General features: G+C 39.3%; 1 protein-coding gene across 1 annotated transcript; it reads right to left on the bottom strand.

Annotated features, from left to right (window-relative positions):
• Positions 1-3255: 3255 nt before the first annotated feature.
• On the bottom strand, positions 3256-31150 carry LOC131503526 (eukaryotic translation initiation factor 2 subunit 3). Its single transcript, XM_058714970.1, has 12 exons — positions 31019-31150; positions 30219-30282; positions 28744-28871; positions 28532-28653; positions 24096-24190; positions 21368-21526; positions 20065-20199; positions 19454-19548; positions 18988-19132; positions 12656-12825; positions 10561-10733; positions 3256-3672 (listed from the first exon to the last, which is right to left on the bottom strand). The coding sequence occupies exons 1-12, from the start codon at positions 31088-31090 to the stop codon at positions 3609-3611; spliced, it is 1422 nt and encodes a 473-aa protein (XP_058570953.1). The 5' UTR covers positions 31091-31150; the 3' UTR covers positions 3256-3608.
• Positions 31151-63997: the final 32847 nt, after the last annotated feature.

Raw genomic sequence — 63997 nt, 5'->3', positions numbered from 1 at the left:
TCTTTCCTCTTCTCATCAATATTTCAAAGTACATGATGTAATTGTTTTCCATTCTACAAAGCATGTTTTTCTAGGCAGCATGTATGTCTGAGTTGCTCTCTTTTAAACCCTTACAAGACATTCAAATAATGCATTTGCATGAACAGAGATATAGCAGCTCTTTTAGGCGTGATCTCTTTGTGTAAAAGGCACACATAACATATGAACAAGCATTTTTTTAAATTCCCACTTCTGAGAGTGAGGCATGAGTCATTGAGAGTATCTTTTCCTTTACTATTTTCATTCCTAAGAAATAAAAACTATGGCATTTCATGTTTGCATCATTTAAACTGTACAACAGAGAGATCCCCTTAGTGAAATTTTATCATCTTACAACTTAGAATCCAAATAATTATCACAATTGCTACTACTACCAGTCATAACATCCTTCATTTGTTACTTTTTAAAATTTATTTTAAAATTTTTTCTTTTACTTCTTGGGCGCCTGGGTGGCTCAGTTGGTTAAGCCTCGGACTTTGGCTCAGATCATGATCTCACAGCTTACGAGTTCGAGACCAACCTCAGGCTCTGTGCTGACAGCTCAGCTTTGGATTCTGGGTCTCTCTTTCTCTGTCCCTCCCCCACTTGTGCTCTATCTCTCTCTTCCCCAAAATAAACATTTAAAAAATGTTTTTTTCTTTTATTTAACTTTTCCTTTCTTTTGGGCCCTTCCGCTCACATACATTGCCTGTACTGAGACCTAAAAGTTGGTTGGTACTAATCAGAAACAGGCCACAAATATGTAAGAAAACATCACACAAAATACATCATTCACAACTTTTCAGTGAGGAGGTATTAAGAAACAAATGATAGGAAAAACTAGCATTTTTTACCATCTGTTTACCCTTTGAAACCACTACCTCCCTCTAAGCCATCCTTTGGTTTTCAAAATTTAGACTGTTCCATGGCTATAGACAATCATAAGATGATCATTACTCCTGATACTTCAGTTGTATGAGTCTTTCACAAAGAAATATTTTATACAAAATTAAACTCACAAGAATTTAATTGAACAATTAAAGCTGTTGGCAGGGTTTAGAGGTGCCAATACTTTTGCAGCCAAAATCTGTGTGTAATTTCTTATATACAAGTTTACTGCTGACTAGAAGCCATAATGATAATAGCAAAATAACACAGTTAGCATGTTACGTGTATTATATACTATATTATTATAATAAAGTTACAGGCAGGAAAGAATTAAGGAAAATACATTTATAGTACTTGCTACGGTATGAGGACACATGCAATTCAAACCTTGATGTCCAAGGGTCAAACTGTAACGAATTTTCAGGAAAGATTATTAAAAAAAGCTCTAATATGTTATCCAATGAGCGTATTATGAGACAGTTCCTAAATCAAATACAGAGTTTCTGATCTATCGCCTGTCTCTAACTCATTTGTTGGTAAAGAACCAAAGACATGTTATAGGCTATATGTCTTAGTTTGCCTGAAGAAACCAGTTAAATGTGCTTTGTTCATTGTATCCTTTGAGAATGCAAATTTCTGATCTTTGTTCACTGTATCCTATGGGAACACAAGTGAAAATATTTCTGACTTTTTAAAAACTCAAATGCGGGGTGCCTGGGTGGCTCAGTCAGTTGGGCGGCCGACTTTGGCTCAGGTCATGATCTTGCGGTCTGTGAGTTCGAGCCCCGTGTCGGGCTCTGTGCGGACAGCTCGGAGCCTGGAGCCTGTTTCAGATTCTGTGTCTCCCTCTCTCTGACCCTCCCCCGTTCATGCTCTGTCTCTCTCTGTCTCAAAAATAAATAAACGTTTAAAAAAAAACCAAAAAACAAAACTCAAATGCTATAATATTGGCTAAAATTACAGCTGAAACCAAAGGCCCAAAATTAAAAGATATACTAGGTAGTTACTAACAAAAATTATGCTGGTATAGATATGTTAATTGTAGATAAGTTTGTCTACCTGAAAACAGACATTTCATGGTAAAACACAGTTGGTCCAACTTACCTGTACTTAATCCAAACATCCATAAAGCAAAAATTCATACCAGCATAAGGGAAAATAAATTAGTCCTCTATCATAAACGGAGATTCTAACACTATAACTAGTACTTAATAAATTCTTCTCTTAGGACACCTGGGTGGCTAAGTCAGTTAAGTGTCTGACTCTTGATCTTAGCTTAGGTCATGATCTCTGGTTCACAGGTTCAAGTCCGGTCTCAGGCTCTGTGGTGATGGTATGGAACCTGACTGGCATGCCCATTACGGGGCTTGAACTCACCACCCTGAAATTAGGAGTTGAATGATCTGCCAATTCAGCCAGCCAGGCGCACTAGTACAGTTTAGTGTAAGATTATAAGGGTTCTTAGTATGAAATCTGAGGAAGAACTCAGTGGCTCTGTGAAGCTACTGGAATCATGTGTAGAACTGAATGCATGTTTCTGCAATAAACCAATGTTTTTCTTCTTAAAGTAAATACATTCATAAACACACCTCCAACAGCCTAAATGTTAATGCTTTTTAATTTTTATTTTGTATAACCAATAGTACAAAAAATTTGAGCCTCTATATATTACGAGTTATCAGTTTTTAAGCACTGTTACTATATATTGGCTAAAGAGTGAATTCATAACTATTCAATATACAGGAGCTAATAAAAACTTGGCAAAGTGCATATAACATCAGCATCTTCTGTAACCTCTGATTTATTTCAATATGGATTAACATCATATGCCAATTTTGGCAACATTAAACTTTAAGTATTTTAAGGAATAAGAAAAAAATACTTGCTATCTGATAGGCAAGAAAAAACTATTATAATCTATGTTTTAATTGTATCAAGTGAAAGGTTAAGAAAAAAAGCAAAAATAATGGCAAATGGACCTTTTTCTTTATCCAGGGTTATTTGGTAAAATTATATTTGCAAATAGGGAAACACTGTTTTGAGTTTTGGGAATGTTTTGAGTTTTGGGAATAGTCCAAGAGAAGTTAAATACCACTGATTTGATCTTCCTGTGTTCCAATCTAGGAACAGAATAAGAGGAAGAAAAGGTTTATCTGTAAATGAGCACTCATACTCTAAAAGACAATTTAATTTAAGCCTAATAATTTTCATTCCAAATTTTAAAGATAAGGGTGCATAAAATGTAGGGCAAAAAGGGAACTTATTTTCATGGAGACTTTGAATCTTCAGGTTTTGACAGCTACAAAATCCCTTCAGGTCTGGAAATACGCAAAAACATACCATAGAAAATAAGAAGAAAAAACTTTATTTTAAACAGGTTCAGTGATAAGTATTCTTTAGCAAAGTTTGGTTTTAGTAGCTGTTTCATTTCAAACATGAATTGATGTATAAATCTGACACTGTTTAGCAACACTCAGTTTCTGCTAAAATGTATTAAATCCAGCAGTATAACAATTTTGACATCTATTGTAGACTCTATTATTTAGAAGTTAAACCTTCATCACAAGATGAGAATAAACTTACAGCTTCTAATAAAGTAATGAATTTTGGAATATATTCACCAACATCACTTTGAAATTATATCCCCAGGCTGTTAAGAGAAATTACAACTCTATCCATGTGTATTATTTAACCAGTATTGTTCAGTCATCTTCAACTGTTGGCTTAATGGTTACTCCTCTTCTTATTTGACCCCAACCAATTAAACTGCAAAATGAAAAGAAAATAAATCATGAATTTTATTTATTTTAATGTTTACCTACTTGAGACAGAGAGAGAGAGAGAGAGACAGAGAGAGAGAGAGAGAGAGAAAGCTTGAGCAAAGGAGGGGTAGAGAGAGGAAGACAGAATCCAAAGCAGGCTCCAGGTTCTGAGCTGTCAGCAAAGAGCCCCATGCAGTGCTTGAAACCACAAACCATGAGATTGTGACTTGAACTGAAGCCAGACATTCAACCAACTGAGCCACTCAGGTGCTCCAAGAAATCACAAATTTTAAATTCATCTCATCAGCATCATCACAAAAATAACTGATTTTCATTATCCTCTAAATTCAAACCTGTGTCCATAATGTGTTCCTCTACAAAGAAAATGCTATATTATCTCCTTAAATTCCTAGAGACTTATACATGGGTTTGGCTAGCATGAATGACCAAAGAAAAGGGAACAAGAAGTTGCTACTATACATATGCCTACCTTTCTCTAAAAAATTATTCCTGCCCATTAAGAATCCACAAGTAAGAGCACTTCACATCCCTGAAGGGAATGGTGCCACTAGATAAAATGTATCAACCTAATTAAAAAAGAACTGTCAGTCCCTTTCTACTTGAGAAAATGTCATTTTCCCAAAACGTCAAAACATTAGTGTCTTAAAGGTAAATAAGTGAAAGGAAATAGGTAAAGGGAAATAAAATAAGTAAAGAACTAGAACATATAGTCCATAAATAGATTACTTCCCCCCTCCCGCCCACCCCACACAAGGTAATCTCTAAAAGCAGTGTGAGCTTCAACCCATAATCCTGAGATCAAGAGTTCCATGCCCGACCAACTGAGCCAGCCAGATGCCACAAGACATCAGTAACCAAAGTCTGGTCTAGTCAATAACTAGCTTGAATTGGTATCTCAACGATAGCTTTTAGAACAAAACCCACCCAAAATATAAATAAAAACTACAATTCTAAAGAACGTACGTGAAGGAGAAAACTTGTCAATATGGAGGACTTGAGGTGGCTTTTATTTTTTTTTTAATTTTTTTTTCAACGTTTTTTATTTTTATTTTTGGGACAGAGAGAGACAGAGCATGAACGGGGGAGGGTCAGAGAGAGAGGGAGACACAGAATCGGAAACAGGCTCCAGGCTCCGAGCCATCAGCCCAGAGCCTGACGCGGGGCTCGAACTCACGGACCGCGAGATCGTGACCCGGCTGAAGTCGGACGCTTAACCGACTGCGCCACCCAGGCGCCCCTTGAGGTGGCTTTTATATTCCCACAGAAACACCAAGGAAATAATCTACTGTGGATCTACAGCAACTAAGCAAATACCAACCAAGAAGAGGAAACTCAAAATGAAGAAAATCTGATGCCAATGTTCTTATCCACTGTGGCAGACATGAGAAGAAGCCAATCAAATGTTCTGGGCTCGAAGGAGAAGAGCAGACCTTATTTTCAAAATTCTACTTGTCTGTTGGCTGCTCAAGGCATTAGTCTTTATCCTGTCTCAGAGTGCTAAGACAATTGTGGCACAGCTGCATGTCAGGATAGGGATTCCTTAAAGCTGTGGTTTGGGACCACAATGAGTGAAAACCTCAAAGGACTACAGAATGCCTGGAAGAAAGACACTAAGAGGATATAGTAAATTAAGCTCAAAAAATTAAAAGATGAGATTCAGAAAACTTACGACATTACAAGTGGCTGTGCATATTGGAGAATTGAGTGAAAGAACATACACAGCTCTAGGAAAGATGACTCAAAAGAACATTAAACCTTGATAATGGGTTGATTAGAGAAGGTCTTTTCCTACATGAAGTCAATTGGGGAGAGGTAGCTTTTTGTTCAAATGTCCAATTAAAAAAACAAACAAACAACTAATAAAGATCACAAGGCACATAAAGAACAGGGAAATGAGAAACAGGATTTTGCTCCCATCTGCTTTTTTCCTCAGGAGGTTTTAAACTGTCCTTGTATTTTTCAGCTCCAGTTTAGTTTTTAAAAGAGTCTCTTTGTAACTCCCATTTTGTTTATATTATCATTTTCCCTGTTTTCCTTCAGGTTGTTGTGCTCTCATTTAGTACTCTGTACTTATTTATTTAAGACAGTTTTTTTAAAGTGTTTCTCAAGTCCATAGCTTGTGCTTCTTTGGGATGGTTTCTAGAGATTTCGCTCTTTCGAATGGATCATTTTTATGTTTCCCTATATCTTTAAAAAAGAACATACAACCATCACCAGCAGTATATCCCTTTTGCCAAGTTCCAACAGAACATTCTCCAGTTCAGACCATATGTTAGGTTACCAGAACTTACTACATTTAAAAGTCTGAAAAATAAGTTTCAATTTATTATCTGAAATTCCATTTCTAAATGCAATGGAATTAAACTAGTAATTAGTAGTAGAAGGAAAATAGGAAAATCTACAAATATACGGAAATTAAACAATGAACATTTTAACAACCAATGGAGCAAGGAAGATAACACAAGAGAAATCAGGAAATACCTTGAAAGAAATGAAAAACAAAATATACTATAATTCTGTAGAGTTGCTATGATAAATGGTATGTGTGGGGTGCTTCATAAACTGAAAACAGAATCATGCTATGATCCAGCAACCCACTTTGGGGCATATACCCAAAAAAGAGTTAAAGAGTAGGGACACAAATATAGATATTTGTGCCCCATGTTCATAACATCAAGCACAACAGCCAAAAAGTGGAAGCAATACAAGTGTTCATTCATGGATAAGTGGATAAACAAAATGTTATATAACTTAAACACGAAGAAAATTTTGATATATAGTACACCAATGCATGAACTCTGGAAATGACTCTATGAAAAATTACCCAGGGTTTTCAGCACTGGATGAGGGACTAGAGACATTGTTTCATGGATACACAGATTCAGTTTTGCAAATGAAGAGTTCTCAGTGTGGGTGATAGTGATGGCTGCATAACATTGTGAATGTACTAAATACCAAAAGCAGTACATTTAAAATTTAGTTAAGATAGGGGAACCTGACTGGCTCAGTCAGTGGAGCACGTCATTTCTCAATTTTGGAGTTGTGGGCTCAAGCCCATATTAGGTGGAGTGGTTACTTAAAAATAAAAACTTAAAAAAAATTTAGTTAAGATGGTTAGTAGTATGTGTATTTTAGTAGTTAAAAGGAATGTTAAGGGGACAATTCAGATGTTTACTTATTTCTTTTAAGAAATAAATTTCATTTGGATAGAGTTCTCTTATAATAATGTAGTGGACAGACTAAAAAGATTCTTGTTTTTATAAAAACTTGCTGGAATTCAGGAAATGTATCATTCTACTAAATGAGATGCTCCATATGAAGGTCTCTAACAATTTGTATTATTTATACTTATTTAAATACCATGGAAATAATACTCCTAATAGAGGAAATGCTAAAATTAAATGAGCATAAATCATCACAAACAGGATTAATTACTTACAAGGTAATAAAACTTTTTTTTTTTTTTAATTTTTTTTTTTTTCCAACATTTTTAAATTTATTTTTGGGACAGAGAGAGACAGAGCATGAACGGGGAGGGGCAGAGAGAGAGGGAGACACAGAATCGGAAACAGGCTCCAGGCTCCGAGCCATCAGCCCAGAGCCTGACGCGGGGCTCGAACTCACGGACCGCGAGATCGTGACCTGGCTGAAGTCGGACGCTTAACCGACTGCGCCACCCAGGCGCCCCAAGACTTCTTAATATTAGTAGTAAGCTAGAAATATTTTATAGATGATAAATGGTAAAATCAGCATGGGGTATAGGGCATCAAAGATGAATCTATGACAAAGACAGTGAGAAAAGAACAGAAAACCAAAGGCAACTCATAATTATGAGGGCATTGAGAAAAAGTAGAAGTATGGTTATGAGGGTTTACATGGAAGAAGCAAAGAAAAAAAATCATACAGATTGAAACAAGCTTGTACAAAAGACTTTAGTATTAAGAAATGTGAGGAATGACCAGAAATTTTTGAGAATAGTATGATGAAATGTTTGGAGATTATATTTGGCCAAGCATTAAAATCCCAGAAAACAGGGGCACCTGGTGGCTCAGTTGGTTAAGCATCAACTTCAGCTTAGGTCATTATCTCAAGGTTCGTGGGTTCGAGCCCCGCCTCAGGCTCTGTGCTGACAGCTCAGAGCCTGGAGCCTTCTTTGGATTCTGTGTCTCCCTCTCTCTCTATCCCCCTCCCTGCTCATATTCTTCCCCCCGCCCCTGCCCCCGCCTCTCTCTCTCTCTCTCAAAAAAAAATAAAACATTTAAAAAAACTAAAAAAAAATAAAGTCACAGAAAAAAGAAAGCACAAGCCAGGAAGCTTTCAACAGCTTCAGTGTAAAATGGGCTACATCCAGGATGGAAGGGATAGATTCAGTAAATAATCTGAGGAGAAGCAAAAAGGACAACCAGGTGTCACAAATGTATAGACTTAGAAGACTGGGAACAATGAGCACATGTAAATCTTTGTTTCTGAACACAAAGACATAAATGGTTGAGTCTAGGCAAAGGTAGAGAAAAAGCTGAGGTCACACAATTTATATCAGAGTAAGAACGTGCTCTGGGGTCATTTCAAAAGAACCTAAGAATAAACTGAAGAGACTTCTATTGGCTATTGTGGGTGATGAGCATCAACATAAAAACAAACAGTAATGGATCATAATTCACTGAGTAAATATTTCTGAGTCACCTTTGAGTCACACAAATAGACAGACATATATAAATAAATAAGAAATAGGGAATTCGGAGTGATAAATGTAAAGAAGTGAGAGAGTTAAAGAAAACATGATTTGGCTATTTCTAGAGTCAAGGTCAATCTTGGTTGGCTCAGTCAGTAGAGTATGTGATTTCTTGATTTTGGGATTATAAATTCAAGGCCCATCTTAGGCACGGAGATTACTTAATTAAAAAAATAATAATAAGGAATAACCAACAGAAAGTGTTTGAGGAGGAATATGCCATTTGCAGAGTCCAATGTTCTCCCTATAGATAGTTTATGAGTTGCAAGTGTAAAAAGAGGTTTGTTATAGACAACTTATTAGGATGAACAAAATTAGCCTCATGAAGTAGATGTATTCAGATTTTGTATGCTCTCAGCCTGTGATTCCTAATAAGGACATACCACTGTCTGGCCTTGAACACATAACTTCAATTTTAACATGAGAAATTAAATTAATTATGTTAAATTCTTATTTAACATAAGAAATTTAACATGAGAATTAATTAAACAAACATTGTATTGTTTAAATGTCAATTCATTTTAAGATAAAGAAAGGCTAAGAAAGCTCCCTATAAAAAAGATTTGTAGAAACAAAAGGGAAGTGAAATGTGTGATCCTAGGGTTGAAGCGATCCTAGGGTTGAAGATAAAATTACTATCTGAAATGCAGATTTTAGTATTTTTGTCAATGTTAAAATTCTAGAAGTGGTTGAATACACTAACATTACTCTTATACATACTGAAATAGTAAGAGGTACAGACTATGCAAAATAATCAGAGGTTTAAAAGACAAAACACAAAACTAAGTTGTGTGTGTGTGTAAGAATACAGTACACAGATAAAAAGTCAAAAGATTCTGAATTGTTTGATTTTGTACACGTGTCTGAGATAAAGGAAAGTCAGCCAGTTGCAGTATATGAAGTAAAAAACTGAACTACAGGTTTACAAATTAGGATTGGAAATACAGATTTCAGTTATATAAATACATAGCTGACAATTAAAGCCGCGAAAACCACTGAATTCAAGGAAAAGGAAGAAACAAGTGTTGATGAGGATGTGGAGAAAAAGAAATCCTCTTGCACTGTTGGTGGGAATGCAAACTGGTACAGCCACTCTGGAAAACAAGTGTGGAGGTTCCTCAAAAACTAAGAACAGAACTACCCTATGATCCAGCAACTGCACTACTAGAAATTTACCAAAAGAATGCAAAAGTACTAATTCAAAGCGATATATGCACCCCTATGTTTATAGCAACATTATTTACAATAGCCAAATTATGGAATCAAAGAAAATGTCCACTGACTTATTAATGGTTAAAGAAGAAATGGTATAGAAGTGCATGAGATGCTCAGTTGGTTGAGCATCTGACTCTTAATTTCAGCTCAGTTCATGGTCACTGGGTCATGGGATGCAGCCCCGCACCAGGCTCCATGTTGAGTGTGGAGCCTGTTTAGGATTCTTTTTTGTATCTTTCTCCCTCTCCGCTCCTACTCTCTCTCTTTAAACAAAACAAACAAACAAACAAACAAACAAAAGTGGTATATATATATATACATAATGAAATATTATTCAGCCATCAAAAGTAATGAAATCTTGCCATCTGCAAGGATATGAAAGGAGCTAGTGAGTATAATGCTAAGTGAAATAAGTCAGTCAGAGAAAGATAAATACCGTATGATTTCACTCATACGTGGTATTTAAGAAACAAAACAAAGGAGAGGCAAATCAAGAAACAGACTCTTAACTCTAGAGACCAAACAGATGCAGATGGGAGGTGGATGGGGAGAAGAGTGAATGGGTAGGGATGGAGATTAAGTAGGGCACTTATGAGGACCAGATATGTATGGAAGTGTTGAATCACTATTCTGTACACTTGAAACGATTACACTGCATATTAACTATATTGCAATTAAAATTTTTCTAAAAGTTTTAAAAAAGGAGAAGTGTCCATAATTGTGTATGTACAGTGTCAAAAATGAATAAACCACAAGAAAATAGGCTGTTTTTAAGTTTACTTTTCTTTTGTAATCTCTACACTCAATGTGGGACTTGAACCCACAAACCTGAGATTAAGAGTCACATGCTTTTCTGAGACTGAGTCAGCTAGGGGCTCTTCCTATATTTCTTGATTAAAACAATGGCAAAGCTGACAAACTTACCGCCAATGTTTCTCAACTCTTCGGCTAAGGGCAATTTTTTCCCCTACTTCTGTGCACACAGGATTAGTGAGAACTATTTTACCCAAATCAGCCTTGACTGCACTAACTCTTCCTCCTGTTGACAGGGACCCTATGTTCACCATAAGCACTTCATTCTTAGAGAGCTTTTGCACCTAGGGAAATAAGAAAAAAAACAAACCATTATATTAGTAAAATGTTTTCTCAAAGTGAAAATTTAGCACATACTGTTGGAAAAAAATAAACTATAAAAAAAATTCTGTACAAATTACATTTAATGAGATTTGAAGTCTATATATCCTACAAGTATCAAAACAAAAGATTTATTTAGCACTAAATGAACATACATATGGTCTACGATTAAAATAAGCTACTAAATATAACATAGATGAAACTCTTAAAATTCTGAAGAGACTTGTGTTAGAGATGGTATACACAATTTCTTGAAAGAGGCAGCAAGACAAGAATAATATAATAGCTGGGCTTGGGAGGTCTAACTCCATTAAAATGCAAACTAAACTACGTATTGTAACTATCTGGCTCCTGTAAAATTGGGTAACACCTACTACATAACTTGTAGGTGTTATACTTCTAGTAATTAATAATTACTAGCCTCTGTACTGCTTACTGCTCTTGTCCATACTTACAGCCTAATGCTCAAGTTCAGATAATTGTTTTTAAGGTCTTCATTATTTCATTAAAGTCAAACAATAAAAACAAGTATCATTATTAGAGAAACTCTCCCCAAAATAACAAACAAATTTTATAAACACATGACCCATGCTGGAAACCATCTTTATTTTTTTAATGATCATAATTGTTCTAATATGAAAAGCACTTTATGACTATGTTTATACAGAATTTTGACTACTATAATGGAAATACTGTATCCAACTTAACATTGCATATACATAAGGTAAAATTTTAAGCATCTGGTCAACCACTAGTAAGATCTAAAGTAAAACTGGAATTTAAAATGTAATTTAAAATGTAACAGTCATAATGGGGTACAGAAAATATTTCTGCTACTATAAAAAAATCCAGTAAAAGTTAATATAGAACTCTATATTGCTCTTTTGCTACTGATGATTATCACCAAAGTGCTCTATCTACAAAAAGATTATACATTTATACTTTATCACTGTCACCCAAATCTCATCAAAAAAATTTTTTTAAAGTCACATGTATACCAGGAAGTCAGTCTTTAAAATTTGTGACACAAACACACTTTAAAAAAAAAAACCTGTAACTTGACTTATGACTGGTTGCTATATAGAAAATTTCGAATTAGTCAACTTTTTGTAATTCTATCTTATACTTTTTAAAAATATATTTTGTTTTTTAATTTACTTTTATTTACTTATTTTAAGAGAAAGAGCATGGGCAAGGAGCAAGGGGCAGGGAGAGAGGGAGAGCGAATCCCAGGAGGCTCTGCGCTGAATCTGACACGGCACTCAATGTCCTGAGCTGAAATCAAGCATCAGACATTTAATAAACTAAGCCACCCAGACACCACTAATTCCATTTTAATATAAAAAAGGGAAATTGGGGTGCCTGAGTGGCTCAGCCAGTTACATGTACACCTTTTGGTTTTGGCTCAGGTCATAACCTCACAGTTTGTGGTTTCAAGCCCCACAAAGGGTTGTGTGGCTGGTGTGGAGCCTGCTTGGGAGTCTCTTTCTTCCCCTCTTTCTGCCCCACCCTTGCTGGTTCTATCTCTCTTGCTCTTAAAACAAACAAAACTTAAAAAAGTGGGGCACTTGGGTGGCTCAGTCGGTTGAGTGTCCAACTTAGGCTCAGGTCATGATCTCATGGTTCACAGACTGGGGCCCTGCATGATGGTCTGTGTTGACAGCTTGGAGCCCAGAGCCTGCTTTGGATTCTGTGCCTTCCTCCCTCTCTGCCCCTTCCCCTGCTCCCACTCTGGCTCTGTCTCTCTCCCAAAAATAAATAAATATTAAAGAAAAGTTGTGTAAGAAAAAAAAATTCTTCCAAAAAAATAAAAATAAAAAAGAGGAAAATGGAAATGGTTGAAACATCCCATTCTTTGTGTTTCTGAAATACAAAAAGGATATACCTTTGCTGCTTTTTTGTCTCCTTCTGTGCGTACACCTAGAAGTCGTCTTAGTAGGAAATAGGAGATTTCCAATTCTGTGAAGATCTCCGGTAAAGCTCCAACTGCACCAAGCACCTGTCCTACCATTCTGTCAGCCCGGCACAAAGTGGGGTCAATTTTTGTTCCAACTCCTAATGTGAAATAAGATATGTATATCACACATTCCAACTTTCTATTTCTTAAAATGTTTAGAAACTTAAAGTTAGTCAAAGCAATACATGTATTCTATACAATTTAACTAAATTATAGTATATTCATACCATATTATAGCTACATAATCAAAATCTGGTAGTACAATTCCCCTTCAAGCAAATCCCTGATTTGTCTAAAAACACAAGAACATTGGCCTTGATGAAAATTTAAGAATAAAAAGATTGATTTAAATTCTAAAGGAATAACTGCTTAACAGAAAACAAATTTCATTTAATAAGATAGTCGATCTTAAAATTGATAAATTACAAAGTTCATAATGACTGATTTGCACAAATAAAACGGGCAATTGTTAATGTTGGTTGGCAGGTATACAGGATTGTCATTACACCATTCTTGTATGTTTGTATATAATAAGTACAATAAAAAGTTACACAAAAACATTCCCAGAATTTCCTTGTTCATCAAAAAAAAAAAAAAAATATCCAGTCATATACAGTGAGCTTTTATTATTATACACATATAATAAAGTATAACAAGTAAAAAGTGTCAGTAAAATGATGTGGTAAAGGCCTTCCAGGCTCTTTTCCATACACACGATGAAGAATTGACAAAAAAGTCAGAATCACTTTTAAAGTTGTGGAATATAACCAAAGGCCTGACACATTTTGTGGAGCCATTTCCTGAAGAAATAACGTTGAATTTCAGGAGCACCTGGGTGGCCCAGTCAATTAAGCGTTTGATCTTGGCTAAGGTCATGATCTCAGGGTCCGTGTGTTTTAGCCTTGCAACATGCTCTGCGTGGACAGCTCAGAGCCTGGAGCCTGCTTCAGATTCTGTGTCTCCCTCTTTCTCTGTCCCTCCCGTGCTAGTAGTTTGATCTCTCTGTCTCTCAGATAAATAAAACATATTTAAAACAAAAAATAATATTAAAAAAAAGAAAAGAACATTTGAATATCAGTAAGAACAGTAAAAACTAAATGACATTTTAACTTGTCCTAGGCCAACCATAACTCATCATCTCTGTGACAGTTGTTAAACAACCTCATTTGTCCTGGAAAGTAGCAAGGATAGTAGCTAGCTTTCTTTCTCCCTTCAATTCATGCAATTCCTTTTATTTCTTTTCTTTTTTTTTTTTTTTTTATAAGAACAGAATTTAGACACCAATCACACGCAATTCTTTTTTTTTTTTTTTAATTTTTTTTTTCAACGTTTTTTATTTTTATTTTTGGGACAGAGAGAGACAGAGCATGAACGGGGGAGGGGCAGAGAGAGAGGGAGACACAGAATCGGAAACAGGCTCCAGGCTCCGAGCCATCAGCCCAGAGCCTGACGCGGGGCTCGAACTCACGGACCGCGAGATCGTGACCTGGCTGAAGTCGGACGCTTAACCGACTGCGCCACCCAAGCGCCCCCATGCAATTCCTTTTAAAAACTTAAATAGTAAAGTAATAATTTTCAACATCACACAACTTTCTCCCAAATTCGCTGAAACATTTCCTAGCTTCTAGTTTCTAGACACGTTGTAAAAGAGTTGAGATCAAATTAAATCTTAATTTACTAACCGATTTAAGACCTCATTTCTAAGTTTAGACACGGAGTTATAGACAGTTTTGTTTCATAGGTCTTGAATCTAGTTAGTTTTTCCTTCTCTCTACAATATTTACCAAGTTAAAGTACGTTAAAGTGTGAACAGCATTTCCAATAAAACACGAAGATTTACATTGTATTTATAAAATTTAAGTTTCTGCTACAATAAAAGCTATATTTTTGTTAAACAAACTAGAAAGGTAAGCCTGACTCCCTGAGGACTATCATTTGGTTAGTTTGATGTTTTCCTGGAAGATTCCACTTTTCAAGATTATCTGGATGCCTAATATAAAAATTTTTTTTTCCTTATGTAACTGAAGGGATAACAGTTGGTGGCAAACAACACATTAACCAAAAAGTTGTTTGGTTGGTTATTTTTTTTAAAGAACAGGTTAGGGTTCCTGGGTGGCTCAATCAGTTAAGTGTCTGACTCCCGGTTTGGGGGCTCAGGTCATGATCTCATTCCACATAGTCTCCTTGAGACATTGGAACCTGCTTAGGATTCTCTCTCTCTGCCCCTCCCCACTCAAATGCACATGCTGGCTCTCAAAATAAATAAATTCAGGGGAAAAAAAAAAAAAAAAGAAGGAAAAGCTTTTGTGTCCATGGGAGATTTGAAAAGTTTGACATATTCCTACAAATCCAGTGAATAATATGTGTGTGTAGGGCTGTGCATCCCTACAGAATGGGAGAAGATATTTTGCAAATAATACATTCACCAAGAGATTAGTACCTAAAATATACAAATAACTTATATAACGCAACACCCCCAAAAACATATACTCCAATTAAAAAAAAAATGAACAGAAGATATGAAGAGGAAAGATCTGATAATGCTTTAAACTCTCTCATCTAGTTGGTCTTATAATGAAAATGAAGGATGAGACAGAGTTGTTAATTGCCTAGCTCAGAGTTCAAAGCATGCATCAACAGAACTTTTAGCAAAGATTGAGACTTATTGGTTCTAGGTATTAAGGAAATTTCTTTCTGTACAATTACTAGCTGAGTAAGCCAACCAAGCCACACTTCCAAGGGCGCACATGCAAAGATAGCAGACATTATAGACTTACCTCAGAAAGTCAGTAAATTAACAAATGACTTTGTTTTCAATAACAACAACAGCAGCAGAAGAAACCCTTAGGAGAGGAGAGAATCTACTCTCTAGAGGTGACACATTATATCATTTAAAATGTTGCTCAATAGAAAGTGATGAGACATACTGAGCACCTGGTGGCATAGTAGGTTGACTGTCCAACTTCAGCTCAAGTCATGATATTCCCATTACCATTTGTAAGTCAATTCCCAAATTTCTCTTCGGCACGGACAGCACAGAGCCTGCTTGGGATTCTCTCTCCCACTCTCTCTGCCCCTACCCCTGCGTTCTTTCTCTCTCAAAAATAAATAAAAAACTATTTAAAAAAGTAAAAAAAAAAAAAAAAAAAAAAAGCCATGAGACAGACTGGCAAGGCAAGAAGTATGGCCCCTACATAGGAACAAAAGCAATTTTATTTTATTTATTTATTTTTTTTAATTTTTTTTTTTTCAACGTTTTTTATTTATTTTTGGGACAGAGAGAGACAGAGCATGAATGGGGGAGGGGCAGAGAGAGAGGGAGACACAGAATCGGAAACAGGCTCCAGGCTCCGAGCCATCAGCCCAGAGCCTGACGCGGGGCTCGAACTCACGGACCGTGAGATCGTGACCTGGCTGAAGTCGGACGCCCAACCGACTGCGCCACCCAGGCGCCCCATCAATTTTAAAACAACTGTTCATGAAGACCTAGAGATCTTAGGCTTACTAAACAAAGACTAAGTCCGCATATTTTAAATATATGTAAAGACTAAAGAAAATTATGTCTAAACAATTGAAAGAAAAGTATGAAAAAGATGTCTCAAATAGATGACATACACAATATGAAGAAACCAAGTGACATTCTGGAGTTGGAAAGCATTAATAGTTGAAAGGAGCCATCACCAAAGTGGCTCAACAGCATTATGAAACAGGAAAAAGAATGGGCAAACTTGAAGATAGGTCAATTGAGATTATTCATTCTGAGCAAAAATAAAAAATAAAAATGAACAGTCTCAGCATGACCAAAATCAAGCATGCCAACAAATGCACAAAGTCCCAGAGGAAGAGAAGAGAAACAAAAAGAATACTGAAGGAAAAAAAAAGTTGAAATAATAAAGGAAATGATAAATAAAACTAAGAAGCAACCTACAGAATGGGAGAATATATTTTACAAATAATATATTCAGTAAGAGATTAGTATCTAAAATATATAAAGAACTGATATAGACCATATACAGCTCATCATCCCCATAAACAAATATCCCAGTTAAACACGGGCAGAAAACACGAGCAGATATTTTTTCAAAGACTTACAGATGGCCAACAGACACATGAAAAAATGCTTAACATCACCCATTATCCGGGAAATGCAAATGAAAACCACAATGAGTTATCACTTGTCAGAATGGCTAAAACAAAACAAAACAAAACAAAACAAAACAAAACAAAACAAAACAACAGGTATTGGTGAGAATGTGGAAAATAAGGAATCCTCTTACACTGTTGGTGGGACTACAAACTAGTTCAGCCACTCTGGAAAACAGTAGGAAGTTTCCTCACAAAGTTAACAACTACTATATGATCTGTTAATTCCACAACTGGGTATTTAGCCAAAGAATATGAATTTTGAACACTGGTTCAAAAAGGTATATGCGCTGCTATGTCTACTGCACCATTATTTATAATAACCAAAATATGAAGCAGCCTATGTCCATCTATAAAATGCAAAAAGATGCGCCATACATATATGTACAGTATACCATAAAAAAGAATGAAAATTTGCCATTTTCAACAGCATGGATGGATCTAGAGTCTTCGTTAAGTGAAGTAAGTAAGTAGGACAAACAGCCTTTGATTTCACTCATATGGGGAACTTAAGAAATAAAACAAATGGGCAAAGAAAAAAAAAAAGAGCAAAAAACAGATTCTTAACTACAGAGAAGAAACTGATGATTACCAGAGAGGAGGTACGTAGAGGATGGGTTAAATAGGTGATGGAGTCAAGAGTACACTTTTCATGGTGAGGACTCAGTAATGTATAGAATTATTATTCTTATTATATTTTAAAAGATTTTATTGTTGTCTAATCTCTACACCCAACATGGAGCTTGAACTCACAACCCTGAGATCAAGAGTCTCATGCTCCACCAAATGAGCTAGCCAGGTGCCTCTGTATAAAATTACTGATCACTGTACTATATATCTGAACTGTAACACTGTATGTTAACTATACTGGAATTAAAAATAAACTTATACTGACCAATAATCACAAACTATTGCAAGGCAATAAGATGCAACTGAAAATGCACAAGGAAGCCTCAATAATATTTAGATTATTTCTCATCAGAAACTTGTACTATGATTAAGTTAGATGACATTTTCTTTCTTTCTTTTTTTTTTTTAATTTTTTTAACGTTTATTTATTTTTGAGACAGAGAGAAACAGAGCCTGAATGGGGGAGGGTCAGAGAGAGGGAGACACAGAATCTGAAACAGGCTCCAGGCTCTGAGCTGTCAGCAAAGAGCCAGACGCGGGAATCGAACTCACGGACCGCGAGATCATGACCTGAGGTGAAGTCGGCTGCTTAACCGACTGTCATCTAGGCTCCCCTAGATGACATTTTCAAAGTGATCTATGAAATATATAGCTAAAACACATAAAACCAAAACATAAATTTTCCTTTAATACAAAAGAAAACTATCAACAGAATCTCTCCTAAAATTTTGATTTTTCCTGGATATGTGTAATCAGTGTGTAAGGAACTAGAATACCCATGTATTAATTTAGCAGTTCCTTCAAAATAGTAACTTTCATTGTCAACCTCAGCACAAACATGATCTCATGATACAGGTGATACTTGTGGGTAACTTTCCACCTGTAAAATTTACATAAAAAGCAAACAAATAATAGAAGAGTTAATAAAAGTGTGAATAAAATGCATTTACTTTAGTGAAGTTTTTAAATGCTAAATCATTAAACTTTGCTAGTATTTAGCTTACCCCACAACAACCACCATGTATTATTCTTTCTATATAAAAATACACTTTTAATTCTTTCTCCCTCCCTGCCTCCCTCCCTCCCTTCATCTCTCTCACCCTCTCTCTTTTTTAAGAGAGCAGGAGTGTGCACACACAGCAGAGGGTCAGATGGAGAGGGAGAGAAAGAATCCCATGCAGTCTCCACAGTAAGTGCAGAGGGTGACACAGGGTTTGATCTCAGGACAATGATCATGATTTGCACCAACTGGACACTTAACAACTGAGGAGCCCAGGGAACCCACTACATAAAAATATTTTGTAAGAAACACATAAAATATATTATAATCTAAAATCAAGAACTTAGCCACCGACATATTTGTCTATCTCACTTTTCCATATTGAATTAAAATACTGAATTAGAGATAAATAGTCTTAACCCATTATACACAAAAAGTAACATGACTAACCAGTAATAAAAGCTAGGGATAAAAGGAAAATTTTTACCAATAAGACCCCCTGGAGCAGCATACTGAAGATCATTGTGTTCTGCAAAAAGTGATACAATTTTGGAAAAGATTGGTTTGCACATGAGTTTTCCTTCACTATCTTTGGAAACAATGCCAGGTCTGACTTCTATCTCTTGGCCCACCTAAAACATAGAAGAGAGAATTTAAAATAGACCCTTAAATTGGTAGACTGCTAAAATGAAAAGGCATCTACTTGCAACAATAATTTCAAACATTTCTTTAAAAAGGATTAAAAATTTAACAATGTAAAAAAGTTATAAGGTTAATAACCACTCTATTATTAGGCAACTACATATAAGAAATCTATTTTTATTACACCAGACGTATGTAAAATACAAAGCAGTAAATAAAACAGTACATTGTTATAAAATTAAGTTTCAGATTTTGTTCAACTATATATATATTTTTCCATTTAAGAAGCAAGGGGTTGCAATTCAGTTTACCTTTAATACACCCTTTAAAATACTGCCACCAGCCACACCACCTTTAAGGTCATCAACCTCACAGCCAGGTTTGTTGACATCAAAAGACCTAATAACTGTAAAGAGGATAGGGAAGAAAGGAAAGAAACCATAAAGCTTATCCTGTTATTTTAATTAGAAGAAATACTTACTCAAGTTAGCTTTTATACATGAGCAGCCCCTTGACATCTCTATCTTACAGGTGACTTTGTAGGGAAATATTGTCATTCCAATCCCTAACGCAGTTTCTGATATTGCAAAATGAAATCTACTAGGTCAGTAATTGACATGTTTTTATGCTGTATCTATGAAGTACAATGTAACTATTTGATGAGAACATAATAGTATATGTGTATAATTATGTGAAAGGATGACTTTTCTGGGACAAAAAATGCCTGCCCTCACCCTTAATAATTAGCCACCTAAATATTTGTCTATCGCACTTTTCCATACTTAATTCACACTGAAGTCCTAACCCCTAGAACACTCATAATGTTCTAGTACCTCATAATGTGAGTGTATTTGAAACACAGTGGATCAACAATGTGAAAAGATACAGTCAAAAGTTAAAGGCTAAAAAGTTAACTCCTTACCAATAAGTCGAGGTTCTGAAGTAAAGTCTCTTAGAGGTACTGGAATTTTCTTTACAATATACTCACAGACAACTTCAATATTATATTTCAGTTGAGCAGAAATTGGAATAATAGGAGCTCCTTCTGCTACTGTACCTATATGAGAAACCACAAAGATCAAAATTGACAAAGTTCTATAGAAACTGTTACTCACATTTGCATTTGAGAAAGCAATTAAGATCACTAAAATAGGTATCCCAGCATCTCTACACAAAAGGTCAACAACATAAGAGAAGTAATCATTCTGTTTAGAAAGATCCATAATATTTTGTTTGTTTTCACCTCTGAAAGCAAATACTATGCTCCATAAGGGAATTACCTACATAATCTGGCAAATATAGCCAGTCCTCTGACAAGGAAAAAAACAACAAGGAACCAAAGTATATTGTCCAAATATGTATGTCCAAAGTATATTCTTGTCTTGTCCCAAATAAGAAAAATAGTTTTTGTGAAAGGATCACTAAAAAGATGAAAGCCCTGGCAGCGCCTGGGGGGCTCAGTCGGTTAAGCATCTGACTTCGGCTCAGGTCATGATCTCACGGTTTGTCAGTTCGAGCCCCACATGGGGTTCAGTGTTGACAGCTCAGAGCCTGGAGCCTGCTTTGGATTCTGTGTCTCCTTCTCTCTCTGCCTCTCTGCCACTTGTACTCTGTCTCTCTCTCAAAAGTAAAGAAATGTGAAAAAAAATTAAAAAAAAAAGATTAAAGTACCATCAGTTCCAATTCTGGAAATAGATACTCAATGAGAGGAAGCAGAGTTAGAATAAAGAGAACAGAACAGGAAAAAAAAAAAAAAAAAGATGCTTTCATTCATGTTACCATCACTGGGAAGAGTTTTTTTTAAAACATATGATTGGTGCTGGTGTTGATAGCAGAACATGTGCTAAGATTTTATTAATAGAGGATTCGCCTGGCACCTTAGGCAAAGATGAAACAAATTCATGATGTGTTTCATGTTTTTATTATCATGATAAAAAGTTATGACATTGACAAAAACAAGTGTTTACCTCTCAAAACAAAATGCCCCTAAATCAATTGGTAACATTTATAGAATAGAACTTGTTTTCTGGCTCATATACAAATTTCATCAAATTCAACATTTTACTACTTCTGTCAGATGGCTAAAAGCAATAAAAGTGTAAAGTTGTAGGCAGAGAAATAAGGGTTATAACTCTTCAATTCACTGTTTTTAGAATTATACTAAGACTTCTGGGTTGAATACCTCTGAAAATGACTCATACACTTATTAAATATTACGGTCTTACCTTGTACAAATGCAAGTATCTGTTCATACTGTTCTTTAGCCTGACTCTCCTTTACCAAATCAATTTTATTTTGCAGAATCAAAATATGTTTCAGTTTCATTATTTCTATGGCTGCCAGATGTTCAGAGGTCTGAGGTTGAGGACAAGATTCATTACCAGCTAAATTGATGATGAAGAATTAAAAAACAAATACACAAGATGAGTAGTAAGAATTCGTTAGCATCCAATAAAAGAGACTTTTGTATTGCCTACTAAAAGCAAATTCCTTATACCACTGCCAAGTATCTCTGTAAGTCCATTTAAACTTCATGACCAATTTCCCTGGATTCTCCCAGCTCCAGCTATTTAAACTCTTATCCTAAGGACAAAAATGCTTGGAGTGAACAAATCTGGCTTCTGGGGCACATGGCTCAGGTTGGTTAAGCCTCCAACTTCGGCTCAGGTCATGATCTCACAGTACATGAGTTGGAGCCCCATGTGAGGATCTGAGCTTCCAGCAGAGGGCCTACTTTGGACTCTGTGTCTTCCTCTTTGTCCCTCCCTTGCTTGCACTCTGTCTCAAAAATAAACAAATGTCAAAAAAACAAAAAACAAAAAACGAATCTGGCTTCTTCCAGAGTCTATTATTCAGACATAACATATATCCCTCTGATTCCGTTATTCAGACATAACATATACCTCTCTGATTCTATCTAGTCTTGAGATATTCTGGCCCAAGTCTGCAGAATAGTCAAGAGGGAAAGTTGCTTAGTGTAGTCAATGAAATATAATTATCCAAGAGGACAGAAGAAGACAACCACAATTTCATTAGTCTCCATGCTCTGATATTTGCACCCTATGAAATTCTTCCCTTTAAATACCACATGGCTCTAATGAATCCTTCCAATAACAGAGAAAATATCGCAACAGTGATGGGAGGCCGGTTCTTAAGTTAGATCACAAAGACTCTGGCTTCCTGCTTGGAAGCTTTTTGCTTCTTTCAAAACAGGTGAAATTTCAGGGGGACAACTGGACAATTTATGGAGAGGCCCACAGGAGGAGAAAATGAGGTGTAAGTGAACTTAAAATCGGACTCTCCAGCCCCTGACAAGTCTTAATGTAACAGTAGTTCCTACAGAGATTACTGTAAATTTGAGATCTTTACCCAGAGAGTCACAGAAACATTGAATAAATGTATGTTTTCCTAAGCTATCAGGTTTTCAGGTACTTTGCTATACAGCAATGGATACCAATTATGACTATTTGTTAACAAAAGGAACACAGGATCTGCAAAAACAACCAACTATGAATTACAAAGAAGTACCTAATTTTTAACACAGCCTAATAATTTCTTTCCCCAAGTTGTAATATTAAATGTCTTGTACCATACTTCTTCAAAAGTGTACCCCTATGTAAAAAAGCATTTGTCCCAGCCCAAATTGGTCTCGCTTTGTGTTGGGCTTCTTGAAGATAAGAGCTATCATTCCTGATTAGAATGTCTTATTCAGGGTAAGGGTGAACTACACTAAATCTCAGAATAGGGTGCCAAACCTCATAATCTTAGATGGTAGACATGCCAGAGAGACCAACCGTTTAATTTAGAGTTGGGCATTGAGGACAGGAGGTCTTAGCAGATCTGGAGACTAAAATCAACCATGAGGGCAATTTGTTATTTATGGCTATATTACGGAAACTCCCAACACTGAAAGTCAGCAGAGCTCATATATGGTGGAATATTTCATGATTAATGTTACACAGTGATATTGAGAGTAACCTCTGCCTCCAGAGAAAGGACAACTGAAGTTTAATAGTTGAAAAATCTCTTGGACTCTGCCCTATTTGTTTCCACCTTTGGTTCATCTTAATTTTCATTCTTTCCCTGTAATAAATCATAATAACCATTCAGTGTAACAGTTTTCAGTAAGATCTGAGTCTAATAAATTAACAATTTAAGGATGGTTTATGGAACTTTCTAAATTTGCAGCTGCTGTCACACGGCAGTCCTGGGTGGAGATAGTGCCCTTTAACTGTACATTTGGACCAAAACTCCACATAGCCTTTAATCACAAAATTTGACAGTTCACATAAGGAAGAAAGCAAATCCTTAGCTTTGAAAACCTACATGCAGGCCTTGGGATGCCTAGGTGGCTCAGTTGGTTAACCATTCAGTCTTGATTTCAGCCAGGTCATGATCTCGTGGTTGTGAAATCGAGCCCCACATCAGGGTTGTGCTGAGCATGGAGGTTGATTGGAATTCTATGTTCCTTTTTCTCTATCCCTCCCCCATTTATGCATGCTTTCACAAAATAAACATTAAAAAAAACCCAACACCTCTATGCAGGCCGTCATGTCATTTCATTTGAATGAGAATTATACCCAAAAAACCATTATAAGCCAACAGAATGTCAATATAATGTTAATATGCTGTGGATAACCCAAAGATATTAAAAAACACCCTTTGCCACTCTGTATACTTTTATGTGAAAAATTCTAAATAAAATAGTAGTAAGAACAATGCTCTGTTGACATAGTAATGATTTCTGGGTGGAAAGGAAACATACTACCATAAGAATTCTCACAAGATATCAGCATCAGGTTCATTTTCTTTAGTATTTTATCATAGGTGGCACACATGGATGTTAATTTGGATAACCTGCTACCTCCCATGTATGGCTCTACTTACTCTTTAAATATTCCATTTTGTATTGGCCCCACATGAACTGCTCAAACCAATTCTGATATTACTTACCTATCAGCAGAAGAGCTGCATCCATTACTGCTGCACCATTCAGCATAGTAGCCATCAAAATATCATGGCCAGGACAGTCAACAAAGGAAACATGTCTAACAATCAAGAAATAATCAGCTTTAAAATCAATTAATTCTTAAACATGAAAATCATGGATTGACTTCCTAAGGATATATCACTTTAAAAGTAATCTAGCTGCCAACCAGTTTCATAACATGATGCTCCAGACTTTTAAAATTAGATGGGGCGCCTGGGTGGCGCAGTCAGTTAAGCGTCCGACTTCAGCCAGGTCACGATCTCGCGGTCCGTGAGTTCGAGCCCCGCGTCAGGCTCTGGGCTGATGGCTCGGAGCCTGGAGCCTGTTTCCGATTCTGTGTCTCCCTCTCTCTCTGCCCCTCCCCCGTTCATGCTCTGTCTCTCTCTGTCCCAAAAATAAATAAAAAACGTTGAAAAAAAAAAAAATTAAAAATAAAATAAAATAAAATTAGAGTACCAGCTGAAATTAAAATGACTAAATATCATTACAAAACAGATAAAATTAGCTGTACACAAATAAGGCTCAAATAATCTGAGGTAAACTCCCAAATCCAAACACCGCAGTGAGAAAGATATAGACTTTATACAATGTATATTGGAAATATGAATGATTTGAAAGCCAAATGAATATAAAAATATATTTTTATGAAATATAAATGAGAAATAAAAAGTGCATTTATTTGTCTACCATTTATGCTCTTCATGTCTTTTACTCATTTTCTAGCTGACTCTTTGTTTTGTTATTTATCTTAGAGTGTGAAAGTGAGCAGTGGGAAGGGGCGGGGAAAGATGGACACCTAAGCAGTCTCCACGCTTAGCATGGAACTCCACAGAGGGCTTGATCCCATGACTCTGGCTGAAATCAAGAATTGGATGCTCAGGGGCACCTGGGTGGCTCAGTTGGTTAAGCATCTCTCAGTTTCAGCTGTAATGGTCCCATAGATTATGGGTTCAAGCCCAGCATCAGGCTCTGTGCTGACAAAGGAGAGCCTACTTGGGATTTTTGCCTCTCTGCCCTTCAACCCAGCTTGTATTCTCACTCAAAATAAATACACTGTAAAAAAAAGCAAAATCACATGATTGTATCAACAGATGCAGAAAAACATTTAACAGAATCCAACATTGTTTCAATAAAAACACTCTTACCAAACTAGAAATAAAGGATATCTTTGTCAACTTAATAAAGATTCCCTACAAAACCCCAGAGTTAACATCATAAATAATGGTGAGAAACTCAATGCTTTTTCACTAAGATTGGGAAAAGGCAAATATGTTCCTCTCACCACTGCTTTTGAACATAATAATGGAAGTCCTAGCTAATGCAGTAAGGCAAAAGAAAGGTACACAAATTTTGAATGAAAAAATAAAATCATTTTTATTTGCATAGTATATGACCACCTATGTATAAAATCCAAAAGTACCCAAAACCCCTGTAATTAGTAAGCAATTACAGAAGGCTATAAATTTGAGGTTAATAAATAAAAGTCAAACACCTTCCTGTATGACACCAATAAACTAGAATTTTAAATTAAAAACACAAACCTCTTACATTAGCACCCCTAAAAATAAAATACTTAGATAAAAATCTAACAAAATATATAAAATTTCCAGGAAGCAAATTACAAAATTCTGATGAACAAAATCAAAGAACTAAATAAATGGACAGACAGTCCAAGTTCATATATGGTAACACCCAAAAGATGAGATGTAAGCTCTTTCTAAAGCAATTACAAGATTCAGTGCAATACTAACAAAAACCCCAGTAAGTTACTTTGTGTACATTAACAAAGTAATTCTAAGGTTTGGCAAGAGACTGAAAGTAGCCCACAAAATATTAAAGGAGAATAACAAAATTAGATTGCATATACTACACCCCTTCAACACTTAAAGTATAAAGAGCTACAAACTATAGTGATTAAGACAGTGTAATACAGGTAAATAGAGAAATATGTAAATATAAGAGACACCACAGAAATAGATTCATAGTTAACTGACCTTTGACGAAGGAACCATGGCAATACGATCAAGCAAAGATAATTGTTCAATAATTAGTTGGTATCAAACAATTGGGACATTCACATGCAAAAAATGAATCTAGATGGAGATCTTATACCCGGCACAGAAATTTACTCAAAAAATATAATGCTAAGCAAAGACAGTGAGTCAGAGAGAAATTTCACTCATATTGGAATTTAAGAAACAAAACAAACAACCAAAGAGAAAAAAAATAAAAGAGAAAGAAATAAACCAAGAGAGACTCAACTATCGAGAACAAACTTCTGGTTATCAGAGGGAAGGTAGATGGCAAATAGGTTAAAAAAAATTAACTCAAAAAGGACAGCAAACCTACATTTAAAATGCAAAACTATATTAATTCTAAAAGACAATTATAAAAGGCTAGGGGCGCCTGGGTGGCTCAGTCGGTTAAGTGTCCGACTTTGGCTCAGGTCATGATCTCACAGTTCGTGGACGTGAGCTCCGAGTTGGGTTTTGTTCTGGCAACTTAGAGCCTGGAGCCTGCTTTGGATTCTGTGTCTCCCTCTCTCTGCCCTCCCCAACTCATGCTCCATCTCTCTTAAAAATGAATACATGTTTAAAAAAATGTTTTTTAAGAGGCTGCATATTGTATGATTCCAATTTTACACTGTTCTCAAAAAAAAGCGCAAAACTATGGAGACAACAGAAAGATCAGTAATTGCTGGGGGTTAAGGTAGAGTGTGGGTTAATAGGTGGGATACTAAGGATTATTTTTAGTTCAGTGAAACTACTCTTTGACAGCATAATAGTAGAAACATGTTTTATAAACCTTTGGAAATCCACAGAATGCACAACACTGAGAATGAACGCTAAGGTAAACTATGGATGCTAGATGATAATGCTGTATGATAATGATGTGTTAATACTAGGTGCACTGATTGTAACAAATGTTACATCCTACATTCAGTTAGGGGATGTTAGAAATAGAGGAGTCTATGTATGTGCAAGACTGAAGGAATATGACAAATCTCTACACCTTCTGTTCAATATTGTTGTGAGCCTAAACCAGGTTTAAAAAATAAAGATTACTAAAAATGAGAGAAAAACAAAACAAAACAAAACAATGAACTACTTTACTGACATGCTCAACAAATTGGATGGACCTCAAAGACATTATACTGAGTGAAAATGAGTAAATTTCAAAAGACAATTTAGAATACATTCAATTTACACACATTTCAAGAGAAGAAACTCAGTAGTAACAGATGTGTGGTCGTAGCAGATCAGTGGTTGCCAGGGATTAGGGATTCTAGGGAGAATGATTATGGGAACTTAAACATGCAGTGAAAGTGATCTTTGTGGTGATGACAGTTCTATATCTGGAAAGTAGTGCTAGTTATAGGAATGGATACACGATAAAAGAAGGTAGAGCTATACACCTACTTTCTACTAACATCCAGTTCCTTGTTTTGGTGTTTGGCCTGATGTAATACTCTAACTGTGGGGAAAAATAGGTGAAGGGAATAAAGGTCCTTTATGACACCTTTCCAACTTCCTATGAGGCCATAATTATTTCAAGATGAAGAAAGAAAAAAATATATACAGCAAAGCTGTTAGAATATTCTAGTTTTTAGATCTAAAATTTAACAAAAAAATAGATTTTTGATAGTTTTCAGGAGGTAAAATCGTAATCATCTGAAGCAAATTAGATTGATTTGGGAAAAATAACACAACTGTTATCAGAATGGGAATTATCATCCAAAAAAAAAAAAATTTGCTTAAAGCTCTCTAGCATATTGAAAAACAATGTGGAATTACAAATCTAATGCACAGGGGCAGAATTTAAAAACAAACAAACAAACAAACAACCAAAAAGTATACCATGCACTCTAAACTGTTATTGTTTTAAAAAATTGTATGTTCATGTCCTCATGATCTAACTCCTGTTACCCATACACATCACTTGGTGGAGGCAATATCCTCTTATGAGCAAAAAAGTCATGCAACAACATTCCAAAATTGGATGGAAACATTTCAAAGTGTCAAAAACAAATAATTGGTCTTCTTCTGAGAAACACAAAAAAAAACAAAGTTGAAAACAAAAGCCCAAAAAAAGAAACTACCAAATATAACAATTTAATTGTTTATGTGGTAATTCTTCAGAAAATGTGCACATACATATTTTAGCTTAAGTTTAATCAGCCTTCAATCTCTTATTATTATATAACATACACTTAAAAAAACTTATTAATCAACTATTATGCACTATAGACATCCTACCTAGAAAATATTCTTCAAAGTTTCTTACCTACATTTTGACAAAAATTCATATGCAACAAGCTTTGGTTGAAATCACTGTTTAGTATCTCTATATTTCAATTAGCACAAGACAAAAAAGCATGTTTACCACAAAAAACAATCACCTGACTAATCTGAAGTTTCCTTTGGTCCCAGGAATGTCTGTAGGAAACTCATCAGGTGTACTACTTCCACAGGATCTATAGCATTCTGGCCGAGGACAACTTGCATCATCAAGTTTATAAATCTAAAAATTTCAATGAAAAGATCAAATTTGGCATCTATATATTTGACAATTAATGTAAAATGGCTTCTACTTACACAACCTACTATGTACCTTGGCATTAGCATATCCAAGCTTAATTGTAATATTTCTTTCCAATTCATTTTTGAATCTGACTGTATGAACTCCAGAAATAGCTTTTACAACCGTAGATTTTCCATGAGCAACATGACCAATTGTACCTACAAAAAACAAAAAAATTAATTTGTATGCATCAAATTACACCAAATATTTTAGTGTAGTTAGAAAAACCAAACCAAGTTATTGTAAATGTCAATATAAGCAATAATGAATTCATTTTTTCCTTTCACATATCCCTTCTACACAAAAGCTTTTCTGAAACACCAAATAAGTTTCCAACTACCTGCCGTATCATCATTCAAGTTATTATTGACCTAGAAAAAAAATAACTGCTTGAAATAAAGTTACTGAAAAATATACAAAATTTTGTATACTTAGAAACTTACCAGTATTTTGAGTAAAGTAAACATGTATGAAAATTTTCACACAAAAAAAGTAATTCATGAAAATTAGAAAACAATTCTTGTTTAATTACAATAATTAAATATACTTTAAAAGTTGTATAACTTTTTGTAACATCACAGCTGAATCTTATACTAGGTTTTACTGTTTGTAGGGACCTTAAAATATCCAAAGTTTACTAGATTAACCAACTTCTAAATTATGAAGGTGCTGATTAGGAAAAATAGTTAATAATAGCTTATATATCGAGGCTTTTACATTCCCCGTTTTTTAAAATTTTTTTAATGTTTATTTATTTATTTTGAGAGACAGAGCATGAGCAGGGGAGGAGCAGAGAGAGAGACACAGAATCCGAAACAGGCTCCAGGCTCCGAGCTGTCAGCACAGAGCCCGATGCGGGGCTTGAACTCACAAACGTGAAATCATGACCTGAGCTGAAGCCAGACGCTCAGCCAACTGAACCACCCAGGCGCCCCATTTTTAAAAATTTTTTTTAAGGTTTACTCATTTTTCAGAGACAGAACATGAGTGGGGGAGGGGGAGAGAGGGAGAGAGAGAAAAGAAGGGAGGGAGGGGGAGAGAGGGGGAGGGAGAGAGAGAGAGAGAGAGAATGAATCTGAAACAGGCTGCTGGCTCTGAGCTGTCAGCACAGCAAGATCATGACCTGAGCTGAAGCTGGACGCTTAACCAACTGAGCCACCCAGGCACCCCTTACATTCCCCGTTCTTAAAATAATCCCATTTAATAACATTTTCATGGTTTCCTTACCCTTTGGTGTATGAATACTGTATGCATATACTTATCCTTAAAGCACACTCTTTTTTTTTAATATATGTCTTTACGTAACACCTCCTTACAGGAATAGAGAGCATTCACTGCATTAAGGAAACCAAGCAGGTGCTTTCCTCATGGCTCAAGTCATTCCCTACATATCTAAACTCTCTTGTAATTCAGTTAACCCTACAAGAAGAGATTACAAACCATTTCAGAGGGCTGCCACCTCAGGACTTCAAAACTGTAATATTCTATGCGATCAATTTGCTTACCTATGTTAATTGTGGCTTGCCTGCTGATAACTTCCTGTGAGAGTGGGGTCAATTTGGTAACATCCTGCAATTAAACGGTGTATTTTAAACTCATGTAAGACAAACCAGGATCTTGATTTCGTTTTTTAATCTACAACACGCCACCATAAATTCAACTCCCTACTGCTTACCAAACTTTTACTGTAAAAACTGTATTCACAAGGGGAGGGTGGGTGATGGGTATTCAGGAGGGCACCTTTTGGGATGAGCACTGGGCGTTGTATGGAAACCAATTTGACAATAAATTTCATATATTGAAAAAAATAAAAAATAAAAAAAAAATTAAAAAAAAAAACAACTGTATTCACAAACAGAATGATAGGGCTAATAAATCCTAAAAGAAGTTTATGGTTAAAAGAGACGACTATCACCACTCTCTGCAGGAGACCTGAAAGGCCAGGCCCGAAATTTGGGGAGTCAGCAGGAATGAGTGTATAAACACCTTCCCAGACCTTTAAAGATGCAAACCTTAGAATGTTTAATTTACGCTTCTCTAACACCTTCATAGATAAAAATCTTAATAACATTTAACACTAGGACTTCTCAGCCGAATCCTTAGGGTCCTAGGTCCACACAATTTCAAACGAGCACGCTGGTCTCGCAGACTTGAGAAGTGCAGAGGGCAGCGCAAGCGCAGCATATCGCGCCCAGCTCCATGGCCTTTATCCTTCGTCCCGAAAACACGACACTAAACGAGTGCTGGGAGGTTCACTCATCCCCGTACTGAGTTCTCTCCGCAACCTCCCAGAGCGAAACCCTACCAAGGTAGCGAGATCCTGGCGAGAAAGATGCGGCTGCCCCAGAGTCACTCCAACCTCGTCTCCAGCCATCATGCTCCGAGGAAGGAAGTGGAGCCTCTGGCTGCTTACCGAACGGAGGTCCCCTAGTGAGGGGCGGGGAAAGCGGAGGCTGGAAGGCCGACTAGGGCCCTCGCCTGGGATGGGAGGATGGACAGGGCACCAGAGGCTTCCGTTGCTTGGACTTCTCTTCGCTTGGGTTTACACAGTACCTGCGGCAGTCTGACTAAACAAGAGGAGACGGAGTTTCAGCATGTCTTCGTCGCAGACTTGATGGATATTTGTGCAGGCAACGGTGAGGTCAACCCCACTAAGTCCTCTCTCTCCCCCCAGATAAGTGATGCAATTGACTGCCGCGCTTTTAAGGCAGAAGCCGTTTCCGTTTCGTCTGTGGGAGGCCGGAAACGTGGGATTCTTATTTGCGGTATGATACTGAAAAGGGAAGGTTTTCTTCTTGTTTAGGTAATTAAATAAGGCAAAATGGGTTTATGGTCTCAGGGAGTTTTGGTGAAGAGTTCAGGGGGCCTAGAGATGGCAAGAGCAAAAGTCCCTAGTTTGTTTTCCGAGTTCTGGTAAGTGTTCATTGTGTTAAATGACTACGTTCAATGCAGTTAGCATAGTAGCATAGAGAAACCAAAGGCTTCTAAAAAGCATATCCAAGAGAATCACTTTTTTTAGTGGAAATATTACCAGTAAGTCGGTGTTTAAAAAAAATGTGTGTGTTTTTTTTTTTTTAATTTGGGTCTCTTTAATTTCATTTTTAAGATATCAAAACAACTGGAAAGTTGCTATCACGGGATGGCCAATTGTGGTTGATGTTTGTATTCCAGCATTTTTGCACCTTAAGGACAAAAAAAAAAAAAAAGGAAAAGGAAAAGAAAATGTCTGAAGGAAGCCAGAACTGAGTTATTTAAGGCTCTTCATTGTTGTATATTGGCAGAGCTCTCAACATGGTTAGGTAATAACTGTATATTTAAGAATTTAATTTTAGAACTGGCAGAGGACCAAAGTGGTGCCTGCTTCTTGCTGAGTTACAGACAAGTGACTATACCCAGAGAAGTTGCCTCAACAGTTATCTTTGACTCCCTGAACAGGGGTAAGCAGGCTACTTTTATTATGGTTTGAGATGAATATTCAGAAGGATTTGATAATATAATTGTTCCTGGAAATTGAACAATCCTTTTAGAATTTCCAAAAGAACGTTTTACTTGAGTGCAATTTAGGACAGCTGCTGAGGGTACACAATCTTTGTAAGGAAGAAAACGCTCTTTAGTGGGAACATTCTGTGTACTTTTTTTTTTTTTTTAACTGAAATCTTAAAAGTTGTTAGGCAAATGACATTTCAGAAAGTTGCAGAACAGATGTGAAGTTTCTGGTATATGCAGGGTGTATGACATTAATTTTGTGGGAACCAGGTTTTTTCATTTTTCATATATTTTCCATTCAGAATACTTCTTTTTTGCTTATTTTCTTTAATGAAGAAAAGCCACCCATTCCATGTCTTCATTTAGCTCTTGAGATAGTCTATGGTGTAGTCTTACAGATGAATCTATGCCCCCTATTCTGGTTCCTATTCATGTCGCAATTCAGGCTCCTATCAGAAAGGGTAGCAGGATTGCCCATTTAGCCTGGGAGGTGGGGCTAAAGGTTGTTAGGAACTGATCTTCAGTGTACATGGATATCTCTGGGGTTAGGAAGACAGAATAACATATCTGAGTCCAGTTGGCCTCTAAACATCGGTAGGCTGAATTAGAACACAGATAGAACACCCCAGGGGTTGAACACAGGGTTGTAGTCCTCGTTAAGGTTATATTTCTTCCGCATAGAGAGGGATTTTAGAACTTTAGGGACTGTACGGATTAGATTGTCGGCATTTGTGAGTAGGACCCTAGTGGCCAGGGGTCCAGTTAAGACAGGTGTTGGTTTTGAGATTTTCAGGAGCTTCCCAGGTCAAAGGGATTGGAGTGGCTAAGTAAGCCCTCTGGCTAAGGGACAAGCACATCAAGCAGGTTTGCATGTGATTATTTTATGGAGGACTGGTAGAGCAGTCGGCCCAATGCTGGAGTGGGGAATTGGTAGGCATCTAATTGATGGCTGAAGCTTCAAACCTTGGTAGGCTGCCAGGGGAGTAGTCGCCTTCATGGCTTGTATTACCCTATCCTGGGTATCCTTTATGACTTTTTGAAGGGCCCTGTAGTGCACCCCTCCCCTGTTCGAGATCCCTCATTGAGGAAGGTAAGTGTAGCAAGCTCGCTTCCCTCTCTGGAGGCCCTTGTTGTGACATGGGTTACTGATATTTTTGGTTATATCCTCAGTCCAATACTTAGTCCTTGGGGAACCCTGCAGCTGACAGAGAGTGGGTGTTTTTCCCTTGTAGCACACTTTGTGGAGGGAGGTGAAGGCACTGAATGCCCTTGACCCCCCTTATTGTCATATAACAATCCTGGGGGCAAAGTGGGTAAGTGGCAGTTGTGAGGGTGAGATGGGTTATCCTCATAACCAGGCAATACTTGATAACCCTCCCATCCAGAGGAGGTATGTGAGACCCAGCATGCATCTTTTGTCTCATGTCCAGCTTGTTGGTGCAGTCTCTATCAGCCCACCAGTAAGAAGACCAGGGTGATGACACCAGTAAGGGGCAAGAGCTGGCACAGTTGCATCCAAACCCCTGAGCTAGGTTCACGTGTTTGTTCTTTAAGCTTCTGCTGTGCACAGGCCAGCCAACTTCTGGGGTGTGGCTGGAGCAGGGCTGGAAGTCTCAGGGGCCAGTTTCCCTTTTGAGGGTCAGTTTAAGCGGGTTGACTGGATCTGGATCACTTCGCCAGGTTGTAGGTTCTTGTGAGTTGGCCTTCTTAACTCTGAAGTGATGGACCCATGGAGTGATACCTGAAACTTTAATGGCTGTAGGAGTTGTTAGAATAACAGTATAAGGCCCAGTCCACCGTGGTTTAAGAGGTTCCCTCTTCCAATCTTTGACCCACACAGAGTCTCCTGGCTGAAAGGGGTGAATGGGGATCCCTCAGGAAATAGGGGCCCTCTCTGTGGTGTATCTTTGTAACTTGTTTAGGACTGCCCCCAAGGTCTGGAGCTGTTCTCTTATTCCCTTGTCTCCAATCTGGTGTAGGTCTCCTGGGAGTTTTCCTAAACATGTGTGTGTGTGTGTGGGGGGGGGGTGCCCATATAATAACTCAAAAGGGGAGACTCCCAATGCCCTAGGTGTGCATCTGGCACGCAGGAGGGCCAGCAGTAGTCAATATGGCCATGGGAGATTAGTCTCTTGGTGGAACTTAGCCAGGGTTTCCTTGAGGGTGCGATTCACCCTCTGTACTTTCCCTGAGCTCTGGGGTCGGTAAGCAGTGTGCAGTTTCCAGGTAATGTTGGGGGATTCTGTCAGGGTTTGTATAACATCTGCCACAAATGCAGGTCCGTTATCACTGTGTATGGTTAAGGGTAAACCCAACAGAGGAACAATCTCCTGTAGAAGAGCTTTGGCCACCTCATGACTTTGTTCTGTTCTGGTCGGGAATGCTTCGACCCATCCCGAGCATGTGCAGATTATTACAAGAAGGTACCTAAACCCTTTATTTGGTTGTATGTTGGTAAAGTCCACCCCTAAGTGTTTGAAAGGGGTGGCCCCCATCCTTTGTGAGCCAGGCAGTGGCCGTGGGACAGACCAAGCATTGTTCTTGGCACACGTTACACATTGTTTGTTGACAGCTTGGTGTAATGCTGGCAGCTGGCTGATATAGTAGTTCTTTTTGAAGAGGGCCTCTAGTGCTGTGTTCCCTAGGTGCGTGAGGTCGTGTTTTCCTTCACTGGGTGTTTTCCCATAGACGATGGGACAAAACCCACCATCCCTCTTTGCTTAGAATGTGCCCTCTTCTGTCGAGGCCCAACTTCTTTCTTCATTTTTGTCCAGGGGTGGGGAGGCTTCCTTCTGGGGTGCAAGAGTCAGAGTGTAGGTAGGAGCTTCACCTGAGTCACCACAGGCGGCTGCTCTGGCTGTTTTGTTGGCCAGGCGATTTCCTTGAGTTATGGGGTCATCTCATTTCTGAGGTCCCTTACAGTGTAGGATAGCTACCTTGTCTGGTAGCCATACGGCCTTAACAAACTTTAGTATTTCTTCCTCGTTTTTGATAGTTTTCCCTGCAGCAGTAAGGAGGCCTCTTTCTTTATAGATGGCCCCGTGTACATGCACAGTAGCAAAGGCATACCAGGAATCAGTGTAGATGTTAACTCGTTTACCTTTGCTAAGGATGAGGGCTCAGGTTAAGGTGTACAGTTCAGCCCGTTGTGCCGACCATCCTTCCGACAAGGCCTTGGCTTCCAGAAGTTCCATGGTGTGGTTACCGCATACCCTGCTCTTTGGCTGCACTCCTCTAAATAGCTGCTCCCATTACTGAACAGGGTGATCTCTGGGCTTGTTATACCCTGGTCTTGGAGGTCCAGGCAGCTGGCATAGACTTCATCCACTACTCCAGAACAGTCATGGTCGGGTTCTCCCTCTTCCGTGGGAAGGAAGGTGGCCAGGTTTAGTGTTCTTATACTGTTTCGAGAGTGAGCCTTGGGTTCTCGTAGAGAAGGCCTTGGGATTGTGTCAGCTGAGAAATGGAGAGGAAACAATATCCTTGGGTGCTTGTGAGCCACACGACCGTGTGTGGGACCTTAACATTAAGTGTTTGGCCCAGTGTGAGCTTGTCTGCATCCTTGATGAGCAGGACTGTGGCTCTGATCTCTGAGGCACAGGGGCCATCCTGCAGCCACAGGATCAAGTTGTTTTTTTTTTTTTTTTGACCGTTAGAACACTGGCCATTGCCAAGGCACCATGCTCTGAGTGAGCACTCCTTTTCATGTATGAAGAAGTTAAAGGGCCTTTCTATGTCAGGCAAACCAAGGGCTGGGGCTTGTCCCAGAGCCAACTTTATTTCTGTGAAAGCGGCCCTCGTCTCCTCAGTCCATGCGAGGGACTCCCAGTTTGGTCCTCCCAACAGGTCATAGAGCGACCTCACTATGGCTGAGCATCTGAGGATTCCCAATGCGACAGAACCCTCCGGCCCCTAAACATTCACACAAGCCTTGTTTTGTTTGGGGCTGTGGCAGTGTGGTGCCACACTTTCTTCCTTTCCAGTCCTCGTTCTCTTTTTCCTTTTGTGAGGAGGGAGCCTAAGTATTGGACCTGCTGCGGACAAATCTGTGCCCTTTTCCATGAGGCCTGGTACCCCAACTAGGATCAGAGCTGTAGGAGGGCCTGTGTACCTTTCATACAGTCTTCCTGGGTGTCACTGGAAAGGAGGAGGTCTTCTACATACTGGAGAAGGACATACCCTGTGGTTTCCTTCAGAAACTCAGCGAGATCTGAACCTAGGGCTTCCCCCAGAAGAATGGGCGAGTTGTTGTAACCTTGGGAAAGTAGTGTCCAGGTCAGCTGCATCTGACGCTCTGTAACAGGCTCAGTCCATTCAAAGGCAAACAATGATTGACTTTGTGGAGCCAGGCAGAGGCAGAAGAAAGCATCCTTTAGGTCGAAGCACACAACCCTTCTGGCTGACCACGGAATTTGGCTGAGGAGAGTATACTGAGGGTTCGGAATGACTGGGTGTAAGGAAAGCGTCACTTTGCTACTGGCCCTCAAATCCTGTACTGGTTGGTGTCCTCCTGGCTTCTTGCCTGGCAAGAGTAAGGTATTCCAAACTGATTGACACTCAGTTAGAATACCTCTTTCTCTGAGCTTGGTCAGGTGCTCTTGTATGCCCATTCTAGCCTCTAGTGGAACGGGGTACTGCCTTGGTGTCTGAGGTTGAGCTTCAGGGATCAGGTCAACAATGATTGGGACCCGATTCCAAGCTATTTCAGGCGGGTTATCATCAGCCCATAGCGAGGGGAATGGAAGCCTGAATTCTTAGGGGCTACCAGGTAAGGTCTGGGCACAGAACAATCTCCATTCTTCTTCCCTTGGCAGGGGTATCGCCAAGACCAGGGTTTCCTTCTGCCTTGGGTTTCATTGGAGGCTAGTGTGTCCAGTGGGTTCAAAAGGTATCTGGGCCCCAAGTTTGGAGAGTAGATCCCGGCCCGAGAGAGGCATCGGGCAGTCACGTAAGTAGAGGAACTCATGCTGGACCTTGTGACCCCCAAGTGCACCTTGTTGAGCTTGACAGAAGGGTCGTTGCATTGCCTGTGTCCCAGTAGCCCCAAGTATGGTTGCTGTCTTTTGGCCTAAGGGCGCTACCAGGGAAGTAACAAAGGAGTATTCAGCCCCAGTGTCAACCATGAAAGTTATTGTTCAGCCCACCACCTCATTTCAACCGTGGGTTCATGGGGGCCAAGAAACAAAGAGTCCGGTCCCCCTCAGTCCAATTCTACCCCGGCCAGATCAAGAGGGTTCTCACCTCGAGGTTCCTCCAGATATTGGCTGGGTTTTGAAGTCCCCATCCAATTCGGACATTCTTACAGTTTCCCTTACCTTTGCAGTATGCACACTGGTCCCTTGCTAAGGGGGCTATGGGCTTCCCCCCTTTTTGTGGTTGGGGTTTTCCCACCTTTGCAGCATCTGTTCTTTGGTTCTGCTGTGAGAAAGGTGGCCTTCTTTTTTAGTCTTCACTTCTCTTTCAGCTGCAAATTTCTGTTCGTGAAAACTGTACTGATGACCTCTAACAGCTGAGTGATATTCATCTGGCAAAGCCCTCCAACTTCTGGAGCTTTCGTCGGATATCTGGGGCAGCCTGTGCCACAAAAGAGGTATTTACCATCTGTTGACTTTCTGGTACCTCGGGGTCCAACGGGGCGTATACATGGTACACTTCACATAATCTTTCATAGTAGTCTCCGGGAGACTCCCCAGGGTGCTGTGTGACTGATGATATTTTAGTCATGTTCATGGGATTGTTGACTCCAGCTCAGACTCCCTGAAGGAAGGCTTCCAGGTATCATCAGACGTGGCCCTGTCCTCCTTCTGTGGTGAAGTCCCATGTTGGGTGTTCTTCAGGCATGCAGCTTGAGCCCAGACAGTAGGGTCATTGATTCCTGGAGATGTGTGATCTTCTAGGTACTGTCATGTTTCTGTCATTCTTATTTTTAATTAAACAAAGTATGGAGTAACTGTTGACAATCTTCCCAAGTCTGTCAGTAGGTCTGGAAGAGGGACTCCCTCAAGTCAACCATTGCTTGTGTCTTTTCACAGTATGGTAGAGTGTTGTGTTTCCACCTGAGGAGGTCGGTTGTAGAGAAAGGTAGATAACCCATCATGGAATGGCTGGTCTGGACTGGTCCATCCTCACTCTGTCTTTCAGGCTCTCTTGTCTCCGTTACATGCGTTTGGAGAGTTTTAGATCTGGGTCTGGGGCGCATTCCGGCTGCTGGCCCATGTGGGGGTGGGTTATCTGGGTCTGAGAGGGGCGGGGAGATGGGCGCCACTGACTGCAGTGGCAAGTGCACTGACTCTGGCTGTGGCTGGAGAGACAGATGCAGGAGGAGTCTCAAGCTCAGGGGGAGGGGGGAGGGAGCTTGAAGGGTTATAAGGAGGTGGAAAGACAATATCTTCCTCCATATCTCTTTGAAATATTAGAGGAGCAGTGGGTCACTTCTTTGGCTCCCTGGTGAGCCTCCAGATAAAATGGCTAAAACCTTTGCCTGGCTCTGTTTGCTAATGATGAATCACCTTCAAGGCAGGAGATTTGGGGCAATTTCAAGCCAGATATCGATGTATGGAAATGGATCAGGATGGCCTGGGCTCCCAGTGACTATTATCCAAACCTGCTGCACTATTTGAGCATCTAATGTCCCTTCTGGAGGCCATCCTACATTGAATATGGGCCATTCTAGTTCACAAAAGGTCCTTAACTTCCTAGGTGTCATTTTCACCCCATAATTGCCTGAAAATCCCTTTTAAAAATTTTTGAGCATGACATTTAAAATCTTACTCTGTTTTGCTCCCATTATTAATTTCTTTTTCATGTTCGGTGTGACAAAGACAAACAAAGGGTGGGTATCCTCTCGGATGAGTGGACCAATCAGATACTCATCTGGTCTTGTTCCGGAGGGAAACTTTAGGTGAGGTTTGGCCTTAGCAGACTCAGCTTTGTGACTCGTGATCTGAATCTGATCCGATATCACCCTAGACCTTATAGTCTCACCACGACACTTTTGGGGACCTTATGGGTGCCTGTCCGTGGAGCCACAAACTCTAACTCGACTGGCTGGCCAAGCCACACACACACACACACACACACACACACACACACACACACCCCAGAGTCTATTACATTCCCTTCCGCAACATTTTCTACCTGTGAGGCCTATTAAGGCCTCCAGGGATTGATCAGGTCCCCCTTCAACCCTTTTGAGTAGGCCTGACGTCTTCAGGGCCCCGGCCTTACCGGTTCCAACATCAGGCCCAAGTCCTCAGCGGGGCCAGCTCGAGGCAACCGAGAAGGAGACTGCCAAAATTCAGGCAGGGCATGCCTTCTCCCTTGCAATCCCTCTCTCCATCACCGCCTCGTGGTTCTCCCAAACTGGTGGCAGCAATGGGCCAGCGAGGTTAGGTTTCCCAGTCAGGGAACCAAGTATGTTACAGAACCAGGCTGGAACACTGGTGAAAAAACCAAGTGGCACTCGGAGATCTTGGTGGATTGGAGATTTATTTTAGTCTGGCGGGGTAAAAGCAAGCAAGCGGGGCGGGGGGGGCGGGGGGGATGGAATTTATAATTGTCAGCTTCCATATCTGCAGGGTTTTCTCACAGGCAGCAAACAAAGGAAGAAGATTCCAGAAGAGGCGTCTCTAAGTTAGAGACCAGAGTCTGTTTTAGCCCCTTTGGCCATCTTTGGTGTACTTTATTTACTTCTCCAACAACCTGACAACCAAAGATAGTACATGAGCTTGGTTTATGTCATGTAGCTTTAAACATGATATAACATTTGGGGTGCCTGGTTGGTTCAGTCAGCTGAGCATCCAGCTGGGGCTCAGGTCATGAGCTCACAGTTTGTGGGTTGAAGCCCCATGTTGGGATCTCTGCTGACAGCTCAGAGCCCAGAGCCTGCTTCCTATTCTGTGTCTCCCTCTCTCTGCCCTTGTCCTGCTCACACTCTGTCTCTTTCTCTCAAATATAAATAAACATTAAAATTAAAAATAAAATATGATACAACATTTATAACAAAGGTATATGGGCAGTAAGAGATTCCAGTAAAAACAGTTTGAAAGAACTAATGTAGTATTGGAATAGACAGGAAAAAAATTCAGAGAATCTTATATATACATCTTAATAAAAGGTAGGGAAATTCATGATTATTCATGAGGAAAGATAGAGTATGAATATTAAATAAATATATATTTAACATACATCTCATGTTTATTTTAGGGTGGAGACTTAACATCATAATGAGGCTAAATTTATCCCTTTAGGGGGTTATCTTAGGACTAAAGGGCTGTGGTAATACTCTGAGAGCTGCTATTGAATTGGGTGGGGGTCTTGGACTTGTTGTCTGTTATAAATTCATCTTTGCTTTTTATCTGTTATAAATGCATCTTTGCTTTTTCATAGCCTTCAATCATATCAATTGACCTTGAGTCTAGGCTTCTGCAGGGACTGTTAGTGAATTTGTTGTAGCAGATTAGTAGGAAATGTTTCTCTGAAAAACAAGCTTTAGCCTTTCTACTAGGTTCTGATGTGATATGAAGTCAAGAAAACAAATGGTCAAGAAAGAAGTCTTGAGACGTTTAATACAAAAAAGTATTTTTATTAAAGCATGGGTGTTTAGGGAGCCTAAGGCAAACTGAAGGCAAAGTACAGGTTAGCAGCACCCCATTACCCAGGTCGGATATGTGTGGTAATCCTCAGACTGCCCAAAAACAAAGGAAAGGGGAAAACAAATGGTTGACTGGTAGAGATCCCAGTCAGGGTAGAGAGGAGTCTCCTTCAGTTTACAGATAACTTAGTAAACTGAAGAAAAAGGACAATCTTATCCATAGCCTAATCTCCGGAAACCTATAGTTTCCATTTCCTGGAGCCCTGATATCATCATTATGAACATTTAAGGAGGTTTAAGTTCTTGCCATGCTGATGTGGGAAAAAAGCAAATAAAAAATTAAATTTCCTTACTGCCGACAGCCCACTGAGAAGTCCTTGAGACAGGCCAAGTGACCTCCCTCTAGGAGCTTGGCTGCCTGGATGATGACACTTTGCTGTGGGCAAAAGGGAATCTTGGCCTAACATTATATTGAGCCGCCAACCCCCCACACCCCCACCAGGGTTCTGTGACTCTCCTTAAATACATAAAAATTCCTTTGTCTTTAACCCCTGACTATCCCTGACTCCCTCCCAACTTGAAGGTATATAATCAGTCAGACTTTTCAACTCCAGTGCAGCTCTTTCTGCCCATGGATCCTGTTTGATGAAGTTTTGGGGTTAGGAGGAGTTTGTGGGGTCTGGAGTGAACAGCCAAGAAAGAGTTCTTGAAGACGTCTTTGGTGCAAAAAGTGATTTTATTAAAGCAGGGGGACAGGACCAATGGGCAGGAAGAACTGCACTGGAGTCATGACAGGTAACTCATACACCCTCAGGTCAGGGATAGAGAAAGTCTCTTAAGGTGTTTTGAAAACAAGGTTTCCAAGACCTTGAGGGGGTTAGTTGTTGCTAGGGAAATTCCACTTACTACCATTTAATAAAACCTCAATCATGAGACCCTTCAGATGTATCTCAGGAGACCATATGCTGGAGTGTGAAAGCCAGGATATGTCCTGGGGCCATTGAGATAAAGGAAGTAGACTTACTGGACCCTAGAGGTTGGGATAATGTTAAACTAAGATTCACTCTTGGTCCCATTAAAGTTGGCCAGGCAGCTGAGCTCCTAGAGGGAGATCACTCAGCTTGTCTCAAGGACTTGTCAGTGGGCTGCAGGCAGTAAGGGAATTCATTCATTTGCCTTTGTTCTTGCATAGCCAGGAGTGACTGAGGAATATTGCACATATTCTACCTGGGCTGGTGTGTGTGTGTGTGTGTGTGTGTGTGTGTGTGTGTGTGTGTGTGTGTGTGTGCGCGCGCGCGCGCGCATGCGCCTACCCATGCGCGCCAGCCTGTATTTGCCCTCCGCTTGCCCCAAGCTCCCTTAGCACTGTCCTTATGCTTTAATAAAATAACTTTTTGCACCAAGGATGTTTTTAAGAATTCCTTCTTTGTCGTCTGCCCTAAACCACCCCTACCACCCCAAAACCCCATCATGTGGATAGAACGATGGACAGAAAGAGCTACACTGCTGTTTTGAGAAGTGACTAATTATATACTTTTCACTTACTAGGGGTAATGGATAGCAGAAGGCTAAAGAATTTGTAAGCCAGGTTTCCAGGACCTTCAGGAGTTAGATGCTGTTAAGATAAAAGTTACTTACTATTGTCTAGTAAAATAGTAAAACATTAGTCACAATAGATGGGGTGGAGACAGGGGTTCACGGGGTCCAGAGCTTACGACCAAGAAAGAGTAGAGATGTTTTGGTGCAAAACGCATTTTATTAAAGCATGGGGACAGGACCCATGTGCAGAGAAGAGCTGCACTGAGTTTGTGAGGAGTGATTGGTTATATACTGTGGAGTAGGGGAAGATAAAATCAAGACAAAGTTTCTTAAAGAGATTTCCATAGTAAAGACAATTTACAGATTACTAGAAGCTTGGCTATTGTCAGGCTATGATTTTTTTTTCCCTATAGTGAAGTATTAAGACAATAGGGAGTTCTTAGAGATTAGGCCATTGATAAGATTGCCTTTCCTTACAATTTACCAAGATATTTGTAAACTGATAGAGACTCTTGTCTTGTATGACTGTGATCTTTATGAGTTAGCCATTTGTTTTCTTAACTTCTTCGTGGGCAGCCAGGAGTGCCTGAGGAAATCACATGTATTCCACCTGAGCATGTAGGGGTGTCAGCTCTGTCAAGCAGTGTCAGCTTGCCTTATGCTCCTTCCTCAATTTTATTAAAGCACAGGGATAGGACCTGAGGGTTCCTTAGGGAGACATTGATTATATATACTTGGGTTTTGGGGAAGTAAATTAAAAAGGAAGTTTCCAAAAGGATTTTCATGTCCTAAAGAAGACTCACCTGATACTGGAGGCCTGGCTATTGTAAACTAAGGTTGTTTTCCCTCTAGCAAAGAATTAACATTGTAGGAGTAGGCAGTTCCTGGAGGGCTCTTACACTCTGCCTGCCTCAAGTATCTGTCAATGAGCTGCAGATTATAAGGAAATTTAATTGTGCCTGTCATTTCCTTCCTGCCTTTGTTCCCCACATCCCCACCCTGGAGGGTGACATTGGGGCTCCAGGAAACTGACTGTACAGGGTTGTGGAGATTAGGCTACTGATAAGACTGCCATTTTTTGTGTAATTTACTAAGGTATTTGTAAACTGATGGAGACTCAAGTCCTACATAACTGTGATCCCTAAATTAGCCATTTGTTTTGTATTCTTTCCTTTGTTGTTGGGCAGCCAAGAGTGCCTAAGGAATAGAACGCATCTCCCACCTGGGGGGAGGGGAGAGGTTGCTAGCTTTTGCTTTGCCCTCAGCTTGCCTTAATGCTCCTTTATCAAGATGATGTGGGAAACAAAGCCAAATGAAAAATTAAACTTCTTTAATTGACAAGTGTTTGAAAAGGACATCTACAAAGGTGTGTTACTGTGTTATAGCAAATACTCGGCACCCAAGAAGGTATAAGTGACATGTACTCAGGGAATCAGACTTTATTTCTCGCATGGGTGCTGCTCCAGCGAAGTCACCTCCAAAGGCTGGGCACTCGGCTCAGGTTTTACTGGTCATTTGTACATTTGTACAGCCGAATTGGGCAGGGCTACTATGGTCAAACTTCTGGTTCCTGGCTGCTGGCTGCTTGAAGAAGCAAGCAAGATTGCAGAAGCCAAAAAAAGCATGCAAGGGGAGTATCCGACCTCGGACTGGCAATTTTCTCTGTTTACCAGCTTTCCTTCTCACTTGAAAGTTGTATTATTTCTTTTTAAGAAATGAACTTTATTCTCTCTCCAAAAATCTTGAGGTGTCACAGCTAGTTCTGAGCTCAGAGACTCAGGCTGGTGGGGCTGGGGCTGAATTCAGCAGCCTGTGTACTCATGCTTTAGTATTTGTTGGTGTTGCATCCACACGACTCCTGGAACAGAATGCTACAGGCACCAGTGACAGTCACAACAAAGTTTATTACAATGAGAGGCAAGGCAGACCGATCAGGACCAACACTCTTGATAAGAGTGCGGCCTCGAACAGCTGGGGTACGCAGTTTTTATAGCTGATCACATCGTTTTATCATCACCTGGGAACAGAACAAAGAAACAGTTCCCAGATGAGTTAGAAACAGTTGCCAGATGGGTTATAAACAATTGCCTAATGAAGTGTTTATTTTAGACTTTCTGCCTCTGAGTTGCAACCAGTGGATCTCCTTGACCCTGCCTCTGATGCTCTTTTCTTTGAACTTTTGTTTCCTTAATTGGTGAAGCCTAATTTACAAGAGTATGAGGTGTAATTTATAAGAGTAAAGCAAGGCTGTTATCTCTTAACCTTCAATGTCAACACAAAGCTGTTATTTTTCAAGCTAAGCATTAGCCCTACACTACAATTTAACCCTTACATTGGTACATGTGTTTGGCCAACATTGGGCTAACTGGCTTAGCTCCCTGGTGTTACATAGTAATGTGGCCGGAGCTCCAGCAATGTGCTGGACAGCTGGCCTTCCGTGGGGAAGAATTCTAGTGGAGTGTTGGGGGTCCCCAGCTATAAGTACCCTTACACTGGTTTCGTCTGAGCACAGTTGGCTGGCAATATTGGGAGGTTCAAGAAATATTTCTTCTGACTTTGTGGGGTGCCAGGGCTATTGCTAGGGGTGTTGAGAATTGAAGCCTGTCTCCTGGTACCCTGCCAGGTTCTCTAGGCCTACAGCATTTGGGAAAGGGCTGAGTTACTGAGGGGTGAGGGTTTGCTGTCTTTTCTAAATTTGGCAATCTTGGCAAGTCTCCTTATAGGAAGGTGGCAGCTTGGAGGTATACAGGCAGTAGGCAGGAGGGATAGTGGGGTCAAGGTCCAGCTCTCCAAAGGGCAGGGGCAGCACATGCCCACCAGATACTGTACAGAATTGTAGGAAGCCACAGCACTGTGTGTGGGTTTATCACTGTCCATAGGACTCACTGTCAGATGGCAAGGCTGAGTGAGGTGCTTGTGGAAGCCGTGGCTGGGTATGTGCCCACTCCTGGACACAGCAGAACCAGACATAGATGGCTGTTGATTATGTTTTGGGGTGGTGGTGGCATGGTTCAGGGCTGATGGCCAAAACAGAATTCTTAAAGATGTCTTTGGTGCAAAAAGGTGATTTTAGTAAAGCATGGGGACAGAAGCCATGGGCAGGAAGAGCTGCCGTGGGGTTGTGATGAGTACCTTATTTTATCTATACCCTCAGGTTGGGAGGGGGTCAGGGATAGAGGAAGTGTCTAAAGTATTTTGGAAGCAAGGTTTCCAGAAACTTGAGGGACTAGCTATTAGTAGGGAAACGGCACTTACTACCTTTTAATGAAACCTCAATCATGAGACCTTCAGATGTATCAGGGACGGTAAGCTTGGAGCATGAATGCCAGCATAGATCCTGGGACAGTTGAGATAAAGGAAGTAAACTTAACAGGATCCTTACGGTTGGAATAATGGTTTGTGTTTTTTTTTAACATTTATTTATTTTTGAGACAGAGAGAGACAGAGCATGAACAGGGGAGGAGCAGAGAGAGAGGGAGACACAGAATCTGAAACAGGCTCCAGGCTCTGAGCTGTCAGCACAGAGCCCAAAGTACAAATTTACTAAAATCTGCTTTGCTGGAACCTTTTATAAGGAATTTAGATTGAACTTTGAGTAGCCTTTGGAGACCAGAAGGCAAGTCAGCTACTTCCATCAGACAGGCCTGCAATACCTGCAGAATTGGTAAATTCCTCTTCATCAAGTCCCCAGGATCTCCTGAGGCTCCTGCAACTGCCAGAAAGTGACCTTCTTTACTCACCTGGTGAGGCTGCTGGGAACTCTAAGCAAGGTATCGGGCCAACATTTCCAAGGGGCTTTATGACTCCATTGTTTCATTAAGTCAACCTTAATTCCTTAAAGCTGTATATGGTCATATCTGAGTCTATGCTTGTTGGTATGAAATACAACATTCCAATCAAAGCCTTCATAAAATAACCACTATTTCCAATGGTGTCCAGTTACAAGAAGATTCTTATTGAACTTATGCAAATAATTATAACTGCCTTGAAAGTGTGGGACCCAAGGAATTTAACAAAAATCCCCTACCCCTGGACAAGCAGAGCAAGACTAACTCCATTTTGTGCTACACCCACCATCTCATGTATAACCCCCACTTGACCTACTTATTGCTTAAGACACTCCCCCACCCTAGTCAAGCTGCTGAGCACATCCTTACTGGAAACTGGCTCATACAGGAATGCGGAACCCCTAACCGCCAAAGAATGTAAACCCGGCCTTTTGCCTGCCAAACTTGCGCGCCAATTCTGACCAGAGTGATAGGCTAGTTCAAACAGTTACTATAGGGTAAATTGTAATTCAATTGGCCACCTGCGTGTGGACTGACATGACTATGCAACTTTCTGTGTATGTTACAATCTCATTGGCCACTGGCCCCTATAAAACTGCTACACCTTTTAACCTACAGGTCCAAGTCCCTGCTCCACTGTGTCGGGTATACTTGGGCCCAAGCTCGAGCTTGCAAATAAACCTCCGTGCGTTTGCATCAGTATTGGCTCCTTGGTGGTCTCTCGGATTCAAAATCGGGGGCATTACAAAAGAATAATCACTTACAGTTTCTGAACTGGAGTGTTTTTATTATGAGAAAATATAAATGTTTAAATTTGTGTACAAAAGAATATTTAATCAAATTTCTATAAGTCACATATCTTCAGGAAAAAGATTTCCTTAAATCTGGAAGAGCAAATATTAGCAAATCAGCAGCCATGTTTCACATCCTTGCCTTGTTTATGATTGGGGGGAAAGGCTGTAAGTTTTTCTCCACTGAGTTGATATTAGCTGTGTGTGAGAATTACCCTTGTTTCAAACATAAGTCATAAAAAATATAATCATCTTTTTCAGTCCTTCTATTCCCATGTTATTAATTCTTGTTCTGTTTGAATGTGGCTCTTCCAGTTGTTCTACAAATGCTTACAGGGTTTAGTTTTATGATTTTAAACTTTTCAGAAACCTGTGCTGAATGCCTAATGAACAAATATTTTAGAATCTATAAAAGTAAGAGCAGGAATCTTATTCAACCCCATTAGGACTGCTGCCTGTGAAATATGGTCTTCAGAGGAACAAAGCTCCAGAGAATGTACAGTTTTCATAGGATTTTATTTTACATCTTGTGAAAAGTGAAAAAATTATAGATTAACATGTATGCAGGAGTCGTGACTTTTATTATAAGGGAATGCAGGGGACTAGGAGTATTGACGGATATCTCCTTAAGAAATAGAATGGTTTTCCTGTGTGTACACAGGAAGTGTACAATGCATGCATGGTGCCATAAGTCAAGCTTTTGGTTTGAGCAAAGCTTATACACAGTCATGCTGACTTAGAAAGAAATTTATACTGCCTATAATTTTTTTCTTCATTAGTAACTAATTGTGAACTGTTATGCCAGAATTCTTTAGATTGGCAAATTTATGAATATAATAATTTCTAGAAATATGTCTTCATACTACAACTTTCCTTAAGATTTTTTGTTGTTGTTGTTTTTCCAGTTAGGCTCCGTGTACAACATGGGGCTGGAGCTCACAACCCTGACTGAGATCAAAAGTTGGATGCTGTATGGACTGAGCCAGCCAGGTGCCTTACCTTTTCATAGGACAACTTTCAGTAAAATATAAAATATGTTTGCTAGCTTACCCAAATTTATGTTTAGTTTCTCTGTAATAATACAAAAGCAGACAAACTTATACTTAATAATTAATTAAATGTTTCAGTATATTATTTATTTGGAAGACACTTAGATGTCAATGACCTTAACCCAATTTAGATACTAACTTAATAAAACTTCAAACTTTCAGGTTACCAGAGATTTTGGAACCTATTTGAACGTAAACTTTAATTTCTGTTTGCTCTTAATGATTACTCATGACATGACACAAACAAAATCAACCATTATTTTAAGTGACCTTTTTCGAGAAATTGCAACAGATTTAACATGTGCTTAGCTGACTGTAGTAAATCGTGGTAGAGTAAGTTTTATACTTAATCCCAATAACACTAAAGACATGTCCTTGAATTTTAATTTATCAAAGATTATCTCCAATCACCTAAACTTGAAATACAGTTGGGTCAGTTCTTATCTTTCTGAGTTTTAGAATACCCAATTTTTCAAGGACTTGCCTTTAAACCAATTAAACAGAGGTCCTTTACAAATTAATTTTAGCAATGCCATTCAGAAGCAGATAAAAAAAAAATCTCACAGTTGTAACACACATAAATACATACACAAACAGGATGCAAACAAAATCCACCTTTTGTTTCACTAATATTTATGGAGAGAATATTAAAGACCCAATTACCAACTATCTGCCTTTCATTAAAACAGATCTTTTTTTTTCTTTTTTTCCCTTTTTTCCTTTTTTTAATGTACATCAAAATTAGTTAGCATATAGTGCAACAGTGATTTCAGAAGTAGATTCCTTAATGCCCCTTACCCATTTAGCCCATTCCCCCTCCCAAAACCCCTCCAGGAACTTTCTGTTCTCCATATTTAAGAATCTCTTATGATTTGTCCCCCTCCCTGTTTTTATATTATTTTTGCTTCCCTTCCCTTGTGTTCATCTGTTCTGGGTCTTAAAGTTCTCATATGAGTGAAGTCATATCATATTTGTCTTTCTCTGACTAATTTCGTTTAGCATGATAACCTCTAGTTCTATCTATATAGTTGCAAATGGCAAGATTCCATTCTTTTGATTGCCAAGTAATACTCCATTGTATATATATACTACATCTTCTTTATCCATTCATCCACTGATGGACATTTGGGCTCTTTCCATACTTTGGCTGTTGTCAATAGTGCTGCTGTAAACATTGGGGTGCATGTGCCCCTTGAAAACAGCATACGTGTATCCCTTGGGTAAATACATAGGTATGCAATTGCTTGGTCACAGGGTAGTTCTATTTTTAATTTTTTGAGTAACCTCCATACTGCTTTCCAGAGTGGCTGAACCAGTTTGCATTCCCATCAACAATGCAAAAAGAGCTCCTCTTTCTCCATATCCTCGCCAATATCTGTTGTTGTCTGAGCTGTTGATGTTAGCTGTTCTGACAGGTGTGAGGTGGTATCTCATTGTGGTTTTGATTTGTATTTCCCAGATGATGAGTGATGTTGATCAATTTTTCATGTGTCGGTTGCCCATCTAGATGTTCTTCTTGAAGAAGTGTCCATTCATGTCTTTTGCCCATGTCTTCACTGGATTATTTGTTTTTTGGGTGTTGAATTTGATAAGTTCTTTATAGATTTTGGATACTAACCCTTTATCTGATGTCACTTGCAAATATCTTCTCACATTGTGTCGGTTGCCTTTTAGTTTTGCTGATTATTTTCTTCGCTGTGCAGAAGCTTTTTATCTTGATGAGGTCCCAATAGTTCTTTTTTCTTTTGTCTCCTTTGCCACCAGAGACATGTTGAGTAAGAATTTGCTGTGGCCAAGGTCAAAGAGGTTTTTGCTTGCTTTCTCCTCCAGGATTTTGATGGCTTCCTGTCTTACATTTAGGTCTTTCATCCATTTTGAGTTTGTGTATGGTGTAAGAAAGTGGTCGGGTTCATTCTTCTGCATGTTGTTGTCCAGTTTTCCCAGCACCATTTGCTGAAGAGACTGTCTTTATTCTATTGGATATTACTTCCTGCTTTGTCAAAGATTAGTTGGCCATATGTCTGTGGGTACATCTGGGTTCTCTCTTCTGTTCCACTGATCTCAGTGTCTGTTTTTAAGCCAGTACCATACTGTCTTGATGATCAAAGCTTTGTAATACAATTTGAAGCCCGGGATTGTGATGCCTCCAGCTTTGGGTTTCTTTTTCAGGTTTGATGCACCCCAATGTTTATAGCAGGTGTATTTGTAATAGCTAAAGTATGGAAAGAGCCCAAATGTCCATTGACACATGAATGGATAAAGATGTAGTGTGTGTGTGTGTGTGTGTGTGTGTGTGTGTGTGTGTGTGTAATAAACTGATGATATATGTAATTACTCTTGCAATGAAGAACATGTAATAGTGGTGAATTTTACTGTAAAAGGAAATGAGAATCATGTATAATTATCCATGTAGGAGTGATATTTATTTGATAACATAGATTACTGCTTAACTTCTCTTGACTTTGTATGCAGAGAAACTTTAAGAAGGTTCATTTCATGTCAAAGAATGAAAGCATAAATCAAAGCTTGGCTTCTGAACTTGGAATACACATCATGGCCTCTAACTCTTTCTCCCAGTAGTTCTCATTTGAGATTTCCACTATGTGCTGTGCTGGTCCTGAGCCCAAGCTGACTTAACACACAGGGTGAGAATGAACTGGCATCTAATTATAATGCCACATCTTCGTTACTTTAAATTTGTAAGGGTGGTGCTTTCTCTTCTCTTTTTCTTTTATTCGTACTATGAATAACACTCCTTAGAATGACCAGATAGTTTTCTCCATTCTGCTCTGAAGCTTTAATTAATTCCAAGAGCAATAATGAGTTTTCTCTGGGATTCTCAGCAACAACTTTTAGAGCAATTAATGTGTTAATGTCCTAGTAAATGAATATTTCTGCTTATGATGGTATTAGTCATCATTTCTACATATATTTTCAGTGTTCCTAGAGACCACAGTTTTGTTTTCCAGTTTTGAAATGTCCCTAAAATTACTGAACATCTACCACCTGCCAAGTACTATTCGAGACAATTTGGATATCCCTGCCCTCCTGGAATTTGTGTACTTAGGCTTTAATAAGCATAATCAAAATCCAATTATACAGTGAGTTAAAAGAAGATAAAAACTATGGGAAAAAGTAAAAAGAGTAAGGTAATGGACTAGAAATATGTAGATGTGGGGCAGTCTACAGTGTCAATATGGTGGTCAGGGTGGGCGTCATTGCAAAAGTGGCAGCTGAATGTGATTTGATCAAAGCAGGCAGGCATATTATCAGTTTAATCTAACAGTGCAACTAAATGTATGCCAATTCCTGTCTTTGGTGACCTAAAATGTTATTTTTAACTCTCAAAACAGTTCAACAAAATAAATAGATTTTTCCTTCCTCCCTTCCTTCTTTCCTTTCCTTTACCCTTCCTACTTCCCCCTTCCCCCCATTCTCCCCTCCCTCCCTCCCTTCCTCTTCCCTCCTTCCCTCCTTCCCTCCTACATTCCTTCCCTCCCTCCCTCCCTCCCTCCCTCCCTCCTTCCCCCCTTCCCCCTTCTTTCCTCCCTTCCTCCCTCCCTCCCTCCCTCCCTCCTTCCCTCCCTCCCTCCCTCCCTCCGTCCCTCCCTTCCCTCCCCTCCCTCCCTTCCTCCCTCCCTCCCTCCCTCCCTCCCTCCCTCCCTCCCTCCCTCCCTCCCTCCCTTCCTTCCTTCCTTCCTTCCTTCCTTCCTTCCTTCCTTCCTTCCTTCCTCCTTCTTCCTTCTCTCCATCTTTCTCTCTCTTCTTTCTTCCTAAGACGAAAATGGAGGCTTACTAAAGTTAACTACAGGGACCAAGATCACATAACTAACTAAATTCTTAGTGGAAATTTGAACTCTGGTAGCTCATCCTAAAGATCATGGTATTTCTACAATATCTGCATTTCAGGCATGGTTACTAGTATGGGGACAGCAGTGAATGGTCAAGAAAGAATTCCTGGGTCATGTTTGGTGCAAAGGGTGATTTTATTACAGTACAGGACTGGATCCATGGGCAGAAAGAGCTGCACTGGGATTGTGAGGAGTGATTGATTATATGCTTTTTAGTTAGTGGTGTTAGGAATATAGCAGAAGTACCTCAGGAATTTGGAAGCAAAGCTTCCAGGACTTTGTGGGGCTGGTGAGTGTTAAGATAAAGTTATTTTTATTAAAAATTTTTTTAATGTTTGTTTTTAGGAGAGAGACAGAACATGAGCAGGGGAGGAGCAGACAGAGAGGAAGACACAGAATGTAAGCAGGCTTCTGAAACAGGGTGCTGTCAAAAAAAACCCAGACGCCGAATAGAAGCAAGATTCTATTCACGGCTGGGCCAAACCTGATCTCCTAATCTTACAGAGAAAATTGCAGAGAATGGCCCCGAACAAAGGCAGCAGTGAGCTTATATGGATTTTAGCAAGTCAGAATAGGTCATTATTTGGTTAACCAATTACAATTTACAGCATTTCATGGTAGCCAATTATATTGTGACACACAGACGTTAGTTTTGGCAGGAACCTATCAATTTAAAGGTCTTTGTCCTAAGAGGGTTTAAAATGACCATAGTTAGACACCTGAGATGCTGTAGGGCAGTGAGTACTGAATTTTTACGTGTTGGTTTTGCTTAGGCCAGATCTTGGTAGAGCGGGTGGGGAGTGTTTTGCGTCTTAAGTTATCTATTTAGCAAGCCGGCGAGGTCACAGAAGCGAGATAGGGCGGTTAGTAATTTCCAATAACTCTTAGTAGGGAACTACATAAGCCTTTTATCTCAACTATTCATGAAAGGTGAGTTTAAGCTGAATTTATATACTATAAGCTTTCTGATATCTTATAAGTTGACCTATTAAAGCTTCAGGCTCTGAACTGTCAGCACAGAGCCTGATGTGGGACTCAAACTCACAAACCATGAGATCATAACCTGAGCCAGAGTCAGAAGCTTAACCAACTGAGTCATCCAGGTGCCTCAGATAAAATTATTTACTACTGTTTAGTGAAACATTAGTCATGAGACTACTCAGATGTATATCAGTGGACCATGTTTAAAGGATGATTGCGAACATTTATCTTGGCATGGGAGCGTTTATGGTAATCAAAGAGAAGTAACACTAATTAGACTGTTGCATCCACACGACTCCTGAAACAATGCTACAGGCACCAGTGACAGTCACAACAAAATTTATTGCAATGAGAGGCATAGCCAACCAATCGATTGGGACTGACACTCTTGACCAGAGTCTGGTCTCAAACAGCCAGGGTACAGAGTTATTATAGCCGACCACATCGTCTTATCATCACCTGGGGACAGAACAAAGAAATAGTTCCCAGATGGGGGTGGAAACAGTTCAGACATGCTCTTGCCCCAATCCAAGCAAACACTAAACCAGTTGATTTTCCTTAAACTTTTGTTCCCTTGATTGATAGGACAAGACTGTTATCCCTTAATGTACAGTGTTAAAACAAAGCTGTTATTTCTTAAGGCTACAGGTTAGCCCTACACTACAATTTAACCCTTACAAGACCAAAGTTACAGTGGTAATGATGAAGTTTTGGTGTTTGTGGGGTCTGGAGCCAATGGCCAATAAAGAATTCTTAATGACCTCTTTGGTGCAGAAAGATGATTTTATTAAAGCATGGGAACAGAGCCTGAGGGCAGAAAGAACTACACTGCATGTGTGAGGGGTGATTTTATTATGCATTTTATGGAAATGAGGGGGGAGATAAAGTTGAGAAGAAGTTTCCAAAGAGACTTTCACATGCTAAAGACTTACTGGAAGCCTAGCTATCTATCATCAAGATAAGGTTGTTTTTGGGGCACCTGGGTGGCGCAGTCGGTTAAGCGTCCGACTTCAGCCAGGTCACGATCTCGCAGTCCGTGAGTTCGAGCCCCGCGTCAGGCTCTGGGCTGATGGCTCGGAGCCTGGAGCCTGTTTCCGATTCTGTGTCTCCCTCTCTCTCTGCCCCTCCCCCGTTTATGCTCTGTCTCTCTGTCCCAAAAATAAATAAAAAACGTTGAAAAAAAATTAAAAAAAAAAAAGATAAGGTTGTTTTTCCTTCTAGCAAATAATTAACATTAAGAGAGTAGGGGGGGGCGCCTGGGGGGCGCAGTCGGTTAAGCGTCCGACTTCAGCCAGGTCACGATCTCGCGGTCCGTGAGTTTGAGCCCCGCGTCAGGCTCTGGGCTGATGGCTCGGAGCCTGGAGCCTGTTTCCGATTCTGTGTCTCCCTCTCTCTGCACCTCCCCTGTTCATGCTCTGTCTCTCTCTGTCCCAAAAATAAATAAAAAACGTTGAAAAAAAATTTAAAAAAAAAAAAAAAAGAGAGTAGGGAGTTCCTGGACTTTGACCTATAGATTGGCTTGCCTTTTTCTGGTAAACTGGTGCAGACTCTTTATCAGTTTGACCATTTGTTTTTTGTCCTTTCCCTTTTTGGGCACCTGAGAGTGTCCAAGGAATATTGTACATGTCTCACCTGGGGGAAGGGAAGTGGCGGTGTGCTAGCTTGTGTTTTGCGCCTCAGCCTGCCTCATACTCCCTCATCACGTGCCCCCTGAACTGAACAATTTTGACCCATAAACCTTTCAGGTTGTTGAAGGTGGAGTCTCATCTTCTGTAGCTTCTCCTGCTGAGTAGGGATGTAGAGTTGTCCATATCTATGGATCAATATTGGTCAGTTGGGGAACATATAAGGGAGTTAGGCTGGAGGCAGGTGAATCCTATGTGGACAACATACATGAACAACCATGAGTAGAAAGGATCATCTGTTGGCTTGAAGTTATTGCAGTGATGGAGTCTTGTCACCAGGTAGAGAAACATGGGAGAAAACAGCAAAACATAATTAGAATAACTAGAAAGATTAGCCCAAATAAGAGTCCTTTGGTAGTTGACAAAATCTCCCAGTCCAGGAGTTTAACCAATCACTAAAGGAATGAGAGGGATTATTTAAAATGTCACTATGAGTATTCATGTCAGTTAGAAATCCAGAAATATGTCTGGTAATTTGTAACGTATACGCAGCATTTTGTTTTTGTGGCAGTATAAGTTCCATCTTGTGCAGTAGTTAAAACATCTAATGCCATTCTATTTTGTAGAAGTGTTTTGTGTATCTGTGCGACTTAAGTGTTGAGTAAGGAGATACTGTCTTGTGAGTCATTGAGTGTCCTGTGGTCTGTATATTAAGAGCTTCCACATGTCAAATTACACTTTTTAACTCTGCAGATGGAGGAAAAATGGATAACAGATGGTCATTGGAAAACAGATCCCATCCAACTTTATTTTAAATTTGGAAGGTTAGTTGGGGTGGTGATGATTTTAATAATGCATCCATGAATCCAGGCAAATCCTAAGGTACAGTGACCTATTCATCCTGGAGAAAGCGAGGGTCATAGAGTAGTTCCACATATGCAGTGGGTTCCATTTGGAGCTAGCCATGTGATTCCAGGCTCCCTTGTCCAATCAGTAGCAAACCAATCACCAGCCTGTTTGGGAGCTTATTTCTAATGATAGCAACCCTAGATACCTTGTGTTATTTGCCCAGGTATCTTATGTACGATCTCTTTGTTCCCAGCATAAAATTGCCCTTTTTGACTGGGCTGTCCAATGGTGGGTGTGAGCCATAAATATGAATCCCAAAGTTGATATATGCCATCCTCAGAATGGTGATAGGTAGGGATTTGTAATGTAGGCTCTCATTGGCGGGCATTAAAATCAGTTTGTAAAATCAGTTAATAATTTAATAATATCTGTGTGTGTGTGAAGAAGTCTGGTTATGTCCTGGCAAATTTCAAGTCTTATTGATCATGGGCCAGGAAAAAAACATTTTGATTGGTGATAAAACATGGTATCTTTATATATTATCTCTAAAATTTTTAGTAGGCATTAGGGAGTGTGTGCCAGTCAGTACCTTGTAAAGGAGAAACCCAGTAACGTATCCCAGTTGGACTCAACATGGATGAAACTCCATGTATCCAGCAAACTGTCTTATGTTGTAGTTCGACACAATGCTGTGCCCATTATAGAAAGGAAATGTTAGTATAAATTCGGGAAAGGATGATGAAAAAGAAAGAGACCACCATCATAAGAGAAGTTTGAGGTCTACAGGCTCATAGGAATGACAAGGCACATTGGTTTGCTTATTGGTTTCATATGAAGGAGGTACAGGTTTTATTTTAGATACAGTAACCCATGAAGAATGTCCCTCTAACTTTACTGCAGTGGGAGTACACAAAATGACCCTAAAAGGGTCCTTCCATTTTGGAGTTAAATCCCCTGTTGTGTTAGATTTTCAATCCTTTAAATAAACCAGGTGTATATGGGATAGGTTTCTATTAACTGTTAGATCAGATTTAGGGAGGATATGGTTTGCATATTCACTTAGAGATTTATGAATTAACCCAGGCTTAAGTGAATAATAAAGCAATATAGTATAGTTCTACAGTGAGAAAAGGACTTTCATACACAATTGTTGGGGAGTGCATCCTATTTTCCAGTTGTTTAATCATATGCCTATGGGGTTCTTTTATTATCACCACAGAATAATAAGCAAGAAGATGGTCCAAGTTATCTAGGTTAGGCAAACAACAAACATTTAAAGACAATCAGAACTAGAATTTAACATCCATAATGGTGTTATTGAAATATAGTTCTTTTTTTCTCTTTCTCTCTCCAAACACCTTCATTTCCAGAAACAGCCAAATCAAGACTACTTCACCTGTAATACAAGTCCAGTTTTAACAAACTCAGTCTATTTACATAAGCTCAGCAAGAGTAATGATTGATCATATAGATCTTTTAAATTTTGCTTTGCTGCAAACTTTTATAAGGAACCTAGATTGAACTTTTTATTTTTTTAGTAGCCTCTCCAGGCCAGAAGAAAAACCAAGTACTTATTTTCAGAAATGCCTGCAATACCTGGGCAATAATTGGGGAAAAGCCTCTTCATGAGGTCCCCGAGATATCCTGAGGTTCCTGCACCTGCCAGGAAAGCAACATTCTTTATTCACCTGCTAAGGCTGCTGAGAACTCTGTAAGGAAGGTATCAGGCCAACATTTCTCCATGTTTCATAAAGTCAATCTCAGTTCCTTTGAGCTGTCTGGTCATATCTGAGTCTATGCATGTCACTCAAATATGACGTTCCAGTCAAAGCCTTGGGAAAGTAACTAGTATTTTTGATGGTGTACTGTTATAAGATGAACAGATTCCTATTGGACTTATGAAAACAATTGTAATTGCTGTGAAAGAAAGAACACTCACTGAGAGTTTTTGAATTTCAGAGGACTTAGATAGAAAGGTTAAATGCTTTCATTTGTTTACAAATGCATATTTAATCACATTTTTGTATATCATGGGTATCCTAAGTGAAAGTTTCCTTACTCTGAGAGCAAATATTAGGCAACCAGCAATACTTTAAAATAAGAGTCACAAAACTATCCTTTTTTTAGTCATTTAGTCCCATGTTACTAATTCTGTTCAGTTTGAATGCAGCTTCTTAATTCTGGCAATTCTGGCTCACTTTAGTATTAATCTAAAAGATGTCAAATACCTGTATTTGTCCTAAAAGCCCTTTTTATAAATTTCCTCGAAAATGAAACACATTTTGTAAGAGGATAAGTACAGTAACTGTAAATGACAAAAGAATCAGAAAAATTGACATAGTTAAAGATGTGGTAAAAGAGCTCATTACGATGCAATTGCCAAGGAGATGTGGTTATTTCTAACATTTTGATAATGAGAATACCAACGGATGACCTTACTACCAAAACATATTAAAACTTCAGGAAATGCATTTATATTTGAGCAGTTATAGCATTTACCCAAGCAATATAACCTAAGGTTTACCATTATTGGTTTGAGAGTGCAGTGCTTCTAGAGTAACTTAACATACCAAATAAGCCTGACTCATCAAAAGGACTTCATTTACAATTTAAATCCTAGGAAGTTTGCTAAAACCTTAGAAAGTTATAAAGCACATCCTAAATAGGATCTTATTTAACTAAAGTGGCAATAAGAGATTTCAAAAGCAAATACATAGAGTTGTATAGTTGTTAGTAAAAGCTAGCTCCTTTAACATTGAGAAGTTTTACGTAAGTAGTTAGTAAAACTTACCTCCTTTAACACTGAGAAGTTTTACATAAGTAATCAAAGATCTGAAAAAGAGAAAACATAAACTTTGGTTTTGCGGGCAAACAAGAGAAAAAAAAAACCTTTGGGTACATTTTCCTATCAAGAGCAGATCAACAATCCATGAAAACTTTTTTCTTTTTTTGAACATCACAGAAGAGCAGAATTTTAACCTTATACCAGTGTCCTTTTAAAATCCATCCATTGCAACCTTAGTTCATCCCAACCACATACAAAATTCCTGTCCAAAGATTGTCCTTCATAAACCTTCTACAACTTTTCTTTGCCTTCATATTTTGTCCCAAGCCATTTCTCCACAAACAACAAATCTCATTTAGGACAAAATTTCTTTTCCTTTCAACAAAAATGCATTTCCATTTCTTTTCTCTTTCTGAACCATCTCCTACTTTTTACATACAAAATTGCTTCCCTGTTTCCAGTCTTAATTACATTTAGCAGAATTTTAACTCTTAGACACCTTAGTCTCCAGTGAAAAGTAGTAAGCAATTATGAATGTTATACCAGAGTTCTTTAGATGGCAAACTTATGAATCAATTCAGCACAAAGCATGCTTTTCACTAGACCCAAATAACCTTAGTTTCCCTGCAATAAGTCAAAAGCACAAACCTATGTTCTACAATCAGTGCTTTAGCACTCCATTCTATTTGGAAAAGACCTAGATGCCCAACGGTATTTAATCCCATTTCTTATGCAAGCAAAATTTTTTAAGTGAAAGCTATCTTAACAACAGACAAAATTAACCATTATTTTAAGTTGTCATTTTGCTAACAAATTACAACAGAGAAAACATGAGTTTATTTGACGTTTAGCAAACCTAGATAGAATAAATGTTTTTTATTTAATACTGAGAAACAGGTCTTGTCACAGGCTAGGACTCTGGAGTTCTCTCTTGTCCAGCAAGAGAGTGGGTGCAAAAATGAAAATGAGAGAGGTTATTGTCCGGGAGGAGATGAGAGTCCCTAACAGGGTTTCATCTCTGTATTTATTGAGCTCTCAAGATTTTACATATATGTGGTGAACATGCAGAAGAAAATGATAGGATAGTGACCATTAGCTTAAGTGTGTAAAAAGCAAAGGGTTTTGGGGATGAGTGGCATTGGAAGTTGGGATTAAAGCACAATGATACACTGGCGCCAGATGCCGGATGGACAGTGTTTCTTTGTAGGCAATACAGCTAAGTAGCTTTTACCACCAAGTGTTAGATTGCTGGAGCATGCTGCCTCAAGGCTAACAAGCACCCTTTTCACTAGCTAACCTTGGGCATCTTCACTCTGTAGCGGCTTTCTGCTGTCTGCTTTGTTCTATTTATTGACTAACCGTGGGTGCTTTCACCCTATGGCAGCTTTCTTCCTCTAACTGTTCTTGGACACTTTTGTCCTGTGGAGGCAACTCAGTATAGAATTCTTAAACATTTCCCACAAGGTGGGTCTCTCTCAAACCAACAAACCTAAAATAGTTTAAACATCAAATATGTTCCACCTGCGTGCACTTAAAAGTCAGTTTGTTCACCATTATTAGTTTTTACCTGGAATACCAGGGGGGAATCAGAAGTGGGGTGTCCAAAGGGGTGCTCTTTGCTCCTTGACCTTAAAGGGTGGGAGGATGAGCCATTGGTGCTGGAGGCACTGAGAATGATATAGGAACCAGTTATGCAGGCTGTACCCAAGGTGGTGCAGAAACAGGAAGAGGGGAAGCCAACACTGAAGAACTGAGGTTTGGCCAAGAAACCTGAAACCAGATAAAAACCCTACGGCCGAGAGAGGTATTCTGGTCCTAAAGCCTGTCAATTAGGACAGATGAGCAGATGCCAGGTTGTGTGTGTGTGTGTGTGTGTGTGTGTGTGTGTGTGTGTCCACCAAAGTGGAAATATGGAAATATGTCAGACCAGAGAACACAGGGAATTTCCCAGAAATAAATGGAGTTTTGGCAGCTGCTTGGAAATATACCTTAAAGTCCCTGTCCCAAGGTAGACTAACCACAGTTGGCTCCAAATATAATTGTTAACCCAGGAAATGAATGATAGGCCCTCACATCCATTAGGAGGAAAAACAGAAAAAAGACTCAGCGGTGTCAGGGATGGCCTGTGTTTCCTGCAGTGACAGTTCTATCAGGAGGAGGCCTGTTTAGATGTCCAGTACATCAGGAGGGAGTTTACTAGCCAAACACATTTGGGCAAATGCATTCTGCAAGAGGCCCTCAGGTCTGAATCCTGATTGAGGGTCATAAAAGCCTGGACATAGGGGACTTCACTCCACCTGCCCTGTTTCCTTCAGAAGAGATCTAACTGTTAGGTCCTATTGAGGGTATGCCCTGTTACAAGAAATAAGTCTTTTCCTAAATTATGCAAGCCAAATTATTTCCTGTGGGTTAAAAAGCCATCCCAAGGGAGAGTCCTTGGGGACTGAAGAGGAGCTCCCCATGTTCCTCCTACAGAGAAAAGTAGAAAGAGAAGGTCCATTACCCCTAGAATCCCCCACCAATTCCTGGGTGATGCCCCACGTGCAGGATATGTCAGAGTTCCTAGTCTCAAAAGTGACCCAAGGTATCCCTTGAATGAAATAACTGACCACTGACCAGCCTACTGTGGGCCCCTGAGGAGGGATGCTAGCATCCCCCTGCTTCCCTATAGCATTTTAAGCTATAGATGGGTGCCAGCGTATGGACCTGAGTCTTCTTGCTGAGAAGACATAGAAGAAAGCACTGTTTTTAACTCATGGAAACCACTGGAAAAGCTTTACAAAGGAGAATTACCCAATTTTGTAATTTAAGTAGTAGTTAGTAGAGAACATTGACTGAAACCGTAAAGACAGAGCTCCATCTAGATCTAAGTGATTTTCCAACATATATAGTTCTTTATAGACAACTTCCTAGGAAATGGTCTGCAGTTGGGTTTTAATTCATTTGGGTACTAGTTTCGGCCAGCTCCCAATGCAGTTCTTGTGGACCTATACAGCCAGACCAGAGACATGGAAGGGATCACCTTAGACCAGTGAGGAGGAAACCTCACATGGGAGTCTTAAGATTGGCAGTCATCCTGTGCTCAAGACAGACAACTTTGTGTAAGACCAGGAATAGAGGGCATCAAGTTTCTGGGTCTTATTCCTATTCCAGCCAGGATACTAACTTCCAGCCAAAAGGCAGGCTCTCTGTAGAGTAGCCACAGGATAGAAGATTATAGCCTGATCAGTCAACATGAAAGTACTCCAATAAGAACATACTTCTCAAAAAGCCCCCTGAAATGAGAATAAAGGAAGAAGAGAGAAAGTGCTCACTGAATCTGCATAGAAGTTGAGAGTCCAGATGAAAAAGACTCATTGCCTCATGTTGGGTGCCATATGACGAAGTTTTAGGGTGATGGGGTGTTCATAGTGTCCAGAGCCAATGGCCAAGAAAGAAGTCATAAAGACATCTTTGGTGCAGAAAGGTGATTTTATTAAAGCACAGGGACAGGACCTAAGGTCCAGAAAGAGCTGCACTTCAGGTATGGAGGGTGACTGTTCTGTGGAGTCAGGAGATAAAGTCTAGATGGAGTTTCCGAAGAGACTTTCACAGGCTAAAGTTTCACTGGAGGCCTAGCTATTGTTAAGCCAAAGTTGTTTTTCCCTCTAGCAAAGTAGTAACATTAAGATAATAGAGAGTTTCATTTTTCTGGTGAACTGCTGGAGACTCTTATCAGTTTGACAATTTCTTTTTTGTCCTTTCCCATTTTGGGGTAGCTGGGAGTGTCCTTAGAATATCATACGTGTCCCACCTGGGTTTAGGATGTCCTTGCTTGTGCTTTGCCCCTCAATATGCCTTGTGCTCCCTCATCACAGTCACCCTGAAGTGGTTTTTAATCCTACGGAATGAGCTATACACATTCTGTAATTTTCTTTTAATTGGTATCTTGATATAGTATATTAAATGCCATTGTGTACAGTATTTCCTTCCATTATCTCTGTCTACAAAACATGGCTGTAACCTGGTGTTATAATTTAATGAGAAATTCTTAGGACAGGTTTCTTAATCTCTGAGTTGACACTGAAGCCAAGTTTCATTGCCATAAGGTAATAATTCTTTTCTCTAAATTCCCCCGTTTTAATTTTGCCCAATTCTCTAAGACACATCCTATTTGGGGCTTTCTTCAGGCTGCTGGCTATTTCCCCCATTTAGGACCATTTTGCACATGGGTATTTTCAGAGAATATCCATCTTAGACAACTGAGAAACCAGGAGAAATGTCTGGGGTCATTCCATGGGATGTGTAGCAGTCTACCTGAGTCACATAAGATCCAGACTTTTGCACCCTTTCATTTTCCTACCCTCCTACTTCTTCCAGGTACAGAAGGAGAACAACAACAGCTTGTTCTGCTAAGGTTTCAGACTGAATCTTCTAGATAATTTGCTGAAATTTGTTACATAATATAAATGGGTAGACAGAGTTAGACTTTTTAGCTTTTAATAGGGAATGCAGCAAAACTGACATTTTAGAAGGCACTTAAACCAGGAATAGAATAAGATGGATACAGAGTTTGTCCTTCCAAACAAAAACAAAAACAAAACAACAACAAAAACAAAAAGAAAGGATTTAAATGCACAGTGGAAGCTTTGCATTAAGCAAAAAGTCAGGTTGGGGGTAAAGGGAGAGTAAGATTCTAGGAAAATATTGTTTAGAACATTAGAGATCTAAGGCAGAGCAAAGAATTTTTGGCTGTGGTAATACCAAGCAAGTGAGTTGGATGAGAGTCACAGAGTTCCGTACAAACAAGAGTCAATTATGCCATTTATCAGTGTAATGGTAATACAAACAAACCAAATTCTGTAAATTAGGTAGCTTCCAATGTGCTTCTAAACAGTGGTGAAAGAAATAGTTCAAAGGCTGAAAGTAAGAAGCAGTGGGAAAGAAGTGTGGAACAAAGAGAAAGATTTCAGATATAAATAACAAATGATACAATTCTAACCTGCCTCATGTCTCCTCTACCACATGTGGAAAAATCCAGTGCAACCAGTGGGTGGTAGTGGGGACAGGACCATCCTTCAGTCCTCAACAGGGGTAGTATCTGCCTCAGTTCAAGTCTGGTTTCCCAGAATTGCTAGGAGACACCTACCTAACAGTGGACAAAAAGGTAAAGAGAGAGTTAGGAGTCCAGGATTTATTCTAGGGAAAGCATGGGGGTGCATTGAAGGTGCTGCTTATGGGATGAACTTCCTAGAGATTCACAGTGGGCTAACCTTCCCCTTTCATGTGTCTTGTTTCTCCCTGTGGCATCCTAAAACCACCATCAGCACTTCGAGTATTAGATGATTAATCCTGATGTGTATGTCCCTGGGCAAGCCAGAAATTAATTACCATTAGGAAGTTCCCAGTGAGACTACTGCGCATCTCATGGAATGACCTCAAACACTTCCCCTATGTTCTCGGTTGCCTAAGAATGATAGAGCAGGTTGGGTCCTAGGACCCAGAGGGGGGCCTGTAGGACCAAGAAAGAGGGTCCTTGACTTTGTACAGGATAAAAGTCAAATGAAAGCCAGGAGGGACTGAAAATGGAGTTTATTGAATAACGTAAGCGATAGAGTATAGCAAGTGAACTGGGAGAAAGACTCAGATTAGAAAAGAAAGTGAGTTTCTTCACACTTGGGATTAGGCATTGATATTATGTATATTAGATACAGGGTACATGCTTCTTCAGGAATCCAGGGTAAGTTCTGATCAAAGACAAGTGTTAGATGAACAATAGGTATTCCACAAATCACTAAAAATAGGGGGTATTGATGCAAGTGTCATCTGAGGTTTTTTTGAAGCTGATGTCCTGGAATATCTTTGGAATACCCACTGGGGACTGCCAACTTCCTCGTATTGGAAACTGTGTTGGTTTATGCTAATGTAATTTCTGTCTTCAATTCTCTGTGCAGCTGGTTTATTCTCT

This window comes from Neofelis nebulosa, chromosome Y (genome assembly GCF_028018385.1).
Source record: "Neofelis nebulosa isolate mNeoNeb1 chromosome Y, mNeoNeb1.pri, whole genome shotgun sequence".
In the NCBI taxonomy this organism is placed as follows: domain Eukaryota; kingdom Metazoa; phylum Chordata; class Mammalia; order Carnivora; family Felidae; genus Neofelis; species Neofelis nebulosa.
The sequence above is the reverse complement of the archived record's forward strand: the minus strand, read 5'-3'. Positions and strand labels throughout refer to the sequence as shown.

Excerpts from the sequence above, each read along its gene's own strand:
- LOC131503526 (XM_058714970.1), bottom strand. The coding sequence starts at position 31,090 with ATGATGGCTGGAGACGAGGTTGGAGTGACTCTGGGGCAGCCGCATCTT. Across the intron at positions 20,200-21,367 it reads GATACTTGCATTTGTACAAG|GTACAGTAGCAGAAGGAGCT; the intron begins GTAAGACCGTAA and ends TTTCTCATATAG. Across the intron at positions 19,133-19,453 it reads TTTTAAAGGGTGTATTAAAG|GTGGGCCAAGAGATAGAAGT; the intron begins GTAAACTGAATT and ends TCTATGTTTTAG.